At 36.1% G+C, this 72,089-nt stretch overlaps 2 protein-coding genes and 1 long non-coding RNA gene across 4 annotated transcripts; 2 read left to right on the forward strand and 1 right to left on the reverse strand.

Moving 5' to 3' along the window:
- Nucleotides 1–22,820: 22,820 nt before the first annotated feature.
- Nucleotides 22,821–27,342, forward strand: LOC113324673 (probable ADP-ribosylation factor GTPase-activating protein AGD11). Of its 2 annotated transcripts, none has more exons than XM_026572971.1 (10): nucleotides 22,821–23,018; nucleotides 23,187–23,366; nucleotides 23,701–23,796; nucleotides 23,909–23,993; nucleotides 24,570–24,645; nucleotides 24,919–25,082; nucleotides 25,171–25,438; nucleotides 25,599–25,715; nucleotides 26,496–26,591; nucleotides 26,753–27,342. In XM_026572971.1, the coding sequence occupies exons 2-10, from the start codon at nucleotides 23,297–23,299 to the stop codon at nucleotides 27,032–27,034; spliced, it is 1,254 nt and encodes a 417-aa protein (XP_026428756.1). In that variant the 5' UTR covers nucleotides 22,821–23,018; nucleotides 23,187–23,296; the 3' UTR covers nucleotides 27,035–27,342. The 2 variants fall into 2 exon arrangements, with proteins under 2 accessions (XP_026428756.1, XP_026428755.1); XM_026572970.1 differs by having other exon boundaries at nucleotides 23,202–23,366.
- Nucleotides 27,343–28,227: 885 nt separating this feature from the next.
- LOC113324674 (uncharacterized protein At3g28850-like) lies at nucleotides 28,228–29,992 on the reverse strand. The gene has a single exon (XM_026572972.1). It carries the CDS (start codon nucleotides 29,797–29,799, stop codon nucleotides 28,630–28,632), a length of 1,170 nt encoding a protein of 389 aa, XP_026428757.1. The 5' UTR covers nucleotides 29,800–29,992; the 3' UTR covers nucleotides 28,228–28,629.
- A 2,576-nt stretch (nucleotides 29,993–32,568) lies between these two features.
- Nucleotides 32,569–36,066, forward strand: LOC113320509. Its single transcript, XR_003346140.1, has 6 exons — nucleotides 32,569–33,188; nucleotides 34,127–34,210; nucleotides 34,561–34,722; nucleotides 34,834–34,896; nucleotides 34,976–35,171; nucleotides 35,754–36,066. It is a non-coding gene; the product is annotated as an uncharacterized LOC113320509 (long non-coding RNA).
- Nucleotides 36,067–72,089: the final 36,023 nt, after the last annotated feature.

Raw genomic sequence — 72,089 nt, forward strand, 5'->3', positions numbered from 1 at the left:
TTTTTAGATAGTTTATAGTTTTCTGAACATTCAACCAACTTTTAATTAGGAATATGTTGTTTATAGAAATTACATTGTGAGATTTTCACACGTTGACGAGAATTACATGTGAGGGAAATGTACTTCCATTTGACAAATTAAAGTGGGATTCAGAAGGAAGATGGAGAGAACGACTTCGATTATACTCAATAACTCAAATGATCTAAAAGGAAATCCAAATCATAAAAGACTAACATCCCATGGATTAGAGGTGTCTAAGTTGAAAAGTTTTGTACAATGTTATGCTAGGAAAATGAATGAAAACGGGATAACAAAAACAACTTGTTCGCTCCCTGGTCATTATGAGGTGTTGTGGGAAATATGCCAATGGCTATTTCCAAATGCTAGCTCAGTGACATTACTTGGTTTTATCGAATCGTTATAAGATTTAGAGCGAGCAGCAATATATGACTGGGGGTCTTCAATTTTATCATAACTTTACATCACTATCGGCCAATGTTCGTCTGTTCCAGAAAATAGACTGAATGGTTTATTGGAAGTGTTAGAAGTCAGAGCCATAATATATTTCCATTACTTGTTTATTATTATTACAAATTTTGAAATAGTAAATATGTTGACCCAACAATGTTGTTATTTTTAATACTGGTGGTATATTTACTTCTGTATTTTTGAACCTTATATTCACAATAATACCACTTTAAATGGCGAGAATATCAAGTACATGGCGCCACAATTTTTTCGATACCAACCTATGCAAGACATACCTTGTGTAATCTAATACATTCACGAACTGTCAAGGAGCTTATTTAAAAAAAGATGTACACTTGGTATATAGCGTAAGTTCAAATCCGAACGAATACATGGGATCAAACCAATTGTGGATTAACATACAGTGTTATTACTTTAATTATAATTATAATGCAGAAAGTAAAGTAAAGGCACATGACAAGATTTTGTTAACGAGCGAAACTGTAAGGCAGAAATCCCAGGACCTAATCAAGTTTTGAATGCTCTCAAAACTAAGTTGCTATACACATTGACTACAATTACTTCGTATGGTTGAGACCAATTAAACTAACTCCAAGTTACTCAGTTCCTTCAGTATCCCATGATAGAGTCCATTATCTGAATTCGCTTCACCTGATGTGAAAATTTCTACCACTCAGTTCCTTTGGAGTGTAATCCGAAACAATAAATGACTAACCTGTTGTAGTAACCTCTCTATCGATCTCCTAGATCAACAAGTTAATAAGAGACAAGTTGAGTATAGAGGTTCTTCCGTTTACTTCATATAAAATCATTTATCGGTTAGATCAACTAAGACAAAGACTATAAAAAAAAAAACAATCTTAGTTTTACAAACCATCAAAGTAGATCTTAAAGAGAAACACCTTTAAAGTTCGAGTGAATCAGAGTCGAAATGACGAGGGTACCAAGTACACCAAAATCTTTTCCATGTCAACCTATAAGTCATATACCTTGCGTGATGTACTATAGACAAAAAATTTCAAGAAGATGACAACCACAAGGTATACACTTGGTATATAGTTACTAGTTCGGAACCGAACCTTAAATATAGGGATCAACCCAAGTGTTTGGTATTAACGTACAATTCGTTTACTTTTAATTATAACCAAAACAACCATACAGGATAGAAACATGTAAACCACACTTGGGTACTAAGGTTCTACACGGAATCCCTTTACTGTCAAAGCTCAAAAGACACGGTCAACCAAAAAGTCATAGACACGACAAGGTCATCTACTCTTCAAAGGTGTGGCGTAAGGATATCATCACCTCTCTGTATGGAAGGCGCCTGCAACACTATACGAGGCTGCGACGGATCCCAAGCCTACTCAGAGAAAACAACTTCAGTAACTAAAGAGACGTGCGACTGGGGGCTGCTCATCCCTGTCCATCCCTGACAACAATCAAAGATTCATGAGATAACTCCATAGACGCGGCTGAAACGTTTTTCTTGAAGAAAGAGGGGGAGCCACGATTAACAACATAACTCTCTCACTTCTACCTCTTCGTTATCCAGAATATTTCGTCCATGTGATGTTCCAGGCATCCCAGCATCGCATCCAGGAGAGTACAATTAGCTTGTATCAAATCCCATAGGCATGGATTCAAGGTGATACAATCAAAGTAAAAGCATATCTTCCACGGGAAAATGAGCTCAGGATAATTATACATGGGGACTACCAGCATGGGATGCCTTCACTTCCCTCAACCAGGTTATTTCTAATGTCAACATCGTCATTGTCAAAGCTTTACGAGCCGTAGGAATTCTCAACATGAAGCCATACATGTGCATCAAAGACTCCAGAAGCACGTCGCAGAGATATTCACATATTTGGCCATGACATCGGATCTATGACCAGACAGAAGTGTAACCGGGGACTTCTCATCGCATCACATTCGATACAATAGTCCAAGATTCAGAAGGTGGTTCAAAGGATGTCGCTTGGAATGAAGTTCTTCAAGACTTGATATCAGCACGCCGGCAACGGAACACCTCTCAGCTCATCTACTTCACCCAACGGCTCTGGAAGATTTCGACCATATAAGCATCCACAACATATCATCATTGCAATCAGAAAGACAAGAATAAGCCTTCCAGATACCGGCTCAGCAGTCCAGACACCAATTAACTTAAAATCAAGGACGGATCAACAACGCAGATACACTCTCCAAGATTAGCCCCGACGTGATCACTGCCGAGCATATATTTCATCCATCCATCCCAGGAGTGTAATGGAGTTTGGTAAATTTTGAAATCCACTGGAGAGGTTAGATGCTCATTCTTCTGGAGTCAAAACCATAGTACACATTCTAGAGAAGATTGATGGTACTGTTGGGTGGATACATGCGCAAAATAGAAAAGAGCACCTACCTAGAGTTCTCTTGGCTCGCCTTGCTGCTGATTATAACTATTGGAGATTGCTTTGTTGTCGTTGACGCCGCTAACAAAGAAAGTCATTCACACCGAGCTAAATGTCCAAGTTTGATCAACTACTCACGGATATTACTCTCACAGGTAAAATACGAAGACAAGATGAACTTACCTTTCCGCCGCCGATTGGCACGCTTATGATCGAGCTGCTGCAAACAAACACAAGAAGCAGAAGAGTGAATACTAAAAGGAGAGGAAGTTAGCATGCCCTTTTAAATGCATACCATTTTTGGAATTCTAGTAGAGGAGGTTTTTCCTTTTGGACCATGCACGGAAGAAGGCAGCTGGGCCCGCGGCACTAATGTTCCATGGCACCAACCTCCATGACCGAACCAGCAGCGTGCTAGCACGAGGAACACCAGCCGCTCAACCTGCAATGCTCCGTAGTCAAACCAACTGCTTAACCTGCAACGCTCTGTAGCCAAACCAGCCGCTCAACCTGCAACGCTCCGTGGCCAAGCTAGCAGCGCCAGTACAAAGATCACCAGCCGCTCGTACTTGCTGCCAAAGGTCGGTCGAACTTTTCCTGGTAACCTCAACACGTCTTGCCTTTTCAATTTTTAGCTTTATCTCTCACTATATAATGCTTACCCCGCAACAATGTCACTGTTACGTACTAAGCAGGGGACTTAATGTTGATGGTGGTTTTTAGTTCAGGGATAAAATTGTAAAACCCTATACTTAATGCGCCGTCTGCAAAATGACTGTGCCATATTAAAGTAATGAGTTTCCGGGCCTCTCTACTCACACATATACTGAGAAATTCAGTATATTTATTCAGAATGGTGCATGTAGCAACAATCCCAAACATTTTGTAAACTCTCGCCTACATTATTCATAATGTATGGTTTATTAAGTATTTTCCTATGCTTTGTTCCCCAGCTGAACCCTTAGTATTGTTATGACATGACAATTAGTGTTCACTCGCAGCTGAGTAGCACGAATTTCCCGAAGTATCAAAATTAAGGGCTGCATGAAATTCTCAATCAACAGATGCGCTAACTACTCTCTAAGAATAAAAGGATTTTGTGTCAGCACACAGAATTTGTTAAATTTGTACAATTTTGTGATAACTCACAAAATTCAAGTTTTGACCTAATTAATTCGCAAAAATTAGGCCTTTTTGCGCCTGTGCAAATATCTCGAACCCTATTGGTCGAGGCCAAACCTAGGCAAGCTAGGAAACTAAACCGCCATGGAGCTAGTAGGAACAAAGTCCTACCAGAAAACAAGAAATAAAAGAGGAGCCGCAGAAAACAGGAGCATCAACAAAAGGAGGTGTGGCCATGTCACGTGGATGGCCAGTTTAGGCTCCACCAGCAGCGCAGCTACGTGCTAACCCACTTTTTGTTCGTGGACAATGCCATAACAGATTCTAGTTAGGGTATTCCGATCAGAACACGGTTCTTACTTTAATGGCATTAGTCGAAACCCTAATTTTTGGTTGTGGCTCAAATTACGCCACTTTGGCTCCACAACATGCCACGAGCAATACGAGACCCATAAAACCCTAAAAAAGGTGCCATGCCACCCATGGCTATCCTTGCGCCTGTGTCGTTGCCGAATTATGGCCCTGCCATAATTCCTTTGATGCCGCCATGGCACCATCTGCACAAAAAACGTCACCGTGCCGCGGCCACATGCCACACGCGTTAATTAGGGTTGCGGCATGCCAAACCCTAATTTAGGCAGGGCCGCTACGCCACATGCCACACGCGCTAATTAGGATTGTGGCATGCCAAACCCTAATCTAGGAAGGGCCGCTACGACACATGCCACACATACTAATTAGGGTTAAGGCATGCCAAACCCTAATTTAGGCAGGTGCCACTGCACCATTATGCCACTGACAGGCGCCATTATGCCACTACTGGCTCCAACAATATGTGGCCATAATCAACGACCACCTTCTCTCATAAATTAGAATCTCAGCCGTCCAACTTCGCCACGGAGTTAACCGGCCTATAACAAGTCTCAGGTGACCAACCAAGACTAACCTAATAGCGTCACACGCCATTTTCCTAAGGAAAGTCTCGTGACTTAACTTTCCATACATGATTATTCATCATTTAACTGACGTACGATTAATCAGAATAGCCATGTCTCAACACCTTCTTCGCTTCCCTCCCCAAGACCAACCCTTCTCCTTCACTTTGTGACCGAAGAAAGACTGGAACGGCCATTTCTTGGCTTAGGACAGGATTGTGCAGATTGATCTCTCGAATCTAAAGTACTCCCGTGCAGTGCATTTTTTTAGGTCTAAATTCGTTTCTCAATAACACACCCAAATTTACCCAAACCGGCAAAAACAGTTTTTACCCCAAAACAATGTGTTGGTAACCTTTCGCTTTAACCAAGTTCATCTTATATTTTGACGAAAGTCAAAAGATGATCATGTGAAAATCGCCTGGTAACATCTTACATGATTTGTGTGAGACAGTCATTTGATGTAGACTCAGAATGTTTCGTATTGATCATTCGACCACTTGAAAATTACTTTGAAGCTAATAGTTTGTGTGAGACAGTGTCGTCTTCTAAGAATGTTTTAATGATTGAAATGGGATTTTAGAACAATTAACCATGATTGAATATAACACATTATGCGTACTTGTATGCTAAACTGTTGCATGTTATTCCAAGTCCGGGATCCATAGTATGCATACCCGTATGCGTACTGGTTGGTTAATGAAAGTCCGGGAACTTAGTATGCATACCTGTATGCGTATTGGCGTAATTTCAGTTCCGAGAAATTCAGTTGAGTTTGGAGGTATGCGAACCCGTTCGCATACTGGCGAACCCAAACTTAGTTCGACCACTTAGGTATGCGTACCCGTTTGCATACTTGAGCAGGTTATGTTCTAAAATCGGTTTGTTCATGAACTAATACATTTATATACTAAGGAATGCAATCTTTTGCAAACCGTGACTATAATGTTCATGAATTGATTCAAGTGAATCAAAATTGATTTTGCTTCAATTGTGTTTTGTATACTTCTATGAGAATATAAATAATTGAACAACTTTAGAACTAGTTTCATTTGAGTCATTTGAACTAGTTATGGTTAAGATGAATTAGGTTGATATGAAAGTGTTCAGATGGCTAACTTCGGTTAACTATTATTGAGCCAACAAGGTGCACACGTTTACGTACGGTTACTCATATCTAAATGAAGTCACTTTTCATTTGTGTGTAACAAGCTAAGTTTGATCTAACGGTTGAAAGATATTAGCTTGAGTCTAATCAGGTTTTTATCTAACGGTGAATATTGAATGCTTTGCTACCAAGGTAGCATTGATTGCAAACCCTGATTTGAAGACTATATAAGGGAGAACTCTAGCAACTGGGAAACATAATCCCTACACATCATGTGTGATACTGGTTACGACTAGAGTCGATTCTACTTTAACCTTAGGTTTTTCCAAAACCCTGTAGGTTAACGACTTGAAGACTTCATTGGGACTGTGAAGCCAGACCCAACTATTTTCTCTGTAGTTTCATGTTCTGATCTTGTTGTTTACTATCATATTGAGTACTATTTTCTCTAAGATTTGCTCGAGATTTAATCTCCGATAGGAAAGATAAAAAGTAGTCACAAATATCTTCGTCTCATCGTTTGTGATTCCACAACATCTTTTTTCGCTACCATACAATTAAGATTATTATGAGGTGATTAACATTACTAGGCTGTTGATAGACGCATTTATGTGTCTAATTTGTCCTCAATGTTTCGTATTGTTGGTACTCGTTTTCGTCCTTATTATGGTGTTTTGTGTATTTTTAGGTATTTTTAAAAAATAAATATTGTTGGAAAAATCGGCTCGAAAAATCACTCGGAACACCCCCAGAGGACACTTGCTATACGAAGCCCAGATTTGGCTAAGGGGCACCCCAAAAAGGCAGCTGTTATTCGCACCCCACAGCTGGTTAGGGGGACACCATCTTCTTCATTTGAAACTTAAAAATTGGCGGGAAAAATGTGGCAGCTCTCTGAGAATGTTTCGATCGAAATTTGAAGATGTTCTAGGTGGACTAAAGGGATGAAACTTTATGGGTAGTTGTGATATGTCATAAAAGAGCTGGTATGGGTGTTTGTTTCGATCAAATTTGGCTGGAAAATCCGTGACAAGGAATCAGGACAGCCTGTACATGAGAAGAATAGTTCACGGGTTTTGGAAGATTTATGCGTGTTCTGCTCGTGTATGATGACTCTAGCAACACTCTGGACTGTGAAGAAGATAAATGAGGATATTTTGCAGCTGTAGAAACACGTGAGAAGCTAAAACAGGGAAGAAAATATTCCTAGAATATTTTTCTTCACTGCCGAGTTTAATGAAAATTTGTGAGAGTTATGGCGTGATATTTTGATGCTATTGAGTATATATAGGGTGAGGGGATCATAGAGAAGTGAGAGGGAGAGATTGGGAGAAGTTTAGAGCACCACAGAGTCAAAAAATCGAATTTGCAGAGAGACCACCTGCTGCTGCTGCCATTGAAGAACACTGAAGAACACGAAGAATAGACTCGCCACAACCGTCGTTTTTAAACAGTGTCAGCGACTCATATTGTTGGTCGCAGATCAGAGACAGACTTAAAAAACGCAACAGTACTGTAACGGCTCTTTGTAACGGCTTTTGCAATAGTTATAAGCATTTCAAACCCGATTTTATTATAATTCTCCCTTATTCATCATTTGTAACCCTTTGAGCATAAATGAAATCAACTTTTGAGCGTGTTTCCAACATGATGAGCGGCTAATTCTCTCGTAACCAAGGCAATGGATGAAGCTATTCACACATGAACAGTGGGTAACTATTTCATTTTCTCTAATATTTAATTATAATTCACTCAATCACTGCTTTTGCAGAGTTCTTAAAAGTTTACATAATTTTCTTCATTAGTTGTGATTCAATTAGATAGGTTATGCTTTGGTTAGATAATCTATGCTTAAGGGATACAATTAATTTTTGAGAATATGTTTGATTATTTGTGGATTAAGAAATAAAGGATTAAAAGGATAATTAGAGTTATGAAATATTTGACATCATTCATGTGTAATAGTGGAATCTAGTGTCTTGGTTACCTCTCGCCCACTTTGTTAATATTTTTGTATATAATTTTATTAAATCTTTAAATTTAATCTTCACAAGTCCGAGAGTTTGAACCTCATTACTACAACAACAATCAAAATTATAATCAGATGTTCTTCGGGAATATAAGACATGTCTATCAATTGGTTCATGTTCATCTTGATTTATCAAAATACGGAACAAAACTCATAGGTATGTCCGTGGGAGACATATTTATCTATTCAATAGACTTTTCTGTGTGAGACAAATTGGTTTATCAAGTCTTCGATTTTGGGTCGTAGCAACTCTTAGTTGTGGGTGAGATCAGCTAAGGGAATCAAGTGCGCAGAGTCCTGCTGGGATTCATAGGCGTAAAGAATGCGGTTGTACCTTGATCAGTGTGAGATTGGTTAGGGATCAACTACATTTCAGTCCGAAGTTAACTTGGAGTAGGCTAGTGTTTGTAGTGGCTTAATACAGTGTGGTGCTCAAATCTGGACTAGGTCCCCGGATTTTTATGCATTCGCGGTTTTCTCGTTAACAAAATTTCTGGTGTCTCTGTTATTTCTTTTCTGCATTATATTTGTTTATATAATTGAAATATCACAGTTTGTGTGTAGTTCAATTAATTAGATAATCTAATCTTTGGTTGTTGATATAAATTATTGACACTTGAACATTGGTCTTTGGTACTATTCAAGTTGTTTCACATAATAGTCAGGCTCGTGGATATCTATCTGTTTGATTTGTTGATTACATTGTGAAACAAAGATACAACTCTTGGATATATTTCCGTTGACTGAGTCTGACTGTCTAGTTGATTCTCTTGGAATTATATTGGAGTTTTTCCATACAGATTTCCTAAACGAAATATTGGGTGAGGTTGTTATACCCCCGCTTTTTCAATTGGTATCAGAACATACAAACACGTTTAAGACCTTATAAGTTTGTGTTTGTAGCGATCTGACTCTATGGACAGAAGTGTTATCTCAGTAAACGTACCACCAGTCTTCGATAGCTCAAATTACTTTTGCTGGAAAATTGTTATGCGTGTCTTTCTTCAAGCGCGTGATTTTCAATCATGAGTTTATGTTGTTAATGGATATGATCCTCTAATGGTTACAGTAGACATTGTCTCTATTGCAAAGGATATTGGTAGATATGAACCTAATGGGATTCTCGTTGCAAAACAAAATTCTAACGGTTTAAATGCTATCATTCATGCCATTACCCCAGATATTTATCACCATGTGACAACGTGCACTCGGTCTAAAGATGCGTGGGATATGTTAGAAACTGTATTCTAAGGGAGTACATATGAAAAGGAATCTAGGCTTCAAAACCTAAATTCTGATTGGGAAAACCTTTGTATGGCCGATGAAGATTCATTTGACGAGTTCAATCACAAATTGTATGAAATTGTTAATGCATCTTTTGCATTAGGTAAGACTATTCCCGAAAATGACATTGTGATAAAAATTCTCAGATCGTTTCCAGCCAAATACGATTCTAAGAAACATGCCATCGTTGAAGGAAACAACCTTGATACTCTATCCAGAAATTCTCTGGTAGGAAAGATAAATATTTTTTTATCTTGAACTTAGTAAAAGAGAAAAACTTCGAATGAGTTGCAATTTCATTTCTTCCTCTAATGAAAGTTCTCTATGTCCAAAATTGATTTATCTGAAGGATGCGAATTGCTTTAATTCTACTCTTCCACTGTGTGTATAACAGTTAAAGAAAACCCTAAAAAATCTTCCTCAATCAATTAAATGGATAAAAAAAGTTCACAAAAACTATGATAATGAAACTCTTTCCATGTGCTAAATCATCACATTTCGGGTGTTCCTGATAAGGAAATGAGTGATATAACCAAAGCATGGATAGCCACTCTTGACTACTGTCCTGGGGAAGAAACCTGTGAAAGTTTTCTCACTTATTTTGCTGATAATCACTCTTGTTCTTCCAACAGCTATGACCATTCCATGATAAATAATCAAACTTCTCCAGAAGAAAAATTCAATCTCTTGACCAAACATCTATACTTGATTAAGAGAAATTTCCAACTGGAAAAGGAAGCCTGGATTAAAAGGATTGAAAATCTGGAATGTCAACTGAAAACATTAAGACAAGAAAATCGGACTTCTCGCAATCGTGATTTTAAAAAGAAAGATTGATGCTCTTCGATAAGTTCTTGCAAACCAAATCAGGATATTACTCCTTTATTTTTTTTCGTGTTCTAATTTGTTAGAGCATTGCTCGGTAACTCGCATGCGTTGCTATCTCAAGCATGTTTGTCAATGTTAGTGATCAAAACTATAAGTCTTGATTTATAGTCTACTATTAGCTAAGTCACGGATTAGGATAAAAAGTGTAGTCGAGCTCAAGACTCCATGGCGATCATCATACAAAGACGAAAAACTACTCAAGGAACTGGTGGAACTTCATCGACTAAAAGGTATGTGGAGACTTGAACTTATCTATCACTTAAAAGTCTATTTACTCTATATCCTATCTTGAGACAAAAATCATTTTTCTATATGGACTTTGATTATACACATTTGCTATTTCGAGCCGAGTTTATCTCGTTTATCTATTTCTCGAAATATGTGTTGGTAAGGTTTCGCTTTGGCCAAGTTCATCTTTACTAGCGACGAAAGTCATGTTATGTTTCAATCACTTGAAAATGGCTTTGACGAAAAATGGTTTGTGAACAACAACTATATAACGTCCTCTAAGAATGTTTCAATGATTGAAATGAGAGTTTAGATTATATAACCATGGTTGGATATAAGCATTGTGCGGTAACTCATACACGTATAAGTCCTTATTCTTTGAACCAAAGTATGCGTACTTTACTGCTCAGGAAAACCAGAACTAGAGTCCGCGTACTGTCGGAGGTTCTCATCCTGAGAATTTCTGCTGGAGTTTGTAAATTGAAAACAAACTTATTCCGGGTACTTAATTTCGCGTACCAGTCCGCGTACTTAAGTTGGTTATTTTCTAAAAACGATTATTCGTGAACTTAAACTTATATAAACTAAGGAATGCAAGTTTGTAAACCGTGTCTATAAAGTTCATGAATCGATTCGAGTGAATCAAATCGTTTTTGTTTCAGTTGTGTCTATTATAAAGATCTAAGCAATTAAACAACTCTCTAACTAGTTCATTTGAGTCATTTGAACTAGTTGTGGTAAAGAAGAATATGGTTGATATGAAAGTGCTCATATGGCTAACCATTTGGTTAACTACTCCTGAACCAACTAGATGTACATGTTTGGGTACGGTTACACAAACCTAGATAAACGTTCATTTCATTTGTGTGTAACAATCTAAGTTTTGATCTAACGATTGAAAGATATTAGCTTGAATCTAATCAGGTTTTCATCTAACGGTGAATATTGAATGCTTTGTTACTAAGCTAACGCTGATTACAAACCCTGATTTGAAAGACTATATAAGGGATAACTCTAGCAACTGGGAAACCTAATCCCCACACCTTCTGTGTGATACTAGTTGTATTAGCTAGAGTCGATTCTCCTTTAAACTTAGGTTTCTACCGAGACCCTGTAGGTTAACGACTTGAAGACTTCATTGAGATTGTGAAGCCAGACCGATACTACTTTCTCGTAGTTGTGTGATCCGATCTTGCTGTTTCTATCGTACTAAGTACAATCGTAAGGATTGGATTGAGATTGATTTATCCGATAGGAAAGATATAAAATAAGTCACAAACATCTTCGTCTCATCGTTTGTGATTCCACAATATCTTCTTTCGCTAGTCGATTAAGATTATTATGAGGTGATTGATAATACTAGATTGTTCTTCGGTAATATAAGTCCGGTTTATCAATTGGTTCCTGTTCACCTTGATTTATCAGAAGAAGGGACAAAAACTCGTAGGTATTTCTGCGGGAAACAGATTTATCTATTACCGTAGACTTTTCTGTGTGATACAAATTTGTTTATTAAAGTTTTCGACTTTGGGTCGTAGACACTCTTAGTTGTGGGTGAAATCAACTAAGGGAATCAAGTGCGTAGTATCCTGTTGGGATCAGAGACATAAGGAGCGCAACTGTACCTTGGATCAGTGTGAGATTGATTGGGGTTCAACTACAGTCCAGACTGAAGTTAGTTTGTAGTAGGCTAGTGTCTCTAGAGGCTTAATACATTGTGTGTTCAATCTGGACTAGGTCCTGGGGTTTTTCTGCATTTGCAGTTTCCTCGTTAACAAAACTTCTGGTGTCTGTGTTATTTCTTTTCCGCATTATATTTTGTTATATAATTGAAATATCACAGGTTGTGCGTTGAATCGGTCAATTGGAAAATCCAACCTTTGGTTGTTGATTGAAATTGGTTGATACTTGAACATTGGTCTTTGGTACTATTCAAGTGATTTCTCTTGTATTCAATTAGACTCGCAGATTTCTATTTGCTTGAGTAAGTATTGAATCAAGAAAGAGAGATATAACTCTTTGATATACTTTTATTAAGATTGAGTATGACTGTCTATTTGATTCTCTTAAAAGTATATTGGAGTTAGTCCATACAGATTGCTAATCGAAATATTGGGTGTGGTTGTTAGACCCCCGCTTTTTTCATAATCTATCTCATAATGAAAGAGACATGGTAAAACTCACAACAAATATTGAGTATACTTAGAATAAAAATCAGGATTTCCCAAAAACGGATTGCACAAAGGTTCTTAAAAAGACTTCTTCTAAATCACGTTTTCAGAAGAAGAAAAATAAATCTCTTAAGAAATCTATGTCATTGTCCAAAGAGATTTTCAGAACCATTCATAGCATGCAAAAATCGATAAACAATATCTTCAGAAAAATAAAGGAAAGGAAAATATCCTTTTTGGATTCTCACTTCACAAAAAGTAACCCGAAACAAGGTTTAACAGAAATATCCTCCTCTCTTGTGAAACCTCCCGATCTTTCTTTAGGAGGGAGAAATTACATATTGTAAGTTTTAAGATTGTTCTTGTCTTTTTTTTTTTCGCTTGGGCAAGAACTATAATCTCCAAGAGGGTTGCGAAAATATTTCGACTGACTTGTTCATGTATCTCCCTAAAATTGCTCTAATTTCGGTTATCGAGCTATGAACCATTTCTGAACACTTGGATGGTCTTCCTATCTAAACTCTTTCTGTTAGGGTTTGTGTCAAAGGTCTTTTGGGGAATTTTTCCATATCTTCTTCCTTTTAAATAGAAGATTTCTTCTTCCTTGCAATTTTCTTTTATGGGATATGTGTGTTTGCGTCCGTGAACTATGATTGTCCCATATTTGTCAAAAGTTAAGCCTATTGTGTCATTGTGCAAATATTGATGGAAGATAGGATGAAATTTTGATTACAAATATTAAATCTCTCATATCATTATGCAAATATTGATAAAACAAAATAGAATGAATCTTTGAATATTCCGCAGTATTGATCTTTCCCTGATCCACTTCTATGTGAAAAGTACTGTGCGGCTCTGTAAGTTCTCTTATATTGAACATTTCCGATTAAATTAATCATGGGTTCTCTTGTGGTTAATTTAATTGAGTTTTCTGGATACAAATTCATGTTTCATGTAATTTGTTAATGTCCAAAGAAATCCTTATTTTCTTGCAAAAGTAAGGTTGCTCTTGTTGTTCTTCCGGGAATGACATTTTATGGGGGAGAGTTTTTATTTGAACTTGTACTTAATTGTAAAATCTTTGAGGGAGTGCGGATGTGGAATATCGTAGGATTTTTCTTGTATCTTTATGAACTCCTTGGTGAATGCATTTAGTTTCGACTATATGATTGCATCTAAAAAAAGTTGATATATTTTCCTTTAGTCATGAAGAATCTCTATGAGAATTTCATTATGATCCCACTAGTTTTCGGACCTTTGCCAATTTACATTGAAAAAACGAGGGAGAATTAATGTGTAGTTCACACTACAAAATGATTTAAAGATCATTATGTAAGGGGAAATGGGTTTCATATGAGATGAAGTATTGACTAAGGGGGAGTCATACATATCACCATAGTATTGTTGTCAAAGTTGTGATACAATTGGAATTTGATGCTATGTAATAATACTATGACACTGTATAACAATATGAAAACATCTTGTTTTTATATATTGTTATAGCTACGGATCTTCAACAACTATAATGCTGAGTGGAACACGTTCAGAATCACTGGAGTAATTGGAAGTGACGAAGATTTCGAGTCATGTTGAAGAATCAGGAAAATCAAGCATTTGGATGAGAAGCTACAAAGTTTATTATTTTTTAATCCATATGTACTGAGTTTTTCCACTAAAATTGACAAATGGGGAGACTGTTAGAGCACTGCTCGGTCGAACTCGCAAGCGTTTCTATCTCAATCTTTTTTTTCAAGTTTAGTTGCCAAAACTATAAGTCTTGATTTCTAGTCTACTTATAACTAAGTCTCGGATTAGGATAGTAAGTGTAGCTGAGCATCGGACTTCACGGTGTTCATCGATTGAAGACGAAGAACTACTAAGGGGAGCTTGTGGAACTTCATCAACAAAAGGTATGTGGAGACTTGAACTCATCTATCACTCAAAAGACTATCTACTCTATCTCCTATTTGAGACAAAAATCGTATAGCTATATAGACTTAGATTATACACAGTTGATATTTCGAGCTGAGTTTAACTCGCTTGCATATTTCTCGAAATATGTGTTGGTAAGCTTTCGCTTTAACCAAGTTCATCTTATATTCTTGATGAAAGTTAAAAGATGATCATGTGAAAATCGCATGGTAACATCTTACATGATTTGTGTGAGACAGTCATTTGATGTAGACTCATAATGTTTCGTATTGATCATTCGACCACTTGAAAATTACTTTGAAGCTAATAGTTTGTGTGAGACAGTGTCGTCTTCTAAGAATGTTTCAATGATTGAAATGGGATTTTAGAACAATTAACCATGATTGAATATAACACATTATGCGTACTTGTATGCTAAACTGTTGCATGTTATTCCAAGTCCGGGAACCATAGTATGCATACCCGTATGCGTACTGGTTGGTTAATGAAAGTCCGGGAACTTAGTATGCATACCTGTATGCATACTGGCGTAATTTCAGTTCCGAGAAATTCAATTGAGTTTGGAGGTATGCGAACCCGTTCGCATACTGGCGAACCCAAACTTAGTTCGACCACTTAGGTATGCGTACCCGTTTGCATACTTGAGCAGGTTATGTTCTAAAATCGGTTTGTTCATGAACTAATACATTTATATACTAAGGAATGCAATCTTTTGCAAACCGTGACTATAATGTTCATGAATTGATTCAAGTGAATCAAAATTGATTTTGCTTCAATTGTGTCTTGTATACTTCTATGAGAATATAAATAATTGAACAACTCTAAAACTAGTTTCATTTGAGTCATTTGAACTAGTTATGGTTAATATGAATTAGGTTGATATGACATATGGCTATCTTCGGTTAACTATTGTTGAGCCAATGAGGTGCACACGTTTTCGTACGGTTAATCATATCTAAATGAAGTAACTTTTCATTTGTGTGTAACAAACTAAGTTCGATCTAACGGTTGAAAGATATTAGCTTGAGTCTAATCAGGTTTTTATCAAAAGGTGAATATTGAATGCTTTGAAGATTATATAAGGGAGAACTCTAGCAACTGGGAACCTAATCCCCTCACCTCATGTGTGATACTAGTTACGACTAGAGTCAATTCTCCTTTAACCTTAGGTTTTTCCAATACCATTTAGGTTAACGACTTGAATACTTCATTGGGATTGTGAAGCCAGACCCAATTATTTTCTCTGTAGTTGCTTTGTTCCGATCTTGTTATTTTCTATCATATTGAGTACTATCTTCTTTAAGATTTTCTCGAGATTTAATATCCGATAGGCAAGATAAAAAGTAGTCACAAACATCTTCTTACAATCGTTTGTGATTCCACAATATCTTGTTTAGCTACCATACGATTAAGATTACTGTGAGGTGATTGATATTACTAGGTTGTTCTTCGGGAATATAAGACCGGTTTATCAATTGGTTCTTGTTCACCTTGATTTATCAAAAGACGGAACAAAACTCATAGGTATTTCTGTGGGAGACATATTTATCTATCCAATATACTTTTCTGTATGAGACAGATTGGTTTATCAAGTCTTCGACTTTGGGTCGTAGCAACTCTTAGTTGTGGGTGAGATCAACTAAGGAAATCAAGTGCGCAGAGTCCTGCTGGGATTCAAAGGCGTAAGGAACGCGACTGTACATTGATCAGTGTGAGACTGGTTAGGGCTCAACTACATTCCAGTCCGAAGTTAACTTGGAGTAGGTTAGTGTCTGTAGCGGCTTAATACAGTGTGGTGCTCAAATCTAGACTAGGTCCCGAGGTTTTTCTGCATTTGTGGTTTCCTCGTTAACAAAATTTCTGGTGTCTCTGTTATTTCTTTTCCGCATTATATTTGTTTATATAATTGAAATATCACATGTTGTGCGTAGTTTAATCAATTAGATAATCCAACCTTTGGTTTTTGATATAAACTGATTGACACTTGAACATTGGTATTTGGTACCGTTCAAGTTGTTTCACATCATAATCAGGCTCGCGGATTTGTATCTATTTGATTTGCTGATTACATTGTGAAACAGAGATACAACTCTTGGATATATTTCCATTGATCGAGTCTGACTGTCTAGTTAATTCTTTTGGAATTGTATTGATGTTTGTCCATACAGATTGCGTAAATGAAATATTAGGCGAGGTTGTTAGACCCCCGCTTTTTCAGACTTCATCCCTGGAAACAATGTTTTACATTTATCTAAAGGAAGTACGTTCATGAACTTGTTTGATAAATCGAAAGGGAAAGTCAATAGGTTTATTGGTCCGGCTATTCATTGTGTATTCTTTGGATGACCAATGTGTGAGTTGGTAGAACCGATCTTAACTCAGGTTATGTATCTTGGTATAACCGATCACAATACTTAGACTTATGATTTGGTATGACCGATTCTGGTAATTGGTGTAACCGATCCTAAGTAATCACCATGAGATGGTATGATCGATCCTTGTAATTGGTGTGACCGATTCTGGTAATTGATGTGACCGATCATAAGTTGTTGTGTGACTGATCCTTGTAATTGGTATGACCGATCCTAGTGATTTATGTGACCGATCACAAGTAGGTACCACGTTTAGGTTGAACCAATCCTAGTGATTGGTATAACCGATCTGAACCCATGTATGTGACTTGGTAGGACCGATAACAACTAACCATTGTGACTTAGTTTGACCGATCACATAGTAGTATTAGAATTCTGGTAGAACCAATTCTAAACTTGTTTGGGAGTGTAGTAGAACCGATTCCAAGATGCAAATCCATGTAAATTTGGAATAAGGATCTGCAGTGTAAAGATGTCAACATATTATGAACACGAGCAGTAAATCTTATCATTTATTATTCAAAGATATTCCTTGATACTCAAGGTGATCATGTGCCGAAATAAATTAAGATCTTTAAATTAAGATTTTCAGTTTTATATGCTTAAATTATCAGCAATTAATGCATAGCTGTAGAAAATAAAAATTAGTAATGTGCATTTACTAATTGGAGATTTTTTATGAAAGATTTCGGAAATATTGGACCAACATTTATTGAATTAGGAAAACCAAATTTGGGCATTCATTGCATATATTGAGAATATTTTCGGTTTGGAAATTGTTTGGTGTCCAAACATCCTTGGTCTATAAATACCTAAGTTTGCATTTCTTGCATACTATCCTAAGAGCCAGAAAACTTCATTTCTTGTTGTTTTTGGTGGAGCTGTCTATTCGGAGAGAAAAGTATATTAATTAGGTGAAATCTCTTAGGACCGCTCATTTTCAGGCTTTTGTGGGATCAAGAATCTCTACGAGTACTGTTGGTGGGAAACTAGATAATTGCAATGTTATTCGATTTGATTTGATTGACTAACGATTGTTGAAACTTTGATTGCACCTAGTTTGTTTATTCTTGAGAATCTTCTCTTCTTATATAAGCAATGGTAAATATTTTATTTGTTAATATAAATTATTATTATTAGATAAAGATTAATACATTAACTAGTCGGAAGCTTAACAAGCTAAGCTCCAACAGAGTACTATTACATTAATTGAACAGGTGGCCGTGCTAGCCTACCAGCGAGCCTCATGGGTAACCCAGTCAAGGGAGCCGAAGCGGATTGGGGAGGCTGAGATTGTGTCACAAAGGGGGCAAGCTAACTCTAGCTTCCATTTTAATTCCTGCAATATTACTCCATTGGGGGATCGAACCTGTGACCTTGTGGAGCGCATGAAACTTTGGGAAACAGGGATGACTAACTGAGCTAGGTGCCCGTTTTTAAATATGTGGTCAAGGGAATTTGTGTTTTACTTCAAAATAAACTCATTTTTGTCTCATTAGGTACATACCAATTAATCTGGATATACCCCAATTTGGCCAGGTCTTTTAATGTGAAATTGTGAATTATTACAAATGGGAAATTCAAGTTAGCCTAAAGTTATCACTGTTGCGGTCGCGGCTAAATGGAGACCAGATCCAAGATTCACCGCACTGAGTGAATCCGCTATCAATCATACCTCTACTTCGACCGAGTACAAGCAAAATCACTGAGTCAGGCGATTTCCAAATTTAACCACCAAATTAGCAGGGGTGTATTGGATCAAGATTTACACAGATAAAAATGGATACTAGTTTACCTGAATCTAGTGGATTTATAATATTTCTTAAAAGAATCTGAAATATTCTTAAAGATATATAATTTGGATTACAATGGATTGTATTAAGTTTAATTCAGATTAATCTAGAATACATAACACAGTTTGGTTAAGTTAGCCAAGATAAAGAGTGGTCAGGATTTGTCTAGGGAAAAGATAAATCTACGGTCGTGGTTTGTTCAATTTAAATGTTATTATTAGTGTTTTGTTATCAGTGTCTCATTAATTGCTTATGATGAATGATTTATTAATTAATCTAAAAAATTTATAATTTCATTAATAAAATATTTTATAAAAACCGTATCGATGGAAACTATTAATTGGTTGTTTCTCACAGGCGATGGTTGTGATTGAGATTAAAAATACATCTAACGGCCAAAATTTACTTATCATATCATTAATGTCTCATTATTTTTTACAACAAATATTTTATTATAACTAAAAAACAAGGGCTTAGAAAAATAGTGGTATAACTACTTTCAAACCTTTGGCTCTAATGTTCTAATCTGCTACAAATTTTTTAACGTAAAACATATTATACGTAATTACTGGGAAGTAATTACGACCCTCATATTTGGTTTTTAATAGCGACAAACCAAATAACACTAAAAAAAGTTTATATTTGGTTTCTTCTCATATTTTAGATCCTAAAATTGGAAACTAAACAAAATAAAATTTCTATTTATTTATGATACCCCCGATTTGGCCAATATAAAGCTCACGATAATTTCCTTTCAGATCACATTCTTTTCTCGAATTTCCGATCCACAAACTAAATATTTTATTTTTACCATTTATCATGGTGACCACATCCTACTACTCAACCCTGCTTTAGGTTTATAAAAGTTGTTTGATTTAGATTATTTTAATTATGGAAAAACTATATCCAGATAGTTATGTTCATCTGTTTAAACCATGCGGAACACACTAATGGCAAACCAAATCACATGTAGCACCTCCAAAACCATGCCAAAAATCACGTACAAGAGCTTTAATCAGCTGACTGACATGGTGGAAAGGGAAGTCTGGATGACTTCGGTCATGATTTCCCGAGCATGGCACGAAATGAGTATTTGGCACTGGGTCTATTGGAAAACGACGGAGAATGGGAGAAATTCCTAGAAGAGGCGGCGATGCCAGCTACTGCTATACTCACTCAATATAGCCCGACAAAATCGGAAATTCTTTGGGAAAATTTTGGACTGGACAAGGGGGTGCACGTGAACCCCTGCCCAGCTGGCTCCAAAGACTATTTTAGGCCCGTATAAAATATCTTTCTTTTGATATCTAAGCCCATTTTTTCTTTTTTGCACCCCTTAATTTTTTTTTACTCCCCATTAGTAAATTTTTGCACCCCCTTCCTATAACTTTTGGCTCAGCTCCTGGGCTGGATATATGTGTTGATCTCGAACACAAGCTTACAAACAATATGGGATAAAAAATCTAATGGAAGAACAAATTCTGGATTACGGGTTGTATCTTATGGAAAATTTACTGCAAGAGGCTGGAAAGAACTAAAAGCGGACTTCAACTCAGTGCCACGACCGACGGGTAACTGGAGCTTGGGGAATTGATTTGGTAAGGAAGAATAAGGGAAATTTCCGCTCCCATTTAAAGCGAACAAACATCATTTTATGATTGAGAATCAGGTGACAAGAGCGAAAATTAAGTGCCTGACTAAACGATAGAACCAAAAAAAATTGTTTCACTCCCAAGTTTCTGTATGCAAACTTCATCGATTTTTTTTTAATATTGTGTTTAATGGTTATTTTGCCTATATTTTAGATTTTGATAATAAGATAGGAATATTACAATCATGAAATAATTTAAGTATCGTGTTTAACATTATGGACGGTTTTGTATGCATATATTTTAAATTTCTTAAATTAACGCCATTGACGTGAATCAAATCGAATGATTTAGTGATTAGGCTCGTATCTTTCAACTTTGTGGACAGTTCTTCTATTCCTTGCATGCCAAGCACAAATAAAAAATAAAAAATAGTTCTTCATGATTATTTTTTTTAGTGAAAAAAATCAGACCTATAAATTGCCTTCTCTTACTAAGATAGACGAATTCGTTACAAAATTTACATTTATCTAAGATGCATACATGAAGCCTGGCAGCAATAACAGACGAAAGCTACGGCACGGGTCATATCCTAGTGACTAACATAGTTCAATGTTTTGGTTTTGCACATTCACTAAGATAAGGGAAATACAGAAGTGCAACATCATTCCAAATGACTCATAAGATGCCTCTTTAAATTATAAAATACTATAACAGTTTTTTATTTTTCTTTTGGGACAGAGTGTGTGAAGATTAATTATGATAAATTTGTGGCTTGAAGATACAACTCTAACATATTTCAGAAGATGTGAACGTTTCAAAATAGAAATAAATCATATATGGGTACATGAGAAAGGATTTGTAGAATGAAGACCAAAAATAAGGAGGGTAACACGACAAATAGTAAGTATTATATCTAATATCCAAACATCAAAAAATGCATATCAAATAAAAATTATACCCATGCCATTACGGTACAGGTTAAGCCATAATAAAAATTAAAGTGGATCACCAGATCGTAATATAATTGAAAAAACAAAGATTATCATGCTTCTTTTTTTTTTAAACCACCAATAAGTGTTGGTGGTGGTTGGTGGTTAGTGCATGTGGCGGCGGCGGCGGTGGTGGTGGTGGCGGCGGTAGCGGTGGTGGTTGTTTGTGGCGGGTGCTCGCGGTCAGTGGTGGTTTTTGGTAGTGGGCGATGGTAGCTGTGTTGGTGGTCGGTGTTGGTGGTCAATGGTGGTTGTTGGTGGTGGTGGTGGTGGGGGGGGTTGGCGGTTTGTGGTGGTGGTAGTGGTCGGTAGCGGTGGTGGTGGGTCACAGTGGTGGAACAACATAACATGTGAAAAAAGAAAAACCAACAAAATAATAATTTGTCCGTTGAAATCTATGAAACTCATATGATCTGGGTTGAGATTGATATGAGATAACAAAACATATATATCTTGGCCCGCAACTATCCTAAGAAATCTTAAATGAATTGAATACTTAGGATATATGTGGAATCTAAATAAATCTTATTTGAATACCATGGATATTTCATGATTTCTTACATATTCTGATCAAATACCTATGAGTTTTTAGGATTGTTAAATATCCATATAAATCCTAATCGAATACACCCCCATAAATAGATTTCAACGTGCCAAACAATGAAGATGTGGAGATAAGAAGCATTAAGTGGTAAAGCACCAGATCATCCCTTGTATCTAGGGCTGCACATCGGTTGAATTGGGTCGGGTTTGGCCTCATCCACCACCCAACTCACTGATGGTGGGTAGCAGAAGTTGTCACCCGCAACCAACCCAACACTACAATGGGTCGGTTTTCACCCGACCCACATTACGGTGGGTTGGATAGGGTGGGTGGTGGGTTACCCACCATCAAATACAATGAACACTACATTACAGTTACAGACTTATTCTCTTTGCAGTTTCTACTTCATATACTGCGGCTTCAGTTGATGGTAATATATTATTGCACCTTGTTGCGAAGAAGAAACAAAATTGAAATAAGAATTAAGAACCCAATCGAAATAAGCCAACCCAAAATCAATCTCAGGAAACAAAACCCTAATTAGTAATTACAATGATTCCTAGTCTCACCTTCGGTTGTTGGTTTGCTACTGTACTGGTGATGATGTGATTAGGGTTAGGGATTACATATCATTACTTCAACGGCTATGGTTCATCTAGGATAGGTAATCTAAGGGTTAGAATTAACTTAGAAATATTTAGGAGGGTGGGTGGGTTGGGTCGGGTGAGGGAAGCTGTCACCCACAGTCAATCCACCATACGATGGGTTTTCATGTTGTGACCCATAGTCGACCCGCTCCAAAATGGGTTGGGTTGGATATGGATAATTTCAGGCGGATGTGGATTGGGTTGGTGGGTTGAGTCGGTTTTGTGCAGCCCTACTTGTATCTATGTATAGTAAAATAAACAATGGAAATCCATTTTGTTTTTCTTTTTCGTTCTTCCGAATCTCCGGCCTTGACTTTTTGCTGCCAATTTTTTTTTGTCTTAGGTTTTTCACAAAAAGTTACAGACAAAAATAATGTTGTAAAAAACAAATTCATAAAGCAAGATCTGACGCAAACCACATTTAATCATCATCATTCATCTCTGTTGATCAAATTTTTCGAAAGGATTTCTCCATGATACTCATTCATTTTTCAAGGTACATTTCAAAAGCTTTATTTGTGGTTGAAAATCTACAAAAATTTCACTTCTTTTGCAATGTTGCCGACAAAAGTTTGAATTTCAAAGGGATCAACAGTAGTTTTCTACAATGGATATTGTTTTTTATTAATGTTTGTTGTATTAAATTTGTGTAAGCAAGAAACAGACCTTGTTTTTGCAGGGGAGAGGCAGCAGAGCTTCTAATTCGCAGAATTTAATGAATAGGGTCTGGAATTATTGGAATTGTAATAATTTGGTACCAGACCAGATTTTACTATGACAACCAAACACGAGAATATCATCTCTACCAAGCAAGATAATACAGATGATGACTGTCTTATTGGAGGTTTGTCTCTCTTTCTATATAATTCTATATATCTGCATGTTGTTTGATTGTTTTTGGTATATGTTGGTTAAAGTAAGGATTTCAATTTTGTTATCTTCATTAATGTGGATATGTTGTGAGGTATTGGGAAATAGATAATTAGTGTAGGGAAGCTCTGATGAATCATCGATATCAAAAACGATATGTTATAAAACTTCAGATGTCTTTTTAGATTTCTATATATGGTTAAACTTTTAATGCGGGGTTACACATGGTCAGTGATAAAAAGTTTCTGTACATGTGAGAGACCCAACAATATGAAAATTAATGCATTTGATTATGTGCTCTGAATCAGAATGTTGCCCGTTAGCTATACCGTATCCGCGCAATCCAGCAGTTGCTCTAGTGCGGAGCCAAAAGAAAGACCAGACTCTTCCTACTGGTCCTCAAGGTACACCATGTATTGTTATTTCTACTCTAGATTTCTAAGTTACTTACGCTCGGGTTTCTGTTTATGTTTTCTCTTTCAAAACCAAAATGGAGTGAACTTTATGTGAAATCAGGACCGCTTGGAAGGTTGGAAGATCTTTTAGGTCAACCAAGCAATGCAATTTGTGCAGATTGTGGCTCTCCAGATCCGAAATGGGTGTAAGTTTCCTGCTTTAGATGCTTATATCACTAATGTTTGCTCACTTTAATTATGCTAGTCCACTACTCATAAGCTTGGCGAGGAAAAATGATATAGCATTATGATGCTTCTTCCACTATAATTTTTCATTTTAGTTTTTTTTTGTTGCAACTATACCTAAACCTCTCGCATTTGTTTTCACTTTGGTTCACGCCACCTCATCACACTCTTATCAAGTCATGTATGCATAATCAACATGGAGATTATCAAACGGATTTATTTTCTTGAGTAAGACTTCCTCACCATTTAGAAGAATATCAGTAAGCATGAAAAGAGACTATACGCTTAATGCGAATAGTATTACTAATGTTATGTTCTTGTGTTTATCTAACTGGCAATTCCAATCCAATTGCGTGCTTCAAATGTAGATACATGAATACCTCTATCGAATTTACATGAGCTGTTAGTCATTCTTTTACGATCACATGCTTCAAATGTTGATACATGAATGCCACTGTCGAAGTTTCATGAGCTGTCAGTTGGATGTTCCTTTGTTTGTACATAGTATTTCTAAAGAAACCCATTGTTTGAATCAGATCTTTAAGTCTTGGAGTATTTATATGTATCAAGTGTTCAGGCGTTCATAGAAACCTTGGAGTTCATATATCGAAGGTATGGAATCTGAATGCAATATTATTAGTACACTTCCTTGTTTGTTAAGTCATACAGTTTTATCTGATTTAACACATCTTATCCATTCTTGGAAAGTGCAATTTTTATTGGGTGCATTTAGGGGTTATGGTTTATATAGTTCCTTGTTTGAGAAAAATGTAGCATCCATTCGATTTCCATATTCCGCGTGGACCTGTCAGAATATACTGTTGTCTTGTGTGAACTATATTTAGTTCTATTTTATTGATTTCCAGATAAACTGCTTGTGAATAGGTTCTATCAGTGAAGTTAGACGAATGGTCAGATGAACAAGTTGATTTGTTGGTTGATTTGGGTGGAAATGCTGCAGCAAACTTGAAATACGAAGCTTTGCTACCAGACAACGTCAAAAAACCAAAACCAGATTCCTCGATAGAAGAACGCGCAGATTTCATTAGGTAAAATCTAAACCTCAAGAGGTTTTATCAATTATGCAAAAAAACTTTATAAATCTGAATCAGGATAAATATCTCTCAAAATACTCAGGAAAAAATATGAGCAGCAACAGTTTTTAGACTCTTCATTACAGACAGCGCTAGTTGTTCAATCTACAAGGCATGGTCATTCTCACTCTGGACCTCTACATGACAAGAGACACTATGATAAACAGGCTACCACAAGCCGTATACATGGTTTAGGGCAAGCATTTCGTAACAGTTGGAGAAGAAAGGAGCCTGAGTACAAACCTTCTAGAAAAATGACTTCAACTAATAGCAATAACAGCAGCAGCAGTCACTGCAACAATAACACATCGGTATGACTAATTCTTGGTAGATTAGCATGCTTCTGCTTAGCCCACATAATATAGTTGGCTTCCGTCAGCTTGATTTTCTCTTCCTTTTCCCTTTACAAACTGTCCTTAGATCCTGATTTTATGATTGATCAATGTTAATCAAGATATTGCATGTTTACAGCCTGGTATGGTTGAATTTGTTGGGTTGATAAAGGTCAACATTGTAAGGGGCACCAACTTAGCTGTCCGCGATGTGATGACTAGCGATCCTTACGTCATTCTCTCACTTGGTCAGCAAGTAAGTCACTCCCCCTGGTGCTCGGACCATTATTATTATCGCAATATAAACACATCTGAATTTGTAAGGAAAATGCGAGTATGCTGCTTCAAAGGAGAACCAATATTTGGCGCTCCTTAGAACTATTAGTTATGTATGTAAATAGACAACTTCACTCCTGCTTATGTCTTTCCCAGAGAAGGTCCTCTTCTCATCCTCTGTAACTCCTATTCTTTGTTTCGATGAGTAAGAGAAATTTACCGAAAGAAACGAAGTATGCAAGAACTGGTGCGAACTGCGAAGAAAAAGCACTTAGAGAGCCAAGAAAACAGAATAGTAAAGGAGGGCCGAAGGTTTGTTTTTGCTCAGGTAAGAGAGACAGTAGAGCAAGGAGAAGGTGTTCGCTATCCTCTGTTATTCCCATGTCTTTGAGAAACAAAGATAGCAGAGGACAAGACTGCACGGACAGAGCCCAGAAACAGAATAATAATTGGAGAGGACAAGAGAGCAAAGATAGGGTTTCATTTTTATTAACGTAGCGTTTCATTTTCAGTAACAGGTAGCAACATAATAGAGGAAAGAGAAGAGAACATGGTCTTTCAGAACGTTCTTCCCTGCTTCTAAACTTGTCGAACTCCACTGATCTTGAAAACATTTAAAATAGTTCATTCTCATTTATTAAAAGAAATATGCATCTAATTTTGGTTTTGTTGGAAGAATCCCATGCAGTTACGTCACAGGTGTAAACTCTTCTTACAGTTACTTTGTTGTGCTCATAAAAATTGTCAAATTCTTATGCAGTCAATGAAGACACGTGTAATAAAGAGCAGTCTTAACCCGGTGTGGAACGAAAGACTAATGCTATCTATTCCAGATCCAATTCCACCTCTAAAATTGGTAAGATTACAATTTTTATTAGAAAACATCATCACCATTGTACTGGAACAACACAAGAAACATCGGCTTTTAGAGCGAACCATCTGAATTCACTTGTATTTGCAAATGTTGTCTGCTAAGTGCTCTTTTTCTTTTGTTGTTGTCTGTTACTCAATTCACAGCAAGTGTATGACAAGGATACATTCACAACAGATGATCACATGGGCGAAGCCGAAATCGATATACAACCCTTAGTTTCAGCTGCCAAAGCATATGAAAACTCTAGTATAACAGAATCCATGCAGCTAGGCAAATGGATAGCAACCAAAGATAATACCCTAGTAAAAGACAGTGTGATCAACCTTGTAGATGGGAAAGTTAAACAAGAGATCGTTCTTAAGCTGCAAAATGTTGAACGGGGTGTACTGCAAATTGAGCTTGAATGCGTTCCCCTCAGTCAATAGCATGGCTCAACAGAGAAGTTCAAGAGAGAACGAAGTTTACACATGGACGGTCAACGCATTCCACATTTCTGCCCTTCATCAATTGTGTTTATTCATTGAAGCTGCCTGTTGATAAGTCGCCAGATGGTGAAGATTTGTTGTTGTAAAATTGACTATTTATCTTTGAGTACCCCCCTTTATGTATGTATTTGTGTAACCATAGTCAAATTTTACACCCCAGTCAGCTGTACACTGTGTTCTTAGGATATCCTTAACTGTACTCGAACATCAATTGTTACTATTTGTAAATGGAAGCAGATTTTTACCAAGCAGAGTGAGCTGAACCATTCATCATGGTCAAAAATGATATTGAAATCTCAGTTTTGATATTATGTTGCATAATCGTAAAGGAGTTGTATGAGTTGGGTGTTTAACAGAGGCTTGTGTATTTTCCCAGCTTAAATAAGGACCTTGGAAACTTTTTTTTTATATATATATATATATAAGCACTAGGACGATTGCACTATAAAAAAACACTATATAGTCGCGCCAGATTGATTTGAATCGGTAAAGCAACTTCTTCCCCAGCAAACTGAGCGGAGCTTTTCATTCGAACTTTTGACCTCTTCAAAATGAGGATAAAATCATGGCTTTCCCCCATTTTTCCATCTTCCTTCTGAAGACGGAACAATCTGAACTCATACTTTAGTTTCTGTTAAAGAGACTCTCTTGCTTTGGCCTGGTATTGGCAGGTACCAACCAAACCAAGCAAGCCAGCACAAGCATGTTCTGCCTATACATGCAAATTCTCAAGCAACCCTCTGTTTAACACAAGCTGGTCCAAAAGAAAAGCTGATGCAGAAACCAAAAACATTGGAGAAGGCAGGTCGAGCAGCAATAAGTGGTCTATCCTCATATAATCTAACTTTTCCTCCGAGGTACTGATACAGACTGTTGTCCTCGACAGAAAAAGTAAGGTGGCTGGTTTCCTCATCTTCATCGTTCTCTCGGACTGCCTATAATAATGCAGTGATTCGCCATACCTTGCAGTTAAGAATCTAGGGGTACTCGTACTGAAGCACAAAACTTGTGGAGGATAATCACCCCTAATTTCAGCATAACCTAATTACATGGAAGGCACAATTATACTAACAGGTTATGCTTGACAATCAACCCTATTCTTATCTTCTCTTCATGATGGAACGTAAAAAAGATTTGCACAAGCAACACAGGAATTTTATTTCAATTAAAATGAATGCCAAGCAGCACAAATTTTGTAAACAAGCAAACACCAACAAAATATATACAGTAACTAGAGAAGAGTATGCTTTTATTCTCATGTTGTTCAGATAAACCATGAACAAGGAACACTCTTAAGTTTTTCAGGGTTTTCTTTCCCTGGACACTGTTAAAGCAATGGTACATTTACAATGAGAAAGGTGAACACAACAAAGGGGTTCAAGACAAAACCCTCAAAAATATATAAAGATAGAAATTCCAAACCAATTGAAGTAGTAGAACTTTCAGCCAATGATTGAATATATAATCACCATAAATTGAAGAAGAGGCACCAAATCCATACTCTCCTATTTCATAAGTAATGTTTTACCTGAGTATCAATTACAACAGTCAGGGCACCTAATCAATCCATTTTCGTTGCAGTCCGGGCATCTCCGCAGCTGTTCGTCATCCTCGGAAAATATCTTTCTACTTCCTTGACAATTAGAACAAGGCAAAAACCTCAAATCCCCACAACTACAAACCAAGTTAGGATCTTTAGCTGGAATACCTCCTAAAAGCTTAACCAGCTCACCAATTTCATGAAGCTGTTTAACTTCTTCAACACCACCCAAATATTTTCCCTTAATAAATACCCTAGGTAAGCTAACAGTTTTTTCACCTAATGCAGTTTGTAATTCTTTCCTATAAGCAGAATCCATGGATATATCACGCTCATCGATGGAAACCCTAAATCCCCTAAATATTGATCTTACAGTACAGCAATCTTCAAATGTCCTACGAATTCCTCTTAAACTAGTGTAATAGATAACAATCCTATCTTCAGCCCCTTTTAATCGAACCTTTTCATCCATAAATGGAGAAAACCTAGAAAGTGAAGAAGAGGAGGAAGATGTTGTTGTGTTAGGTTTGACAACCATGGATTTAGATGAATGAAACCCCCCTGATTGCCTAGAAGAAACAGCTCGTCTGAAGCTAGTCGCAACATTTGGATCCATATCGGCAAGAAGAGATTCTTCTGACAAATGTTTCCACAGGGGTCTAGCTGATTCATTTTCCTTCCTGGAATTCTGTCTTGAAATTTTAGCTTCCTCAAAAGCACTACATAATTTCATAACATTCCCTTTGACTAATCCGTTCCTAAGAGGCCCTTGTTTTTCAAAACAAGATTTCTTTGACGAATCCCATGAATATGATCGATCTAATAATACAGGTTTTTTAGGTACAGAATAATCATAATCATCTAAACCATCCATAAGTTCCCAGGTATTAATAACAGAATCAGGCGATGATGATGGAGACGGAGATTTTGGTGAAGAAATTGGAGAACTAGGGTTTGAATCAATAAGAAGAAGAGAACCGTAGGTTGTAGAAGTCAAGGAAACAAGATGATGGGTATCACCTTTCTTAAGAGGCGGATGATGAACAATACAGAAAGATTGATTCTTTGAGAATTTCTGAACGGACGGAGATGAAAAGGTTTCGATGTTGTTATTAGAGGTTGAAGAAATTAGGGTTTGATCAGGTCGAGAAACAGAGCAGCCCATGAATATGGTTAGGACTTAGGAATTGGGAGAATAGTTAGATTTTTGTAGATTAAAAAGAGAATTATAAAAAGTTTGTCTTTTTTTGTAAATTTCTGCATGACTTTTTATTTTGATTGATTTGATAATTGTTTTTTTTTTAATTTTTGGACAAAAAATTAAAGTGTGGATTGCGTGGTGTTGGAAGAAAGATAAAAAGCTTAGATAGTAAGCAAATGAAATGAAGGTGATGAAATTTTAGAATGTTGGATGGAGAGAGAGAAAGAGAAAGCGCGTGAGAGATATGATGTGATCAATGCCCGCTTATAGTTGAGATTGCGGTTTGTGGGTGGTTGGCTGATTCTTTACCTTAATAACCTACTGGTATAAAAAATGATACATAATGTATACTCATACGATAAGGGATACACGACCATAGTTGTTATTATAACATCTCAACAATGACATTAAGTCACGATAAACAGACTAAAGCTAGCGAATTATTTTAATAATGAGCAGAATAAACCTCGTGCTTAGTATTTAATTTGGTTAAACTTTTACTTTGCATCTATCTATAATACAAAACAGAATGGGTTTTAAACTTGAACGGTCAGATAACATTTTGAGAGACAAACGTTGCATCCGACCATATATTTATATTTTGAGCAGTAATTGTTAAGAATAAATAAAATATACCACATGCATGAAGAATTGGCCAAGTCCTTAGTCCCAATACCTCTCGAACATCTTGTGACAAATTTGTACATATATTTTCGTTTTAAAATCTATTCAAGTCCGAGCAACGAATTCTTACTTACCGAAATTATATTCGCAACAAGGGGATTTCTGAAAAGAGCAAGAAGAAGAAGAATCACTATCGATGTTTGTTTATTCAGACCCAACTTACTTTGAGGATGTCGCGAAAAGTGCAGTATGGAGAAAAGCAATGAACGCATAAATTGAAGCCACTGAAATAAACAGTAATTGGGAACTCAGTAACTTTCCTATTTGAGCAAAGAAAGTGAGCGTGAAATGGGTTCATAAAACAAATCCTAATATACATAGTGAAGTAGAAAAGCTCAAAGCTCGTTTAGTAGCAAAGGCACTCAAGAATATGGCATGGATTATAATGAAGTATTTACACCTACGGCACGGTTGGAGACAACTTATTTGGTGGTTTCTCCCGCAGCACACAAATAATGGATTATATGCCAGCTTGATGTTAAGTCAACTTTTATACATGACGAGCTTATTGAAGAAGTTTTTGTCGATCAATCTCCTGACTACCAGAAGAAAGGTCAAAAAACGAAAGTATACAAATTAAAAAACGATCTATATGTACTAGAACAAGCTCCATGAGCTATGTATAGTTGCAAAAATCTTACTATACAAAAGAAGGTTTTATTAGATGTCCTTGCAAACACAATTTGTTTGTCTTTATGTCGATGACCTTATTTTTACTGGAAATGATGATAATATTAAAAAGGGAAGGATACCAAATACACCATCAATTTTTTTTTTTTGTTTTGAAGTGCGTTGAACCTGTGTAGTACTTTTTAACAATCAAAAGATACAGAAAAGTAAAAAGCACACACGAATAAACACAAGAATTGTGTTTACGAGGAAACCGCAACTGCAAAAAAAAAACCCAGGACCTCGTCCAGATTTGAACACCAAACCGTATTAAGCCGCAACAAATATTATCCTACTATCAGACTTCATACTATAATGTACTTTAGACCGAATCCACCATCCAAGTGATTCAGTTACATTCGCGTTCCTCACGTCTCTTGAACCCCGGAAGGCCCCATGCAATTTATTCCCTTAGATGACGTTCTTTACAGCCTAAAAGATGCTTCAACCCCAATGAATACTTTTGATACCAACCTGCCTCTAACAGATAAGCATATTTGATTTCCTTCTAAATCAATTATCAAGGCTTGAAATATGTTTGCCATAAACAAAAGCTAGAAAACCTCCCATATCCGGGAAACTTACACTCACTCAGATGAGAAGCATGGATTCTTCACCAACTATCAATAAAAATCTTCAACTTATCAATTAAGAATAATATTCGTGTACCTATCTTGAGGAATCACAAAGTCTGGGACGAAGAAAACTCCGTGATTACTATCTACATTTTCTGAAAGAGATAACAAAAACCTCGATAACAAAAAACCAATATCAGGATACAAAAAATATCAAGGTAAAAAATAGTCGTACATGGCTTCACGAATCCCCAAAGAGAAGTCTTTTAGTCGCAAACCTAATTACGATCACAGAGGAAACTTAGGTCAATATCGGACAACTCTAGCTATCAACTAGGACACAAAGTATCAGGTATTGAATTTCTCAGTTGAAAAAACATCTCTATTTATAGTTTTTCAAGACTAAGAGTTGCTTAAAATTCAATCTAAGATAACTTGAGAATCAAGTAAACCACTATACCATTTTTCCTGATTAGCAACAAAATTTTGCAACGCTCTTACACAGTTGCGAATGCGCAACTAGATTTGCAGCTGCTCAAAAATTAGTAACTGTTTGATGCAGTTGCGAAATTTGTAATAGCATTCAGCGGTTGCGAATTTTTAAGCCCTGTTGCAATTCGCAACGCTGACCATACCACATGTGCTTCCTACTTGTGTGCAAGGTAACACTAGAATTCCATATGTGCGACGTGTTTGAGTGGATGACAACACCATCTTATGCGGCTAAGATTTGATCTAAAATATTTGGACGGTGTGCTTAAATATCTCACCTCAACCCTATATTTATCTGAAAGGAGAAAACACTTCGCCTCTATCACTCGATCTTTCTCTTTCTCCCTCACCTTCACTCCATTTCAGTCTCTGCTTCAATTTTTTTTTTCATGGATCTCACTTCTGCTATCGTCAAAACTCCACCACCATGAGTAAACCAATTAAACAAAAACTATTTTATCTACAATTTTTTTTCTTCTGAAAACCATTGTCTTCAATCTTTCTTTTGTAAACCTACCATCATTACAACTTCGAGAGAAATTTTTCTCCTGATTATATTGTTCTTCAATCCTTATATTGAAAACCCACCAATTTTTTCTCTTCAATATTAATTCCTCGTGCTTGATTTTCAATAGGAAAAGTTAGGGTTTGCAATTTCGAAGTTAGGGTTTGCAATTGTTTTGGGGGATTCGTTATGAAGATCATGTTGTTTGTAGTTTCTATTTTTTTTAGGTGATTCCCCGTGAAATCATGGATTCCTCGCAAATCCCTTCAACAAATTTCCGATTTCTCGACTCCAATTTCCCACCATTCTTCTTCTAATCTTAAGCATTCGACAAGAAATTTCAGAGACCAAATCAGCAAGTTAATGATTCTTAAAAAAACCCACTTATCCTCGATTTAGACATGCCCGCAACATGAGCAACGATTCAGGTATATTGTACCTTCTATCATCTTTATCTTTCTCCTTTTTGAAGTAATTTGTGATGAATTTTCTCTAATTTGTTTAGGTATTTGGGTATTTCAAATGGATAGAACAAAAATTTGAACTTAAATTAGTTAATTTTAAAGATAATTTCGATGAGGGTTTAGAGTTTAATAGAGAATTTTGAGTTAGATATCACAAATTAGAGAAAATTTGTAACTGGAGCTTGGAAATTTTGAATTTTGTGTAATTTTTGTTTGCCTAGATATGATATCATAATTGGAGCTTGGAAATCCTGACGATAAACGGAAGCCGGATAAGCGTGTGAATGGAATATTCTAGATTTTACTTATTAATCTTGGAGTTTTTGCAGCTGATCATTGGTTTCATGTATTGTAAGATGTGTTCTTTTAATGTACTTAAGATTTAGTAACCTTTTAATGATCATGTGAGGTTAATTATTCGTTATTCGTGGACTGGCCAATGAATTGATATGCCCAAGCATCCATTTGAGTGAAATTTATTAATAAAATATACAAGTTTGTGTTACGAGCAGTGAGAACCCAAAGTTTCAACATGTATTATGGGTATATGAAGCATTGAAAATGTATACCACTAGTAAAAAGAAGATCAAAAAATGCAAGTTCAATTGTATTCTCAATGAGGGATACCTCATACATTACTTCTCCCGTCATAAAGTATGGAGTTGAGCAATGAATTAGTTTGATCAACTAGTCTAGTGAAAGGTCCATGTTTTGAACTTGCATTTAGCTGTGCATATATTTTTATTCATTATGAATTACGGATGTGTTAAAGCAAACCATTCATACTTTATTTGTATTAGTTTGATAAATGAAAGGGAATTTCTATGTTGACATGTAAAGTTCTCGAAGTTAAAAACTGATCGGGTTATGCAGTTACTTACACTTTTCTTTTCCTTTGTCAGATAAGAGAGATCAAAGGACTTTACCTGTACCAGAGTTCTAGTTTGGTACTAGTTTGTGACATCAACATTTTGTCATGCTAACTGGTGAGACTTCTCTACTTTTTGACGCTTCTTACTTAATCTAAAGTATCATGATGATAAAGACGTACTTGATGCTCGTATAGAAAAGCTATAATCTTTGATCTGTGCATATTATCCTCGAACATTTGTCATATACTCAGTTTTCTAACTTTTGGACTGCCTTCGTGGTGATAAAGTTTCACAGGAACCATCTCTCCAGCAATCTGTTTTTCTTGTACATTTTTCGTAATTTTCTCTCTATTTCTTTACCTGTGGGAAGTTTTAGTTCTAATGGACAAAACCGCTTTGGTTTTTAGAGTCTCCAAAATTATGTGGATGTCTTATTTTGATCTTTTCTTCTGCTTCTTGTGAAGCTTGTTGAGGAGGAGAAAGGGAACTTTGCACTGTGGACTTCTTACATTCTAACAGGTGTTGGAGCAAACCTGGTGTCATGGTTAGTTCTCCCAAGAAATGCAGTTTCTCTTGGAGCGTCTGGTGCTGTGTTCGGTCTATTTGATATCAGTGTTCTTGTCAAAGTAAGGAACTAAGACTAATCAATTCTTCTGCCACCTATCAAAATCATTTTAGGAATGAGAATTGTGCTACTTAATAATTTTATCTTAACTACCACTAATATTTTCTTGCAGATGTGTTGGCACTGGAGAAAGATCCTTGAAGTTCTTATACTAGGCCAGTTTGTTATCGAGAAGGTAATCTTGTGCTTCTACTGCAAAAAAATATTAGGATCTAAGTTATATATTGAATCATCCTCTTGACATCTAGTAACAGTCAGGTGATGAGAGCAGCACAAGATTCAACAGAATGTCAGGTGGAAGTTCCGCTATGCAAAGTGTCAATCACATTGCTCATCTGTCTGGCTCTTTGGTCGGTGCAGGTCTAGTTTGGCTTCTAAGTAGAGTTCCATCTGAACCTTCCGACCGAGGCATACCGAAGTTCAATGATAATACAAATCGAAAAACTTAAGGTGGGAGGATATGAACGCCATTTCTAATCATAGTTGCTTAATAATTATTACATTTTTGTCGTATTATCAATTAAGAAGCTATTTAAGCATGTTGCTATCCTTGGAAACATATTGGTAATCCTCCTTTTTTGAAAGTGATATGTTCCCTATCATAATAAACTGATATGTTATCTATCCTTGGAAACATTTTGGTCGTATTATCATTTAAGCATGCTGTATAATCAGGTTATTTCGAGAAGATAGGCAACTCAACAATACCAACTGTATTCTGCATGAAAGTGAGGGATGCTTTAAGTTATGTTATGAGGAAACAATCATAGATTGCTTGTATGCAAAATGTGGGTGTTATTCTTTCGTTCCGTGTTTTTGAATGTTAGTCTGTGATCTTTATTGTGTCTGATTAATTTGATATGCTTGATTTGACTTATTTGTTGTTGTTTTTGAATGTTAGTCTGTGATCTTTATTGTGTGATTAATTTGATATGATCATTTTTCACTTCTTTGATTCACTAAGTTTCTTGCAAACAATCATTGTTGAAAGCTTAAACTGAATCTCTGACTAGTGGAGTTATGTATTTGCAGTGCTTGTGGTGTAGCGAACCAACTTATTAGCCTATGAACGACAAATGCAAATGAGCAAGATGGGAAGTGGCAAAGTGCTCGGGAGACACCATCAATGAATTAACAATGATGCATCACCATCGTCATGCTCTGTAAGCCATGTGAATTGGTTTGATGGAGCAGCTAGTCGAGGTGGCTACTGCTTGTACCTGCTATAGCGATTACTGATAGAGGTGAATACCTAGTCTTTAACCAGTATTTTGTTACTTGTGTTATGTGTATAACTTCTAATGATGCTAAACTGATCTAGACGGACTAAGAAGGTTCTTGTACTCCTATTTTTTACAATTAGTCATATATGAACTTAAAGACATTTTTTTTTGTTGTACTTATCATTCTTTAGAAACTTAAGACATATTTACAGAAGTTTTTTAAGGACTTCTTTGTTCAATGCGCGCTCAGTAGTATTTAGCCTGGATTTGGCCTGAAAATGTTACAGGGAACTCTTGACTTGTCGTTGACTTGACTTTTTTCTGTTGCAAAATTTTAGCAACGGATAAAACTGTTGCTAGATTTAGAACCAGAACAATAAAACCGGGTCCGGCTAAGTTTAGCCGTTCTAAGTTTTTTTGGTTCAAAATTTCGCAACTGCTTGAAGCTGTTGCGAAAAAAATATAGCAACAGCAGCCAACAGTTGCTAAACCTATTCGCAAGAGCCTAAACCGTTGCAAAGCCAGAGACAAACACCTGGGTGAACCAGAAACCGTTGCGAAAATAATTTCGCAACGGACTTAAGAACTATTGCAAATAAAATGCAATGCCACGTTTTGCAACGGCTACTTGCTGTTGCAAGTCCCCTTTGCAATTGCGTCCAACCGTTGCTAATACGGGTAAATGGTGTAGTGAACACTTTCTATGTTTAGATGAAACTCTAATTAGGGTTTCAAGTAAGCATGTGAGAATTAGTCTTCAAATCACATAGAAAAATACACACAGTGGTCCAGTTATGAAACTGTGTGTAATGGTCATTCTGTTTTGGCAAATATGTCTTTCAAACTATAAGCAAATTGATGTTCATTTAAACACTTAAGAGTTTAATTATGATGCACACCCATAAGTGTTTTAGTAATCAATGATGTATTAGAAGTGTTTAAGAGACTCATAGCAATCCTAAACATATTTAAAAAGTAAGTCTTTGATTATCTGTTAAATTGCACCGAGACCGTTAGTGAGACGTTCGTGAACCGTAACGCTTATTCACGAGTCAGGGTGTTGCGGTTCGTGAACCAGGTTCGCCAAACCTACTCGGCTAGAGAACTCATATGTACATTGCTCGCGAACTGGGTTCGCCAACCATACTCGGTTTATGAACTCAGATGGACACAGTTCGTGAAATGGGTTTGCTAACCTTAAGCCTTTTACACCAACATTAAAATTCACTTCACTGAGGTTCCTGAACTGTGCCTCCACTGAAGTTGCGGTTTGTAAAGTGGTTATCCAACCTTCTCTGTATTTTTGAAACTCAAACATATATGGTTTTCGAACTGGTTCGCCAACTTACCCTGAGCAGAAATATCAAAAGTTCTGAACTTTTTTTTTTTGATGTTTGAAACATTATCAAATAACAAAATCATTTGCATGTGCAATTTTCAATTGACCCACAAATTAATTCTTTAACAATAAATTGTTTTGAACTAATATTGTTAAAGACCTTTGAACATCTATGCTTGAATCATATTTCAAGATTTTTAACAAGACATGCTTGACTCGAAATTTCTTCTTTCTAAATCGACTAGAAGTCATACGACATAGTCTCATAAGATAGAATGATAAGATAGTGATTAAAATAAAATGGTTCAATCTTCACATACCCGATTAATGAAGTTCTTCAGATGTCATCGTCGATCTTCAGTCTTCGAGATTGATGTTTGATACTCAACTATCAAATGCTAACCTAGTTCGAGATTTGACTTAGTAGACTACAAATCAAGATATAGCTTCGATCATCTTAAATTGATAAAAATCTTGAGATAGAAAAACTTGTGGGTTCAACCAAGCATAGCTATAACAAATATGTTTGTTGAGTTTAAGAAATCAATGATGGGAAAAATTGACATGACTGGCCTGGAAAAAATGAGGTACTTTCTTGGTATATAGGTGGCACAACAATCAGAAGATAGTTTTTATATTCCAAAGAAAGTATATAGAAGAGATATTAGAGAATTTTGGGTTTGAATGGATGCGATGCAGTTCAAAATCTAATTGATCCAGGCTTTAAACTCACAAAAGACTAGAATATACTAAGGTTGGATAACCGCTACCACAAACATATTATTGACAGTTTGATGTATGTGAGAACTACTTTTTTTTTTTTTTGATAGGAAATAAGAATTTTATTGCAAAATTTAAAGCATAACTGATTGTATATCTCTTTCCAGATCATCTTGTATGAAGATAGGAGGAGACGACCATTCTAAATTAACTAAATTTTTCCTAACAAATTTGGCTAGTTTATCTGCACAAGCATTTGCTTCTCTCTTGACAGACTCACTTTTCCACTTTTTTATTAAAACTAATCTAGAAAGACAGTCCTGGATTATATTTGATGTAGTTCATTTGACGCTCCCAGTGGAACCATTGATTGCATCCACAACATTTTTGTTGTCATTCTCCAAATGCATCTTTTGTATTCCTTTAGCAATCGCCCATTCCACTACTTCCAATACAGCTATTGCTTCTGCTTGTTCTTCATCCGCAACGCTTGACGTCTTCCCTTTTACTGCTTCAAAGACCCCTGAATCATTTCTCAATATTAGTCCAATGCCAACAATATCTAAATTATTTTTCCTATCAAAAGACGCATCTATGTTTATTTTTGTGACAACTAAACGACCTGATATTATGTATGTAATGAGTCTTCTTGGCAGGTACATGGATTGTTTCATGGAGCTTCACTACAACACAACTGGTATTTTTTTATAGAAAGTGAGAAGATGAGAAGCTGATAGGTTATACTAACAGCGATTACACTGGTGATCTGGATCATCATAAGAGCATATTAGGTTATGTATTCTTGACGGGTTCATGTGTCCTGTCTTGGTTATTTAAGAAACAACCAATTGTCACTCTGTCGACGACTGAAGCAGAGGCATAATATGCTTGTTAAGCTGCCTGGTTAAGGAGGGTATTTGAGTATTTCAATCTTCAAAAACAAAGTGGCGATGATACAAATATTTTTTGTGATAATAGCTCAAGTATTTCACTCTCAAGGAACCAAATACTACAAGGTCCCATTTTCTTTGTGACCTTACGAAAGGTGAAGTTATCAAGATGGTTCATTGTCACGGTCAAGATTAAGTTGCAGACATCAGGACAAAGCCATCGAAGCTGGATATGTTTTTTGAAGGTTAAATGTTTGTTGGGAGTTTTTACTGAACCAAATGTGAAATGAATTTCTAGCTTTCAATTTAAGGGAGAAAACTTGAAGTAGTCAGTAATGGTTACATTGTAGATCGAGTATTGTGGAATAATCCATATTATTTATTTATTTTGAAAATAATAATCCCTATTATTCAGGAAAACAGGAGTTGTTTTAGTTTGTTTCCTTTTTCTAAGCATTTGTATGGCTATACGGCCATCTTCGTTTTCATTAATTAATTGGATCATTTTTTACATTCATTTTTCAACAACAAAAAAAATATTTTGTTCCCCGTTCCGTAGCATATAACTAGTTTTTTTAAGTATAATATCGTTTTAACTGGGCCTGTCGTTTTTTTCCCTTTTTGTTGGTGGTTTAAAACTTTGTATCCTCTTACTTATCAATTGTTTTAAGGAAAATTTCTTGTTTGGTCCTAAGCCCATAAGGTTATTTATAGGAGGGTCCAACCGGATTTTACTCTTATCCTAAGGTTCAAAGTTTTTTGAAAACATGGAAATCACTAATATACCCCACTGGTTAAATATGTGTGAAATAACATACTTCTACAAAATCGAGATTTTATTTATCGGGAGGTCCAAATTTAATTAAAACATATAAAATATCACAAATTTGAGTACATATCTGCTACATTTGTGTTACAAATTTGAGTACATATCTGCCACACTGCTTACAAATTTGAGTACATATCTGCCACCATGCTTAAAATTTGAGTACATATCTGCTGCACTTTTTACAAATCTGAGTACATATCTGCTGCACTACTTACAAATCTGAGTATATATCTGCCGCATTGCTTACATATAGAGTGTGTATCCGTTGGACATATGAACCTGTAAATGTGATCAGAATATAACAATATTAAAACACATCAACAAAGCTACCATCTATTTCAGTATTTCGCACACGTACTCATGGGTCAAACAAAAAAAAAGTGGCAAAACTATGAACAAAACAGAATCAAAGGAAGTTTCTATCAGTTTGTCATATACGTACTGCAGATTCATAAACTAAAAACTCAATTGCATGTCAAGAAGTGATGAATCCATGAATATAACCGAATCAAAGAACATATTTTAGTATCTCACATACGTACTCATGGATCAAACCAAAAGAAGTAGCAAAATTGTGAATAAAACAGAATTAGAAGAAGTTTATATCAGTTTGACATATACGTACTGCGGAGTCATGAACTAAAAACTGAACTTCATGTCAAAGAAGTGGCCAAACTCAATTGCATGACAATAATAGGTGACAGAACTATGAAAAATAAGAGGATCGAAACAGATATTATAGTATTTCGTATATGTACTGACGGATAAGACTAAAAAATGAGAAAAAGCACATCCAAATAGCATTTCCTATCAGTATGCGACATATGTACTGAAGATTCATGAACAACAAATCAACTGCATGACAAGAATAGGTAGTAGATCTATGAAAAATAAGAGGATCGAAACAAATATTATAGTATTTCGTATATGTACTGACGGATAAGACTAAAAAAGGTGACAACACTTCAGTATTATACATACGTACTCATGGATCGAACAAAAAAAACTGGAAAAACTTCGAATAAAACAAAATCAGAAGAGTACGCCATATATGTACTGTCAATTCATACCAAAAAAACACTGTAAAAAACTGAAACCAAACCTATAGATGCGTAGTAAACACAGATTAACAGTACGTCATGTACGTATTGATGGTTGATACACAAAAGCAAATTGAAACCAAACCAAAAACCAATAAAATGAAACTAAAATATCAGATCTACTAACGAAATGAACATAAAACATGATTTTATAACTAAATCTGAACTATTTTCATCAAAAACCACCAGTACGTCATATACGTACTGATGATTAATATACAAAATCAAACTAAAAATAAATCAAAGACCAACAAAATGAAATTAAAATATCAAATCTACTAATGAAATGAGCATAAAACATGATTATCTATCTAGATCTGAAGTATTTTTTATCAAAATCGAAGTAAAAAAATTAAAAAAATCAAGCATGAATATCGTAAGAACAAAAAATCCACCTACCGATTACACTTGCAGAGTTCGAACTCACGAATCGAACAAGGACCTCAAATAATCTTCACTTGCAGAGCTCTTCTCTGAAAACATAAATTGAGAGAATGAAAAAGAAACGAACGTCTCTATCCGTTTTTATATAGTACGGGGTGTTTTGGGAATTATGATAATACGTCACATGTGTCCCGCACGTGTACAAGACCTAGGCTTAAAAAATTAGGTCCAATTTCATGTTTTCTTTTAATTATGGACCTATGCTTACTGGGCTTTAGTGGATGGACCTGCCACTAATTAGTATCACTAAACTAGTACCTATAGGTAATTCCTACTTGTTTTAACTGGTGTTGACGTTTCTTTTTTTCTCTTTTTCTTGGTGGTTTAAATTTCCTTTTATATATAAACATTTTTATTTTGTCGATCAAAATAATTAATGAGTAAAAATACATGGACAATCTTATTTTAATACATCTTACTATATTTACAACAATAAATTTGAAGTTAATATTTTGATAATATGTTTATATTAATTTTAAATTTATTATCGCGTGTTCTAGATTAAAAATTTATGCAAATTTTATAAAATAATGTTAAACAAAAATTGCCCATGAATCCTCCTCATAAACGAATCCGGTACTGTATTTTTTTTATATCATTTATATATGCCAGAAAACAACGTTGAAAAAGATCATTGTTTATATGTGTCTCAGTCCTTCGTGCGTAGAAAGTTGCGTATGAACGCACGGAGTATATAATTTGCTTTAGATAGTTTGTTTGATATTTTGCGAGTCTTCTGTTAATTTATGCATACATTCGTAACGGTTTTAAATTTTACTAATATGACTATTTCTTGATTCTTGAATGTTTCTTGATCGTGCATAGTTGTCACCGTCTCAATAGCGTCCATGATCAAGCTGACAAGCAATAACCTAGTCAAGTGACTCAAAGTCAAGTCCCTTTCATTGGAGAGCTAGCTGGGCATTAATCACCATCAAAATCGGGTTCATTTCCCACCATACTCTGTCTCTCTCCGAGCCTTCTTGAAATTGATAATAACATCCATTACTTGGATACCACTAACATAATTGCACACTGATCGCTAATCATTAATGCCAAACACCTATGTAGCTGGCTTCACTACCTGCTCACCACTCCGAATCCCATAGGCCATGCCCATAAGCTATATGCATGCCACATTCAGAGAGCACAGGCATTTATGGCCTCATAAATCAGCAAATTAAAGTGATAGATGAAGAGTGGATGTTCTCGAAAACTACTTCAAAGGTACACTAATACTGGATAATGCATGTAGGATCGTCCCCCCATTGATTATAGACTTTCATTCAACCTTAGTTGTAATTTTTGTTTTTTTTGCTTAAAGCTTTAAGCCCCATGTTATTACTTAGTGCGTGGTCCTTCAAAGTGTTTACCCGAATTGATTTGATAGGGGTTTTGTCTCCCGGACAAACTAAAGTATTGGTAGTGAATTTTCCTTTACAAAAGGTAATTGAACATAAATGAAGATGCATGTGCCTTGTGACTCTTGTCTGTTGTTGGTCACGTCTTGGATAACCAAAACATTTTGTTTTGAGGATCGGTTGTTTGGGAAGTCGAAGCCAAAACATTTAAATCCCACCGGGTTCCCAAAAGGATGCCCCATCGCAAGTACGAACTGTATAAATTTGTATGTTTTGAGTAACAAGAGCCAGAAGTAAAGGGGATTTAATTAGTGAAGTTGGGGTTCTGAGTATGTCAAGGGACAAAACTACAGAATCATTTTCGATGTATCCCAACATCGTTACGTGTTTTCGACGCAGCAAGAAAGAAACTTCAATTCATGGAAAACTTCAAATGAGAAACAAATTATTTTTTTTGTTTTTGAAGTATGAAAAACAATTCTTGACCGATTGTTTAAGGATTTTCACACAAACAAATAAATACTCATCTATTTTGGGACAAATGTTAAAACCAACTAGCTCATCTAACTTGGGACGGAGGGAGTAAAATTTATGTGTAAATGATATTTACCATGGATAACACAAAAATGACCATAATAGCTTTTAACTTGTTGATGAAGCTCATCTGAGTAACAACGCTCTGCGAATCAGTTTGGTTTTCATGCTAGGAATGGTAGGAATGCCTATTTTCCTGTTAGACAATGGCAAGATCGTTTGGTTGGTTGTTATTTAACAAAAATGAACAAAAACTCTTTTTATTTAAGAAATGATTTAAGGTATAGATGGGAGTTATCTGGTGAACTCTCTGTTAGTAAGCTTGGTAGAGGTTTTTACTTGATTAAGTTTGAATCTTGTAATGAGATGTATAATGTTCTAAGCCAAGGAACTAGGGTGATCTGTGGAGATACCTTCTTAATTCAAATCCTCAATTTCACTTTTCTCTCTGAAAACTTTGATATCACTACTGAAGTTTTTGAGCTAACCCTCCACAAACTTTACCCAGAGCAAACTAGGATCCCTAATGTAATAAGTAACACTCATGAGTTTGGAGAACTCATAGCTTTTGATGACCCCATTCAGTACTACAATGGCTACAACACCGTCTGAATAAGGCTTATAATTGATGTCTCTCAACCTCTTCAATTTGGAATCATTTCTCCTAATGATAGGCAGGGTGTCAACTGGATTGATTTTGTGTTTCAAGAACTTCCTAAGTTGTTCTGCAGCTTCTGCCATAGACTAGGGCATGTACATCAAGATTGCACAGATGTATACTTACTCAACCATCAAGAAATGTTGCCTCAAGTGCCACCTCAAGCTCCTCCTCAACCTGTTCAGCAAGTTTTGCAAGCCTTGGGACCTTTCATAGAACCAGAACATGACGATGACTATTTTGAAGAGGTGCTACACAATATGGACGTTGATGAACCTGATTTAAATTGGAGTGATTTGGAAACCCCATTTTGGTTCCCCTGTTTCCCCTGAACAAGACAACTTTACTATTTTATATTTTGATGGTGAAGGCTATAAGCAAGATGGGTTTCATTATGACTCTTCAGATTCAACAAGAACCATCTTCGCAGCTTGGTTAGTGGAAGAGAACAACATCCTTGAAGATTTCCTCACTAAGAAAATATCGCTGCCTCCACCTCAACCTTCTGAAGAGCAGCCACCGTTCAGTCCTTCAATTTTCCTTGTATCTGACATTGAAGAATCATAACTCTTCTCAGATCCTGACATGCCAAGTCCAGCCATCAAGAGATTTCATCCAGAGCAGCAAACTTACCTCTAGAATGTTGGAATTGGATCTTCTTTGGAAACACTCTTTGCTAGAAAAGTCACTACTGAAGAATATGAAAAATGGACCAGCATCTATCAACCTGCTAAAAGATTCAAGCCTGACACCTCAGCTCAGCCAATCTGTGCACCTTCTACTAGCTCCATTGTGTGCTCCTTCGGCACTGCTGATCGAATTTTATATAGTGGTAAAAGGTTGTCATTCACTCAGACTTGTTGAGAATTTGTTTTAAGACTTAATAAAGAAAATAAGGAAAATAAGGAAAATATATACAAATATGGTGACAGGATGAAGAGAGGTTGGGACTCAGGATTCCACTGTTTTTCATGTTCACGGGGTTCAAAAATTAATTGTAGACATTTATAGATCAAAACAAAGGAAACATCAACTCTATTATTTTCCAAAGTAGATTTCATAAAATATTACACGTAGGTCATAAGCATGGCACATCAAAATTACCTAGAACTAAGCATGCTCCATCAAACAAAATCACGAGTAGTTAATAGAAATCATAATTCATTAATAATCAATGCAGCTTCCTCCGTTGTCCCAGTGTTGGGTTTAAATCCTCATGTTGGAAATACACTCAAAAGTTGATTTCATTGCTCAAAAAGGTGTTTGCAAGAGGAAAGAGTATAAAGCAGTGCGTTTGTAACAGATATAACTGTTACAGAAGTCACTGTTACAGAGAAACACTAACAGGCTGTTGCGAACTCTAAATAATTGTTACAGAAATTGTTACAAAGTTATTGGATTTGAATGTATAGGCAACGGTTTCTGCGACTGTCTAAATATGTTGTTTTGTGTTCTTCCTCTTCTTCTTCGCCTGAAAGTGCAGAACTCGTCTGTAACTTCTTCTACGAACCAGAACTTCACCCCTAACTCTCCATCCCATTTTATGATACACCAGAATCATAATTATACTCAGCAGGGCCACGTATAATTCATCATTACTCCATATAATTCTCCATTTACTCGGCAGTAAAGATTATCTCCTTGGGAATATTTTCTTCCCTTTTTTAACTCCTCATGCAACTGAATTGTGTTTACACACTCCAAACACGCTGAAATACGTCTAAGAAGAAGTCACGAACGCTGAGAATACACGCAAACCTTCCAAATATCACTCTACAAATCCCGTGATATCTCAAGCTTTGTTTTACACCAATTCTACGTAACTTCTTTTCTTTTATCGAGTCTGATGGACTCACCATCCCTTTTCATGCGTAACAGGCCCAATCCAACCAGTTTCTGTGCTTAAACTCCTCACAAAATCCAAACAAATCTTTTCGGGGATAAACCCGATATACATTCCCTGTTTTCGTCCAACGACGATTCCAACCAATTTTAATCGAAACAAAAGACGTTACCAGCCTTGTTTAGTCCATACGAAGATACCCATTCAATTTCAGAGTTTTAGTCTCACTCTAACACCCTTGATTTTCAAACCCTAATTCTGGCAGTTAAAAGTTAATTTTCCCGCCACTTCTCTGAATTCAAACGATGAGGATGAAGGTGCCCCTTAACAAGCTACAGGGTGCCTATAGTAATTTGGGTGTTGAGAACAAATTTGGGTTGCACATAATCGTGGGTGCCCCTTAGCCAAATCTGGGGTCCGCTTAGCAAACGTCCTCTAGAGGTGCCTTTAGCGGTTTTTCGAACTGATTCTTCCAAAAACCTTTATTTCTCAAAAATACCTACAAACACACAAATCACCATAATAAGTATAAAATTGAGTACCAACAATACAAAAAATTAAGGACAATGTATACACAAAAATGTGTTTATCAACTGCACACACTGAAGAAAGCTCAGCCCAGCCAGCACCTCCTGCAACACCTACATACTCTAAGTATTGACAACACCAACATCATCTTAAACTCAATCACAGTCACTGCAACAAAGACTCATCCGAAGGGCCAGTGGATATCTCTTATTTCTTATATCAGTTTTTTGGTTTCACTCTCTGTTAATAGTCTATCTAGTCATGTATAATAGTTTGCTTTGAGCCGGTGTTTACCACCTTTTTTGCTTGCTCATTATGCTTGTAATATATATATATATATATATAGATAGATATAGACATAGTACTTTGTATGCATCTATTAAGTCTGCTTAATAGTGTTATATAGATTATCTTTTATGCTTTTACTTAAGATAAGCTCTATAATAGGGTCTTGATCTGCTTTTGAATTTCTTTAGCTTAACCTTACAACTTACTTTGGAATTTTTTCTATTTTTGGTTTGGAACATTCCCTAATTCAAATTGAAAATTCAATCTTAGCTTTCATTGTTCACTTGGTTTTTGTTCTCTCTGTTTAGTTATCCCTTACGTTTTTCTACTATCTGTTCTCCATACCTTCAACTATTTGGTCTTCTACTGTCTGTCCTCCATCTCTTCAACTAATTTCATTTCAGATTTCTTCATTATCTGAAACTTACATAGTTACTAGGTTTTTCTTCCTTTAAAACTTTCATTGTTTTATAACCGTTTTTCTTTTAAACTTGTTAATTTTCTTTGCTATATTTGAATCCGTTAATCCTATTTTGTTTTCTTTTCTTTAATAAAGGCCATCTTCATTGTTTCTTTCTTTATAATCCTTCTTCAAGGGTAAAAGCCTGCTTCAAACTAATTTTACATTCCCTATTACACATCCTTTTCTCCCTTCCTAAACCAAGGCCCTCTCAACTACTACATATACTCCTCACAATGACTATTCTAGCTTGGAATTGTCAAGGAATAAACACTCCACCTTCTATTCAACACCTAAAAGGGCTGGTCTCTCTCCACAAACCTAACATTTTGTTCCTCTCTGAAACTCTTGCTAATGATCACCATATGAGAAGCTTATCCCAATCCTTACAATTCGATAATTACTTCTCCTTTCCAAAAATTGGAAGGCGAGGCGGATCAAGCTTAATGTGGAAGAATAACCTAAATATCCAAATATTATTTCACTCACACAATTATATCCATACAAAAGTTACACCACCACTCCCTGAACAACCTTGGCTCTGCACAGGTGTTTATGGCCCACCACATCCAGATATAAGAAAAATACTTTGGAAAGATTTTCCAACAGTCTTCAACAACATAAATCCTTCAATACCGTGGCTTTTTCTAGGAGACTTTAACGACGTCTTAGATCAATCAGAGAAAAAATGAGGAAGACAAGTAACGTATGCTCAATCTCAACCACTCCTCACCTTGATGGATCAGATGGGTTTTATAGATCTAGGATTTAGAGAAGACCCATACACCTGGAAAAACAACCAAATGGGGTAAGATAACATTCAATAAAGATTGGACATAACCCTGGCAATCCAACACTGGCGAACGACGAATCCGCATGCGGCAGTTACTCATCTTCCGAGAATAACATCTGATCACGCACCAATATTACTGCAAGAGAAAGCAATAGATTGGCAAGGAACAAAAAACTATAAATTTGAACACTTATGACTCTCTCATCCCCAACTCAAGCAAGTGGTTGAATCGGCTTGGGAGCAACAACAAGATAGTGAACCTACCCTCGACCTCCAACTCAAACTCATTACAACCGGACAAACTCTCATGGAATGGAACAAAGTAACTTTTTGTCACATACCAACTATGATCAAAAAATCGACAACCAAGATAAAACACCTCAACATCAATGTGCAACCCAATCGGGATCCGACATGAAATATTGGCTGCATCAAGAATAACAGCTAAGAATAACTCATGAAGAACTATTACAATGTCATGCGACATACTGGCAACAACAATCTAGAATTCAACGGCTACAATCAGGCGATCTCAACACAACCTTCTTCCACACTAAAGCTACAATACACAGAGCATGTAACAACATACAACAACTACAAGACTCAAAAAATAATTGGATCAACAAAAAAGAAGACGTTGTTCATCTTATTGTAGATCACTTCTCTCAAAAATATACAACACCGCCTACAGTAATAGATGAAGATCTCTTTACAAATATCATACCAAGATTAACTCCCAGACAATCGGAACTACTTACAAAGGAAGTAACTACAATATAAATCAAACAAGCCCTCTTCTCCATAAACTCTGAAAGTGCCCCGGGTCCAGACGGATATACAAGTAAGTTTTTCAAGGTTTTCTGGGAAACAACTCACCTCCAACTGATAGCAATGGTTAGAAGTTTTTTTTGATAAATTAAATATGCATCCACTCATGAATCACACGAACATAACACTAATACCTAAAGTCGAATATCCGTCAAAACCTTCAGAATTCAGACCCATAAGACTCTGTAACGTCGCATATAAAATCATATAAAAAATCTTGGTCAATGGAATTAGACCCATTTTACCCTTTATAGTAAGCTCTTACCAAAGTGCTTTTGTACCACAAAGATCAATACATGGAAATATAGCAATAGCTGGAGAACTCTTCCACCATATCAAAACCTCAAACCTAACTAAAGATCCAAAAATAGCTCTCAAACTAGACATCCAGAAAGCCTATGATAGCTTAGATTGGGGATTCATCAAAACCTCATTTGCAAAACTTAGATTTCCACCGGCATTTATAAACTACATTATGTTATGCGTCACAACAATTACATACTCGATAAAAATAAATGGTACACCCCATGGATACATCAGTCCAAATAGAGGTATAAGACAAGGAGACCAACTTTCCTCCTATATTTTCATCATATGTGCTGAAATCCTATCTACAAACCTAGAAAACCTTCAAAACCAAAAATTAGTTCAAGGCCTTAACGTATCAAATAAAGCACCGTCAATTCTTCATTTAATATATGCGGATGATTTACTGATCACATACAAAGCTTCAAATCGGAGTAATCAACACCTTAAAAACATCCTCCACTCCTATAACACTTCTGCCGGTCAGGTAATTAACACTACCAAAACAGTAATCATTCATCACCCAAACCTAGACCCGATCAAGATAAATGATCTTTAATATGCCAACCACATCAAAACCTCCAATCTATCTATGAGTTCAATTCAAACATGGAAGGGCATCCAATCAAACCTTCGCACCCCTCTTACAAAGATTAGCCCAAAAAGCTAAATGATGGATGACAAAATGCCTAACTCCGGGCGAAAGACTCACGCTAATCAAAACATCCCTAATACCCACAACAAATCATATCATGCAAACACAAAACCTACTTAGCAATATACCCAAACAAATAGATCGTATCACCAGAGATTTTTCTGGGGACACGACTCAACTACCAAAAAACTACACCTTATAGAATGGGATAAAGTAACAAAACCATTATCCGAATGAGGATTGGATTAATGAAGAGTTGTGATCATAATTCATAATATAGCGTTACTCATGAAGAGAATCCGGAATCTTCATGAACAACCTAATTCTATCTGCGGAAGTATCTTCAGTGCAAAATATCTCGACCAACAACCAACACTACAAGGCATTGATTTTATACCCTCCGTCGCCAGTCCTCAATGGAGACAACTAGCGGAAATTGTACCAACCATGCAGCATCTAATATTTCATCGTATTGGAAATGGATTATCAACTCCAATAGAAGACAATTGGATTGTACACTCACCAAACCTAGACCCAACACAATGCTACCCAATCCGATTGGTAGCAGATATCATCGACCCAATAACACACACATGGAATTATGAAAAATTAAGCACCCTTCCCAATCCTATAATCCAAAAAATCATAAACATCCACCTACCCCAAAATGGCCCCTAAGATAAAATTATCTGGTCACACTCAAAATATGGAAGCTACACTACTTCAACGGGATATAAATGTCTAACCCAAGGTCAACCAACACACACCCCACTGCCGCCTACCAAATTTATGTGGACCTTACCATGTCCGCCAAAAATTTGGCTTTTCTTGTGGAAAGCCATCAATGAAGGATTACCAACCTTCTCTCTCCTACACCACATCCATTTGACCAACTCAGACATATGCCCAAGATGCAACACAAATACAGAATTAGCAAGTCACATTCTAATTCACTGTCCAATGGTAACTAATCCTGGAACACCTTATTTAATCAATCTACAAATTCATCAAACTCCGATCCCCTCCAAGCTTTCACCTTAACACAACAAACAACCATTTCCCAAATCCTTCAACAACCTGCATCGACATCGGTAATATCCTCTTGCTGTTTTCTTTTCTGGACTTTATGGATGGATAGGAATGAGCTAATATACCAACAAAAGCAAACAACTTCGGAAGAAATCCTAGCCTGGGCACAAAAACTGCAACAAGAATACTACCAGGCCATTCATTCCGCACCACATATTCTTCCAGGAGATACACCAACATTTAATCACCCAATAAGAGATAAGGGATTACCCACAATATCAGTACGATGGACAATGTCAAACATCAACTGGATAAAAACTAATACAGATGGAGCAGCCAGAGGCCACTCAGGATTTGCAGGAGCAGGATTCATCTGCAGGGATTCAGACGCACGAACTCTATTAGCTATAGCTCAACCACTGGGAATTACGACTGCTTTAACTGCGAAAACCTGAGCGATACTTTTAGCTACAAGAACAACAACAGAAATAATATGTACAAAAGTTATCTTTAAAACTGACTCAGAAAACCTACTGTGTTTCATCACCTCATCTACCCCTCCACCTTGGCACACAACAGGAATGATTGAAGAAATAAAAATGAGATTCCAACAGATCCCGCAGGCGGCCATCCAACACAACTACAAAGAAGGAAACCAGGCATCCGACGGATTGTCCAATCACGCGGCAGATGGAAGTCAAGCAGGAAACTCATCAAACCAAAATATGGGACCATGCAATCCCATCTTTTATTACTCAAATCTTATTTTCTGACTCAGTGGGTACCACATACCCACGACAAATTGTGAACTAATTTCTCTTAATAAAATGTTTTTTTTTTTGACCTTATCAAGACTTCAAAAAGTTGACGTACACTTTGTAACTGGAATCTTCTAGCTCGTACGATCACTTTTATTGTTTTATTGTTGATTTCCTATATGCTTTGGTTATTTCTTTGGATTCTGGTCCTCCTTCCAGGAGTCGTGTTTGCTTTAAAGTGATTCTCGATGTCCACTTGTGGAGTTTCTTTCTACGCAATAAGCTTGTTTGCTGGGATCTAAATTTGACAACGCCGATGCCTAAAAAATTGCTCATACGAGAGCATAATCGAACCAGCAGAATAAAGACCCTATGATGTAATGAGATATGTCGTGATCAAAGTGAGAGATATATGTTTTTTTTTGCTAGGCTAAAGCCGAACCCAGATCCCTATCCAAATCCAACCAGTTGGACTAGCCCCACTGTTAGATCCAATCCCGCAAAACCCCTTTATATAACTAATTAAATACAAACCTCTATGGTGGGGATTGAATCCCTGACTTCCTCCTTATTGGAGTTGATGGGATACCACTAAGCTATGCCCTTGGACCCAACTTGATCCTTTTTATTTTCTTCTAAAATTCATCATTGTGTATTATATTAATCAAAACACACGACTTTACGGGATGATTTCCCGTTCAAATGATTATTAAGACGTTGGATCGTTAAATAAACAGTTGGATTCGCTCTTCCACTGGTTATTTTCATTCAGTCTAGAAACCATTACGGTCCTAAAAAAGTTCAAGACTTCCAGATCTGGATTTTAGATGTGAGACACACCTAATCTAATGTCTTAAAAGCCGTTTGAGAGGAAAGTCATCCTGCAAAGTCATTTACCTACATCTGGTTGTTACTGCTTAATTTATGAAATGATATATGTTGCCACATGAGAAAATATTAGTCGAAGGTTCATAATATAATAAACAATCGATGATCAATGATTATTATTTATAAAATAATTAATGAAAATTTATTAATAGTTTGAAGATTGTATGGTTCACCATAAGATTTTTTTTTGGATGACATTAATTCCCTCGGCCGCTCAACCAAGAAACCTATTCTTAGAGCATCCACAGTCATGGAGTCGACCAAATGCCAAATAGCAGACCAAAAGCTAAAAAAAAATGGCATTTTACACTGAGCAACCACAGTCGTGGAAGACTATTTTTAGTCAGGCGGAAGTATAACAAACGCCCCAGTTCAGGCGCACTTTTAATGACCGTCCCAGTTCAGGCGCGCTTTTAATGACCGTCTCATTCAGGCGCATTTTTAATGTCCGCCTCATTCAGGCGCACTTTTAATGACCGTCTGATATCAGGCGCATTTTTAATGTGCGCCTGATTCAGGCGCACTTTTAATGTCCGTCTAATTCAGGCGCACTTTTAATGATCGCCTGATTTCAGGCGCACTTTCAATGACCGCCTGATTCAGGCGCACTTTTAATGACCGCCTGATTAGTGAATTTACATAAATATTAGCCACTAATCTTCTTCTAATAACGTATTAGCCCACTAATCTTCTTCTAATAACGTATTAGCCCACTAAACGAGTGAATATACCAACGTCCCATTGGGGCGTACATTAAAGCAACGTCCCATTGGGACGTAAAATATACCAACGTCCCATTGGGGCGTACAATATAACTACGTCTGTGTTGGGGCGTATGTATTACATGCGTTTGGTTAGGCGGAGTTTATAGATGCGCCTGATTCATACGTTAATTATACTTCCGTCTGATTTCATACGGTCACTAAAATCTCGTCTGCTTTCATACGCTATTAATACTTCCGTCCCACTATATTTCGTTTAGTCTGGGTTAACGACCACATTTGGTCTCAAACCCTAATTTTGGCGATCAAATTTGGGTTTGGTCCCTTCCGTTGCGGCATATTTTGAGACCAAATTTGAGTTTAGTCCCCAAATTTGGCCGTGACTGTGGTTGCTCTTACTGATCAGAAAAAGAAAAAAAACACCATTGTTGATTCTATTTTTATCATCACCCATTCTATATTGATCCATGGTTATTATCGTCACCATTAATACCATCATCAATACCATTAGCAACAAGATTCATTATCATTAACAACGAGACCATTTTTTATCTCCATTCCCATCAGAGATTTACTCTGTTTCATGGAGTAACTTCTAGGTTCTAAAAGAGAACGGATAATTCCTAAACATTCGATGAGAGAATTGGGTTTATGATGCGTGTCATAACCACAACAAATTAATTAATATTTTTCTACCTAATTAAAAAGTAATATAGAATAGCCAAGTTCGTTCCCCCGAGGAGCAAGAGGTTTTAGTTGTAAAGTGCCACAAAGGAGGGGGGAGGGGGGGATTGTTTCTTGTTTTAAGTTTGCAAAAGATAGTAATTAAAGGTGTAAGTTGGAATCAATAAGAGAAGTTTGTGACTACTAATTTTCCCATAGTCTACGTAAATTATACATCTCGGAGGACCGAATACTAAGTAGTATTGATACCTCTGTTGAACTGATAATGCTCAGTAATAAAAGATATCCAATATCACAATAATAAAAAAGAACACTAATGTAATGTAAATGATACTAAGTTATCATGAGACACAAGAGATTACGTGGTTCGACTTTTGTTTACGTCCACGGGGTAATGACTGATTTGTTTGTATTGAGTTGTGGTGGTTACAAAGATCTTAAATGCTTCCCAAAGTAATAGAGATAACTCAAGTTGAAGTAAATACTTAAGTTCTAAACATTAAAGAGGTATAAGCTTAAGACTAGATCTTCTTCTCCTATATATTGAATGCCCTTAATTTGTTGGTGAAGCTTGGTATTTATAGCCCCTTCTGCTCCAGGTATATCTTTGCTGTCTTTGGGTCTATGGTTCCCTGATATACCTTCCGTACAAATGGTACCTTCATTCCCGCGTGCTTTCTCCAATCGGACTCTGCCACCTCAGCTGACCGACGTTCCTTTGGGAACTTCCCATACTCAGTACAGATTGTACCTTCGTTCATCGCTATTCTTTGCCAGTCAGATTCCGCCACATCATCTCTCTCCACGTGCTTTGGTTATGTGTGTAGATAAGAGATTTGTGCATTTAATACTGATTAGATATGTCATCTACCTCTATCCCTTTGCCAGATGCCTCTCTCTAGACAAGGCTTTACTGTCTCCATCTTGGCCGTCGAGGTATCCCTTCTTGGGATGAGATAAAGTAGATCTGTGAAGGTATCCTCTGCTACTCAGGTTTCTTTGTATAGCGAGGGCTACATAGTTATTCTTCATGCGACCACTAAGATCGTGACACGTGCTCTGCAGAATATTGGTATTCACAAAGTTAGATCAAGGAATCCTTCTTCGTTGCAAAACAATGATTCAGGTTATGTTCTTGTCTACTTTTTATTAGTCACAGATTTTCATCAACCGTAGGTTAACAGGTTCGCTTAGCTAACCCCTAAATTCCTTGTTTCACTGACCAACAGGTTCGCTTAGTTATCAAATACTATTCAAAAGAATGACCTTGGGGTTCGCTTAAAAGATGTAATTCAATTCAATGCATTAAGATTTATGAATTTAGGTTTGAACTAGTAGTCAAACTCGGTTCACTCGGTCCACTTTCTACTGTTGTTTTCACACACAATTGCTCCACGGAATCCCTCCGCAAGATCTTGTGTTTTCTGCTTATGTAGTGAGTTATTCAACAATTACGTATTTCCTAACCACCACTAGATTTATAATAATCAACAAATCAATTTAGTTAGCCACCTAAACGACGTATAAATCAAGCATAAACATTAATATTAGCAAAAACAGACGAAAATCATATGAAAAATTCAAAGTAGATTTTGAAAAGGCGAGGGAACCCAAATATACCTCAAGCTAAAACTTTTCCTACTTATAAGTCCTTTCTCCGAAAGTTATTGTATATGGACTGATTCGAGACAATACAACTAATCGGTTCACACTTCGTGTGATCGTCTATGGATACGAGATCGAGACAATACAACAACGAAGTATGTTTACTTGATACAAAGGTTCGGACTTAACCAAACACAATAGGATTTCTTATCAAGTAAATAGGAATTAAAGTTTGTGTAATTTACTTTAATTATAATAAAACAATTATAATGCGGAATATAAAAGTAAATGACACAACAAGATTTTGTTAACGAGGAAACCGCAAATGCAGAAAACCCCCGGGACCTAGTCCAGAATTGAATACTCTCAGGATTAAGCCGCTACACAAAATTACACTAACTTTGTATAGTTGAGACCAATTAACTAACCCTATAGTTCACCTAGTTCCCTATGTATTCCCACACCTCCAACTTATAAATAAGTCACGTACTTGGAACAATTCCTTTGGTTCGTATTCCAAACAGTAAAGGAGCAACAAATCTGTTTGGTATCAACTCTATTCAACCAAGTGATATGAGTCGGACAAAGGCTCTTCCGTTTATCTCAACATAAACTCCTTCGTCAGGTCCTTAGATCCATCTTATATTCAATCACCCAAAGGTAATCGGTTAAGATTAAGCCAACAACACCTTTAATCCAAAGAATCGTGTTGATGCCGATCTACTCAATTAATCAATCCAATCTACCACAAGGATAAACCGATTATTAATTGGATCCTCTTTTATCGAAACAAGTATTGTGCACACCAAAGATTATAAAACCCAAGTCAGATCTTCAATATCTTCTTTGTCTTCAAATCTTCTAAGATCTTCAATAAAAACCTGCACACAATCACTTGAATCTCTTGTGATCAATCACGCACAGAACGGAGTCTGTTAACAATGGATTATCACAAGATCATCTTTAGAACTAACAACATGCTAAGGATCCCTGTCGAAACTCTGAACTAGTTTGAGTGAATCTTATATCATAAGAGAAGATTCTCAAGAATAAACAAACTAGGTGCAATCAGATTTCAACCACCGTTAATCAATCAAATCAATCGAAAACAAAAGATAAACCACAATTATCTAGTTTCCCACCAACGGGTCGCGCTACAGCTTCTCAATCCCAAAGAAGACTTTAAACTGAGTGGACGTAAGAGATTTCGCCTAATTAGGTTACTCTCCTTTCCGAATAGGCGACTACACCAGTAACAACAACAAAAGAGTAAATTTGTTCTTACGAAGGATTAGTTTGCTAGAAAGGAAAACTTCGAGTATTTATAGACAAGGAAGTTTGGACACCAATGAATTTGCAAAACCGAAAATATTCTCAAGATACTTATTAAAGCACAAATTCGGTTTTTATAATTCTTGAAATGCTCTGTCCAAAAATAACGATCAAAATCTCTCGAAAAATCTAATTAGTAAATGAACATTACTAATTCTGTAATTTCCCTACAAAATGAAATTAATAACCTTAATTAAAAGATTCTTAACTTACTTATGTTGCGATCCTGGGATTCTCTTCGCTTAGCCGTTAAGGAACATCTTTGAACAATTAAAGAAATAAACATTCACAGCACGTGTTCAAAGTTTGTCGACATCTTAACTTTGTAAGTTCTCTTTCACACTTACAACCTTGAAACTGATTTGCCACACTTCCAAACAAATCATCTGACTTTCAAACACTATGTGATTGATCAAACCAACATTCAATCAGAATCATGGGTTTACGGTTCTACCAAAACAAGTTTCGAAACTACCTCCATGTGAGTATTGTGCATAATCACACTAGCTTTCCAAAAATTCGGTTGACTAGGTACTATGATCGGTTCACCACATATATATATGGTATCTAACTTATATGTGTTGCACGTGTCCATATGATCAGTTCCCCTTTGCCTAAAAACGTGTTGCACATGTCCATAGGATCGGTTCCCCTTTCTGCTATAAACCTTGCTGCACCCCATATAAGGATCGGTTCCCTTTGATGTATTGCACCCCTTACAAGGATTGGTTCCCCTTTCCTTTTAATTGGTCAGACATACAAAGTCCGATCATACCACAGATGATTACTTAAGATCGGTTTTATTACTAATAAAAGTTATACCAATACATAAGTCAGGCCTTTGTGAATAGTTCTACCAAGAACACAACAAGTTGTGAGCGGTTATACTCTATCACACATATTTGTTGTTCATAAGATATGCAATGAATAACAAAACCAATAACACCTGGCATTCAGTCCACAAACAAGTTTATGGACTTACTTCCTTAGAACACATGTAAACATTGTTCCCTAGGATTAAATCCTCACCTCATACCCATACATAATCACAATAGCATTCAAATGATTATGGCGATGTCTTATCTACAAAGTTTAATGGTTAAGCAATAAACCTCGTATTGTATTCCTTAATACTATGTCTATATAGAGTTCAAATATGCTTCGCAGTTATGTTTTCAATATGCACGACTTGAAAGATACGTCAGGGAATGAAACGGTTCAAGTCAAATATCACTAATCTCAATTGGAAGGATGATTGTTGTCGTTGTAGCTCCTTGCTTCTTCACATCTTCAAGACTTCGCAATACTTGTAATGTCTCATATCCTAATACTTTCAAGCTAACCTATACGAAGTTGACTCTAGTACATAATCAAGCGACTCTTAACATGAGTTTTGATTCACTAAAATATGACAACCAAACTTGACATACCAACGCTTGGTGGGTTAAACCGAGCAATGCTCTAATAATCTCCCCCTTTGTCAATTTTAGTGACAAAATCTTACATCATATGGATAAACAAATTACAAGAATTCATTACAATCCGCTTGATTCCCTATTCAACAGCACAGTAAAACTGCTTACATTCAATCCTTGAAAATGCCGTTGTTGACATTATAATAACAAAGCTAATATTCCCCCTAAGGAAGATAGGTAGATATTCAATCCGCACGTCTTTGTTATACTAATTTATATGATTAGTCTGTGCTTTCACTCTTTCGTTAGATAAAACGTTCAAGTACCAATGTTCCCTAGTGATGCCAATCAATTTAAAATCAAAGCCAGCATCACCTGTTTACTCCATATATTTCTCCACATTTTTGTCACAAAAATGACAAATAAACGAAAAAATAAAGGACAACACGAAAAGAATCTTACAAATCTCAGAATAGACTTGCAAACCTGTAGAGTTAGGCACAAGGGTTCCACACATCATGTACTGATAACCAATATCAAAACCGAAACTACAAGTAGTCTTATTTTGATATGTTACCAAGGAAACAATTGTCTGAAACAATTTTTCCAATTTAGTTTAGCAAACCAAAAACAACTAAGCACATTAGTCCCTTTGCTAACCGATTGTTCAAAAACAACCGCTTAATTCGATAAGACCAAAATAAAGATAAAATCCATTTTTCTCATCAGGTTCTAATTATCCATAAACTTAGACCTTTCAATTTTAAACAAGACAAGTACTAGGTTAGTTAACTAGCATTCCTTGTTTAGGCACTCGATTAGACTTGAATAACTGAAACCTCACTTTGATAAGACAAACTAAGATCAGAAGTAACTTAGTTTCTTATCCGGAATCGAATTGTACTAAACAACTCAACCCGTACACAAATTATTTCGTTAAGACATAAATAATTCATACAAACCAAAATAAATCAACTTGAATAATTATTCACCTCAACTGGAAGCAATTGAAACAACATAGACATTAAAAGCACCGCAATTGCACCGTAATTTTGTAAGCCTAAACAATTGATACCATACAAAAGCAAGATAACAATGGTTTTTCTTAACCAAAACCAATTGAATCACCCACACATCAATTGTACCAAAATTTTATAAGCCAAAACGATTGATACCACACAATAAAGCAAGATAACAATAGTTTTTCCTAACCGGAACCAATTGAAACACACATCCACACACACATCATGGAATAAATATAAATTGAACCGAAATTTTGTTAAGCAAAAGCAACAAATATATATAATATAAACTCATTCTTTTCTTAAACAGGAAAACAATTAACTAACAAGATTGTTACCTCAAATTTCGCATCCACTTCTCTAATATGATAGCATCTTCGTCCAGGGAGAATCAATATCGAAATATCACCACGTTGTCATCCTTATGCATAAACAAAAGAATAACAACACACCTCAACCTTTACCAGAGAAAGGTTGAAAACCGGTTTTAACAATTGCAAGCAAAAATTGAAAACCGTCGAAACACATATGCTTTTATGCTAAACCAAAAACGATTCAACATATTGTGACTTTTTCACATATTGTTTCTATCACAACCCCTCATGATCCTTTGATAAATCCTACCTACTAGGGCTAAAACTTAATCTCGCTAAATCAAAAAGTCACTCGAACCATAGGGGTTCACAATATATGAGATTGAATATTAAGGTAGTAAAACCGAAATCAAACATCTCATAAACATACATAGCAATAAGATAAAAACAATTAAGCACATGCTATGTAAATAGAAAAATATCACAAGAAAAATTATTAATCAAATAATTTTATTCATAAAAGATCAATACAATCAATGAAAGAAATCAAAAAGTTGATGTCTATTATTCTTGGATTTCAGAATCCTTCAAAATCTTGAGATTTCTTTCGCTTGATAGGAATGATTCTCCTGATTCCCTGAAGCGACCCTTGATTGAAGGCCAATTCCTCAACCTTGTGAAAGTTGGATTCTTCCTCGTTTACTCTTTTGGTGAGTACATCCAGTTGCTTGAGAGTTTGAGCTTGAACTAGTAAGGAATTTTCAACACTACGTTTTAACATTAAAACTTCCAACTTGGTTTCGGCACAAGTTCGATCCAACTTGTAGAATTCTTTTTCATAACCAATCATACACGATGAAAAATTCATATTCATATAGGAAGCGGATCCGTTTCCATTGAAATTTAGATGACCGAAAGAGTCACTGGCTATTTTTTCAGCATACCTTTCTGAAACTTTTGAATAAATCCTTGCATACAAATCTGATTTTTCCATGATTCCAGGTTTCAGACAGAAGACCGACACGAACAATACCGAACCTTATATAAATCAATAGTTACTAAAAACTTGTTCATTGATTATGGAAAACAAATATTCTCCTTTAATAGAAAAATCAGAAGGGATTTTTAGGAAAGTGTGATCCTGGGAATATTTTCATAAATCTCCCAAGTTTTTTGAACTATTCCAAAAGTACACTGAACTCATCAAACTTAGTTTGAGCACTCTACGAGTCAGTGCATTTCTTCCAGATACTAAGTATCTGAATGAGACAGATAAAGCTTTCCATGGTTATCAGAAAGATGCTTCTTGCCAGATTTATTAAGAACCCTAACCCCTTTTGACGATAAACCAAATTTATCATAGAAATTACTATCATCAAGATATTTCGGAATTACCTTTGATCTGGAGACTTGATCACCCTCTTTCCTTAGCAGTTTCGTGTCCTTCTTTGGTATCCACTTCCTGGAGTTTGTATTTCTGATCCTCATTTCTTTTGTGTTGAACTGTTCGAAAATTCTTTGATCTGAGATGATCATGTCTGTGTGTGATTTCTTGAGAAAAAGTTCTCGTATTGAGCCTTGGGCTGAGATTCGAACATGGTAAACGTCGACATTCCTTAATTACATGACCTTTTTTTCCACAATAAAAGCATCTTCTATCATGATGTGTAGATCTCATATGAGAGTAGTTCATCTCTTTATTTCCTGGGAATGCCATATTCTTTTTACAGACAAGGACCTTCTTTTGAACACCCTTAAGGTTGGCATTCTTCTTTCCTCATGGAGGATGGTACAATCCAGATTTCTTGGATTTTGGGAAGGATGTATCCGACTGTTTTCCATACATTAATAAACACATATAATTCTTTAGCCTGTTGACATGTTCGGTGACAGTCTTTATCTCAGTGTCATATGAGACTTTTAAGGCATTGTATTCATTCGTTGTTGTTTTTCTTAAGACTTTAGTTTTCTTTTCTTGATCAATACTCTTCTTTAACTTGGTTTCTAAGAGATTGATCTTTGAGGAGGAACTAACCTTGCAGAATTCTAAGTCATTTTTATATGATGAAAAATCACGTTTGAGCTGATCATTTTCAGCTTTCATATGACCTAAGTTTTTAAGGAGTTTTCCTTCTCTTTTTAATGCAAGTGTGAGCTCAGTTACACGGGAAAGAAATTCTTTGTTTAGTTCATCAAGATGAGATGTTGTTATGTTCATATATTCAACATCTTCTTTATCATCAAGTGATTCGGAATCAGACTCATCGAGTGTGAATACATGACTTAACTTAACCTCTTCTTGAGAGCATACATACATGTTTTCAGAAGAGCACGAGGAGCTTATAGAAGACATCCCTTCCATGCATTTTCGGAAGTTAAATCCAGAGCGAGTTTTTTTCAAACCATGAGACACGTTAACTGAATAGTTAATCGGACATTAGATTCAATTCTTATAGGTTGGATCGCACCAAACACAGATTGTTAGATCTTTTCGTGTTTGCCTGCTCTGATACCAATTGAAAAGGCGAGGGTACCCAAATATACCTCAAGCTAAAACTTTTCCTACCTATAATTCCTTTCTCCGAAAGTGATTGTCTATGGACTGAGTCGAGACAATACAACTAATCGGTTCACACTTCGTATGATCGTCTATAGATACAAGATCGAGACAATACAACAACAAAGTATGTTTACTTGATACAAAGGTTCAGACTTAACCAAACACAATATGATTGCTTATCAAGTAAATAGGAATCAACATTTGTGTAATTTACTTTAATTATAATGCGGAATATAAAAGTAAATGACACAGCAAGATTTTGTTAATGAGAAAACCGCAAATGCAGAAAAACCCCGGGACCTAGTCCAGAACTGAATACTCTCAGGATTAATCCGCTACACAAAATTACACTAACTTCGTATAGTTGAGACCAACTAACTAACCCTATAGTCCACCTAGTTCCTTCTGTATTCCCACGCCTCCAACTTATAAATAAGTCATGTACTTGGAATAATTCCTTTGGTTCGTACTCCAAACAATAAAGGAACAACAAATCCGTTTGGTATCAACTCTATTCAACCAAGTGATATGAGTCGGATAAAGGCTCTTCCGTTTATCTCAACATAAACTCCTTCGTCAGGTCCTTAGATCCATCTTATATTCAATCACCTAAAGGTAATCGGTTAAGATTAAGCTAACAACACCTTTAATCCGAAGAATCGTGTTGATGCCGATCTACTCAATTAATCAATCCAATCTACCACAAGGATAAACCGATTATTAATTGGATCCTCTTTTACCTAAACAAGTATTGTGCACACCAAAGATTATAAAACCCAAGTCAGATCTTCAATATCTTCTTTGTCTTAAATCTTATTAAATCTTCAATAAAAACCTGCACACAATCACTTGAATCTCTTGTGATCAGTCACGCACAGAACGGAGTTTGTTAACAATGGATTATCACAAGATCGTCTTAAGAACTAACAACAGTCTAAAGATCCCTGTCGAAACTCTGAACTAGTTTGAGTGAATCTTATATCAGAAGAGAAGATTCTCAAGAATAAAAAAACTAGGTGCAATCAGATTTCAACCACCGTTAGTCAATCAAATCAATCGAAAACAAAAGATAAACCGCAATTATCTAGTTTCTCACCAACGAGTCGCGCTAGAGATTCTCAATCCCAAAGAAGACTTTAAACTGAGCGGCCGTAAGAGATTTCGCCTAATTAGGTTACTCTCCTCTCCGAATAGGCGGCTACACCAGTAACAACAATAAAAGAGTTAATCTGTTGTTACGAAGGATTAATTTGCTAGAAAGGCAAACTTCGAGTATTTATAGACAAGGAAGTTTGGACACCAATAAATTTCCAAAACCGAAAATATTCCAAGATACTCATTAAAGCACAGATTCGGTTTTCATAATTTCTGGAAATGCTCTGTCCAAAAATAACGATCGAAATCTCTCGGAAAATCTAATTAGTAAATGAACATTACTAATTATTTAATTTCCCTACAAAATAAAATTAATAACCTTAATTAAAAGATTCTTAACTTACTTATGTTTCGATTCTGGGATTCTCTTCGCTTATCCGTTAAGGAATATCTTTGAACAATTAAAGAAATAAACATTCACAGCACGTGTTCAAAGTTTTTCGACATCTTAACTTTGTAAGTTGTCTTTCACACTTACAACCTAGAAACTGATTTTCCACACTTCCAAACAAATCACCTGACTTTCAAAAACTATGTGATTGATCAAACCAATATTCAATTCGAATCATGGGTTTATGGTTCTACCAAAACAAGTTTCGGTTCTACCTCCATGCGAGTATTGTGCATAATCACACTAGCTTTACAAAAATTCAGTTGACTAGGTACTAGGATCGGTTTACCACATATATATGGTATCTAACTTATATGTGTTGTACCTGTCCATAGGATCGGTTCCCCTTTGCCTAAAAACGTGTTGCACATGTCCATAGGATCGGTTCCTCTTTCTGCTATAAACATTGCTGCACCCCATACAAGGATCGGTTCCATTTGATGTACTGCACCCCTTACAAGGATCGGTTCCCCTTTCCTTTTAATTGGTCAGACATACAAAGTCCGATCATACCACAGGTGATTACTTAAGATCGGTTTTATTACTAATAAAAGTTATACCAATACATAAGTCAGGACTTTGTGAATAGTTCTACCAAGAACACAACAAGTTGTGAGCGGTTATACTCTATCAGACATATTGGTTGTTCATAAGATATGCAATGAATAACAAAACCAATAACACCTGGCATTCAGTCCACAAACAAGTTTATGAACTTACTTCCTTAGAACACATGTAAACATTGTTCCCTAGGATGAAATCCTCACCTCATACCCATACATAATCACAATAGCATTCAAATTATTATGGCGATGTCTTATCTACAAAGTTTAATGGTTAAGCAATAAACTCATATTGTATTCGTTAATACTACGTCTATCTAGAGTTCAAATATGTTTCGCAGTTATGTTTTCAATGTGCACGACTTGAAAGATACGATAGGAAATGAAAAAGTTCAAGTCAAATATCACTAACCTCAAGTGGAAGGATGATTTTTGTCGTTGTAGCTCCTTGCTTCTTCACATCTTCAAGACTTCACAATACTTGTAATGTCTCATATCCTAATACTTTCAAGCTAACCTATACGAAGTTGACTCTAGTACATAATCAAGCGACTCTTAACATGAGTTTTGATTCACTAAAATATTACAACCAAACTTGACATACCAACACTTGGTGGGTTCAACCGAGCAATGCTCTAACAGATTTAAAACAAAACTCAAATAATGTTAAGAACTAGGAATTCATCCTCAATCAATAAGAAAATTAGCTACTCATGGTTTGTACTTCACACAAATAATTAAAAGAAGAAAACATATGAGAGCAAAACCAAAAGTGTTGAGTGTGTAAAAGTGTAAAGAAAAGTTGTAGAGAACTTCTCTATTTATAGGCTTCAATTTGCTTGCAACCTTCTTAGGAATATGATCCCTTTCCCATAATAAGTCTTCTTAACAAATCCAAGTCTTTCTTAAATTCTTCATCCAATTCCAAGTCATTAACTTCAGACCCATGAGAAATGCTCAATGTAAAATTCTGCACAAAATTAGGTCGCCGGAAAATTCCCCGGTGTTGCCGAAATCAGGCCTCACTTTTCTTCAATTCCTGCACAATCCTGCATCCGAACATACATCTAAGCATTCAACATTTACAACACAACACCACCTTCATCTCCCCTCTAGAGTGTTCTCTGTCTCAATCCTGGTTCAAATCTGACTACAACTCCACCATGAAATCTATCATTCACAATACCCACGCAGATTCATCTTCTTGATTTCACTTGATGTTGAGATATTCTTACCCTTTTTACACAACCACAAACCCATTTTATCGACAACATCACCTTCATCTTCTTCCCTATTTTCCATAAACAACAACTCTCTGTCGTGTCTTCTTGTATCTAATCTTCACAAATCTATCCATACCAACCTTGACCACCATTTCAAACACAGATTAAGCCCCAAAACTCATTCATTAGTCGATTTAGTCCAACACCAGATCCTATTTTTCTCATCTCTGTGATATTAAAACATCTCTGATTTCTTCATTGCTTCACTCAATGACTGCAACTCCATGTTCTCCGATCTATAATCCACCTTCACTAACTCAATCTTCCATTGAACCACCTTCTAAATCCCTGAATTTCTTGATTTTACTCTCGGAGACAGCAACACCAGATAATGGAGGAGTAAAGAGGAATGAAATAGGAAAAGTAGGTTCTTCTCGACCTAATCTCTAGGTCTTTAAGAAAGGAACAGATCAAGACACCCCAGATGGATGGCCTGAGTATCTTCTTTGGTGCTTTTAACAAACTGGCTATCCCTTAACCTTGGTTAGGATGTCTTTAATACTCCTCTGAAAGAGAGTTTCCCCTTAACCTTGACTCGGATCCCAATATTATTGGCCTGTGAAATGATCTTTTTTCCCTTTCGGCTCAAATTTAATGTTTTCTTCTTCATTTCTTCTGCATGACTCTAAAGTGCCTAATAACTCAAAAACAAATGTAATAATTTACAAGAAAAATAGCAAAAAAATCATAAACCATAAATAATAAATAGATTGTTTCCAACACCTATCAAATTTCCCCGCACTTAGACTTTTCCAGTCCTCGAGCAAACTTAACTAAAAAATACAACTCATTTTCGTCGAGAATACGGTTACACTTAGCAGTAATAACAAGCCTTTAAACCCTTTGGTGTCCCTAATGGATGAGTTATAGTCTCGTGAGGGTTTACGAGAGAGATACCCAGAAAACCTACTCCAACTTCAAAGCTTCCCAGCGTCCCAAACATCGAAAGATCTAGGAAGACATAAAGATTCTCAATCTAGTGTCAAGAAATCAAAATTACAAGAGAAAATTCAAATATAAAAAGAGAATAATCCAAGAAAGTGTGACCGGTCAACCTATGCCATAATGAAAGAATTCAGGTTCGATAGCGAACAATAAGCATTTCGCCTTGACTTCCGCCTCACCAAAAAGGTTTTTATGAAATTGCACTCAAAATATGCACTTTTGTGGTTCTCACATGTGTGCAGGTAGGAATGAACATAGAAATCCTGCGACATTGAATGGTGGGAAGGAAACCTTCCGAATAATTTCTGGAGACCCCACAAAATCGTGGGAAGTAAAAAATATTTTTCTGATAATCTCTAAGAAAGGAAATCAACCACCACTGCAAGGATAGGATTACTTACTCACCTTCACATCCGATTGCCAATAATGATAACACCACTCTCACATCATCCAATAGAAACGTCTTTGGCTCCTTGTCTTTATCTTCTCGATCCTCGTCTTAGGATTCAACCTTTAATGATAAACTCTTGAACTTTGTAGATCCTTGACAATTTGTAACCTTTTTCTTCAAATCCTTGTCGCTTGAAACTTCTTTATATATTTCTCCTTCCCCACGGCTTGTAAAATAAAATAAAATAACAAATTTTTCTTGTATCATTTTTTATTTAATTTTTTTTTAGTTCTTTTTTTAAAGATTTTTTTTAAGACGAGAAAAAATAATACAAAAATAACAATGAAAATAGCCATGGGTGAAGTACTTTACCGCTTGATTCTTCACAACTTGTATTTTTTCGATATCATAAACTCCAATAATTCTCATCTTTTGATTTTCTTTGCTCTTGTAAATAAGTATTCAACTTATATATATAATGTTGCTCCTTGTCTTGTTACTTTACTTGAATTTGGAATTTTCTTTTTCTTGTTCCGTTGCTTGTAAACCTTAAACGTCTTCAACTTTCCTTCAAACTTGTGATACTCCACTTGTTGATGATGATGGTGTTTCTATGGACCTGTTGTTGTCGAGAGAATGGTGCTAACTACAAATCAAACTACAAGAAGGAGGATTTCATCCATAGATGTCACCCTCATGATTGACGGAATTAGCACTCAGGAGATCAAAAATAATGTTGAAATTGGTGCGAAGTGAGGTAGCCTGATCACCATTCTACCCGGAATTAGCGTATGTTGACACACAGTCTAAAAAGCTTTTTTAATCAGCTACAAAGAATTGAAGGTTGGTGCCTCGCTTGATGTAAATATGGGTAGTCTCCACTAATGATTGATCAGCAACTCTAATACTAAATATCTTCATGCACCTAATTTTCCACCGGCATGGTTAAGTTGAATCACAAACAATAATGACTTCTCGCAAAGATTAACAACACCTAATCTCTAGTATTCTCTAGGAATTTTAAGTTCTATTATTTCGATGAGAATTCTGTATGTAAACATAGATAAAAGTATACTAGTGACTCTAAAATATCTACAAGTTGGAGATTGCATGCAACAAAAACAAACAAAAATTAAGAAAAAATATGCTTAACCACCACCCGACACTTAAACCTTACATTGTCCTGAGTGTAATTGAATCATCCTAGCAAAGTGAAGGTGGGAAATCCTAATATGATATGGAACAAGAAAAATAAACGAAACAAACAAAAAATAAAAAGCAAAGGGATAAGAAATACAAACCAACGGGTTACCTCCCATTTAGCGCTTGGTTTAAAGTCGTAAGCCCGACTTCGCACTAACAAGATTCACTCCCCGTACACTTGCAAATCAAACTACAAGAAGGAGGATTTCATCTATAGACGTCACCCTCATGATTGATGGAATTAGCACTCAAGAGATCAAAAATAATGCTGAAATTGGTGCGAAGTGGGGTAGCTCAATCACCATTCTACCCGGAATTGGCGTACGCTGACACACAATCTAAAAGAATTTTTAATCAGCTACAAAAAATTGAAGATCAGTGCCTCGCTTGATGTAAATATGGGTAGTCTCCACTAATGATTGATCAGCAATTTTAATACTAAATATCTTCATGCAACTAATTTTCCACCGGCATGGTTAAGTTGAGCCACAAACAATAATGACTTCTCGTAAAAATTAATAACACCTAATCTGTAGTATTCTCTAGCAATTTTAAGTTCTATTATTTCGATGAGAATTCCGTATGTAAACATAGTTAGAAGTATACTAGTGACTCTAAAATCTCTACAAGTTGGAGATTGTGTGCAAAAAACAAAAAACAAAAATCAAAATTTAAGAAAAATTAAAAAAGATATGATTAACCACCACCCGACACTTAAACCTTACATTGTCCTCAATGGAATTGAATCATCTTAGCAAAGTCAAGGTGGGAAATCCTAATATGATCTGGAACAAGAAAAGTAAACGAAACAAATAGAAAATAGAAGGAAAAAGGACACGAAATACAAAACCAACGGGTAACCTCCCATTTAGCGCCTGGTTTAAAGTAGTAAGCCCGACTTGGCACTTGTAAGATTCACTCCCCGTACACTAACAATCTGGAAATTTAGGGACCCACCCATAGTATCTATTTTGCAAACACTAACTTTATACAAATGTTAGCACAAGTAAATAATTGTGAAGTTATCGCTCGATGAAAGTTTCCTCCGCACTTAGTCTTTCTACACTCAGAAGTGTATGAAGAATACTATCGAAGTTTCCAATGGCGGATATCTAAAAACAAAGTCATTCAAGAATACTATCGAAGCACATACATTCAAATCAAAAAGAGGTAAAAGAGAAGAATCAATATGCAAATGAGTAATCGACCCTTGCACAATCTCTTGTATTACAGAATCCTCTTCAACCTTAGATAACTCAAGTGGATTACTTGCCTCTTGTATATCGTGATCCTCTATCAAACCTTGCAACCATTCTTCATCGTTTTCTACCTTAACCAAAGTCTTGGCATCATTAAAATCATTGACAAGTTCAATTGGATCATCCACAATATTGATCATATCGGTTTCATTCTCAACATACTCCACTTTGTTGTAAGTATCATAGTACTCTTTGCGGATTCAAATATTTCCCTAAGGGATTTTTTAAAAGCACTTATTGCACCATCCTCAAGCTCTACCTTTTAAATAGGTGCTTGATCATTATTAAGATCATGGCCTGAGTAAGCTACACTAGCGTCATCAAAAATCTCCAAAGGTTGGTCTTTTCCAACATAATCATCGATCAAATATTCATCACACACCACATGCACATTAGAATAGTTATTGCTTTGAAAGCAAAATTCTTCTTTATCCCTCTCTTCCTTGTATTGATCCATATCTCTTCGTATTTTTCCATGTCCTGTCGAAGTTGTTGGAGTGATTCGTCATTCACTTGAAAATATTGAATCATTTGATTTTGACACTCTTTTATCATAGTACAAAAGGTATCTGCAAAACTGAAGACTTTTTTACCAATGCCAAAATTATCCTCCCATCCTTGTGATTGTTCACTTACATACCCGTCAAGAGGTTGTTGATATGTATATGAATACCCATAAGGTCTTTTAGAAAATTAATCATAGCCAACATATTGGTTTTGGTTCTATCCTAAGGATGGTTGGAAGTCATAGTGTCGAGGTTGAAAACTGTATTGATTTTTGCGATATGCTTGCTCTTGTGCACCATACATGGAAAGCTAGTACCTGAAATAAAAATTCTAGAAAACAAAGTTAAAAACTAAAATAAAATATAAAAACAAAAATAACTAAATTTGCTCCGCTGCTTCCCGGCAACGGCGCCAAAATTTGATGCATGTCGTAACCACAACAAATTAATTAATATCATTGTACCTAATTAACAAGTAATATAGAGTAGTCAAGTTCGTTCCCACGAGGAGCAAGAGGTTTTAGTTGTTGTAAAGTATCACAAAAAGGGGGATTTTCTTGTTTTAAGTTTGCAAAAGAAAGTGAATAAATTAACCAAAAGTGTAAGTTGGAATCAATAAGAGAAGTTAGATCAAGGAATTCTTCTTCGTTGCAAAACAATGATTCAAGTTATGTTCTTGTCTACTTTTTATTAGTCACAAATTTTCATCAACCTTGGGTTAACAGGTTCGCTTAGCTAACCCCATAATTCCTTGTTTCACTGAGTAACAGGTTAGCTTAGTTATCAGATTCTATTCAAAAGAACGACCTTGAGGTTCTCTTACAAGATGTAATTCAATTGAACGCATTAAGATTTATGAATTTAGTTTTGATAGCAGTAGTTGAACTCGATTCGCTAGGTCCACTTTCTAGCGTTGTTTTCACACACAATTTCTCCACGGAATCCCTCCGCAAGGTCTTGTGTTTTCTACTTGTGTAGTGAGTTATTCAACAATTACGTATTTCCTAAACACCACTAGCCTTAGATTAATCAACAAATCAATTTAGTTGGCCAACTAAACAACATATCAATCAAGCATAAACATTAATATTAGTAAAAACAAACAAAAGTCATGTGAAAACTTCAAAGTAGATTTAAAACAAAACTCAAATCATGTTAAGAACTAGGATTTCATCTTCAATCAATAACAAAATTAGCTACTAATGGTTTGTAGTTCACACAAATAATTAAAAGAAGAAAACATGTGAAAGCAAAACCAAAAGTGTTGTGTGTGTAAAATTATAGAGAAACATTGTAGAATACTTCTCTATTTATAGGCTTCAATTTTCTTGCAATCTTCTTAAGAATAGGATCCCATTCCCGTAATAAGTCTTCTTTCCGAATCCAAGTCTTTCTCAAATTCTTCATCCAATTACAAGTCTAGGTCTTCACACCCATGAAAAATATTCAATGTAAAATTTTGCACAAAATTGGGTCGCCAAAAAATTCCCTGGTATTGCCGGAATAGTTGTCGGTCACTGGTATATTCATCTCTGATAACGGGATATTCCGTTACAGTGCGGTAAAAGTTAACAATTAGACTGGTCAACCTTCAGTCATATGGTCAAGATGGAGAGTGAATTAGCCGTTGAGTCAGCTGTCTGACTCGGTCTTATTGGATCTTATTCATCCTAGTCAGATTGCTGGGTCGCTGAGTCAAAACGGTCATTGGCGTCACTGAGTTAACTCGTCGACATAAAAATCCGACAGAGTTGCGTTCGTTTCCTTGCTATTCCCGGCCGAATTTAGGCCTCACTTTTCTTCAATTTCTGCATAATCCTGCATCCTAACATACATCATAGCATTCAACATTTGCAACACAACACCACCTTCATCTCCCCCGTGCAATGTACTTTGTCTCAGTCCTGGTTCAAATTTAACTACAACTTCACCATCAAATCCATCATTCACAACACCCACACAGATTCATCTTCTTAATTTCACTTGATGTTGAGATCTCCGTACCCTTTATACACAACCACAAACCCATTTTATCAACAACATCACCTTCATCTTCTTCCCTATTTTCCGTCAACAACAACTCTCTGTCGTGTCTTCTTGTACTAATCTTCAAACATCTGTCCAGACCAACCTTGACCACATTTCAAACACAAATTAAGCCCAAAAAATCCTTCATTAATCGATTCATTCCAAACCCCATCTACTTCTACTGATTCAAATCAAACCTAACTAGTTACATCTTAACAGACCCATTAATTCAACTTTGGGAAAATTGGGAAAATGCCCCATGAAAATATGTTATGGGAAAATGCCCCACAGTCACTTTTTCCATCCAAATAATCAATATCGTGATATTGACCGCTCAATATCTCCCCTGACGAGATATCGTGCTTTGATAAAATTACCTATATGTCCTTATTTAGATTTGTGGTGCAAATCATGCCATGTTCACAGATCATTTAATACAACATCTTAGGAATTAAGATTGACATGTCTAAAGCCTTCGACAGAGTGGATTGGAACTTCCTTCTAAAAGCTCTTTCC

This window comes from Papaver somniferum, chromosome 11, assembly GCF_003573695.1.
Source record: "Papaver somniferum cultivar HN1 chromosome 11, ASM357369v1, whole genome shotgun sequence".
Taxonomy (NCBI): domain Eukaryota; kingdom Viridiplantae; phylum Streptophyta; class Magnoliopsida; order Ranunculales; family Papaveraceae; genus Papaver; species Papaver somniferum.

Excerpts from the sequence above, each read along its gene's own strand:
- LOC113324673 (XM_026572971.1), top strand. The coding sequence starts at position 23,297 with ATGACAACCAAACACGAGAATATCATCTCTACCAAGCAAGATAATACA. Across the intron at positions 23,797-23,908 it reads TCTTCCTACTGGTCCTCAAG|GACCGCTTGGAAGGTTGGAA; the intron begins GTACACCATGTA and ends ATGTGAAATCAG. Across the intron at positions 26,592-26,752 it reads CAATTCCACCTCTAAAATTG|CAAGTGTATGACAAGGATAC; the intron begins GTAAGATTACAA and ends CTCAATTCACAG.
- LOC113324674 (XM_026572972.1), bottom strand. The coding sequence starts at position 29,799 with ATGGGCTGCTCTGTTTCTCGACCTGATCAAACCCTAATTTCTTCAACC.